General features: G+C 36.1%; 1 long non-coding RNA gene across 1 annotated transcript; it reads left to right on the top strand.

Moving 5' to 3' along the window:
• The first annotated feature begins 23,452 nt into the window (after positions 1-23,452).
• On the top strand, positions 23,453-50,475 carry LOC134761940 (uncharacterized). Its single transcript, XR_010141166.1, has 2 exons — positions 23,453-27,515; positions 29,264-50,475. It is a non-coding gene; the product is annotated as an uncharacterized LOC134761940 (long non-coding RNA).
• Positions 50,476-72,089: the final 21,614 nt, after the last annotated feature.

Genomic DNA, 72,089 nt, shown 5'->3' with positions numbered 1-72,089 from the left:
TTGTCATGGATGCCACAATAGTGGTGAAGAGCTTCATGCATGTGACAGGTATTCACCAAAGGCTTTTTCTGCATTGTGTGTAATCATGATCACAATTTCTCATCCACGTTGTTTCTGGGTTGAATTTTTGTGAAGGTTGAGATTACTTTAGAATCCTTTGTTAGGGTTGTGATTAAAGCAAATCAGAAGCGAGAACCGTGATGATAATTTGTATATGGAGTGAAGGTCATTTCATGTTCCCTGGACTTTAAAGGTTTTTTTAATGTGTTTATTCTATTTTCAATTTTAATTTTAATTTTTTTAAATTTAGTTCTCAGAATTCTTGCTCATTGGCCATGAAGCTATCCAGAGAGTTAACAATACACTATTTAAACTATAAAAACTGCTTTTGTTTTTTATTTTGTTGCTTTTGATGGTTATAAAGCTAGGGGTGAAAATATTTGGAATAGTAGTAAGAGGATTCAATTTCTATTCCTATAAAACAGTAGTTTGCTTTTTAGTAAAATTGAGAAAAATCACCCATACTAATAATATTTTTTGGTGTGTGGTCTGGTTAATCTTTGCTCTAATGGACACTGTAGAAGGAGAAATGTAGGCTTGCATGGAAATAATATAAAAATGGAGAGATCAATTTGGAGATTTCATAAGTTGAGGTAATCCAAGGTCCTATAGCTTTTGTGAAGACTGGTTTTGGATTTTGACTTGTTTCTGAATGAAATTCTTGAAATGTTATCCTCCAGTGGGGATTCCTCCCTCTGAGATATCTATTTACATGATCTCATGGTCACAAGGTCCCAGGTTAGAACAGCTTTTGCACAAGTGCCAAGTATCTCAGAGAAGTTGACCCAAAGATCAAATTTAACAGGTGTATATTCATTTAATAAGTACATAATGAGCACCTACTATTAAATTCTGGGTGTTGAGCAGTGATCAAATGAGACTTGATTTCTGCTGTCATGGAGCTTGTAGAGTAGGGATAGAGATGAGATATAAGCCAATTCAACAAAAAGTACATATGTAATGTCTAATTGTGATAATACCAATAAGTGAAAAAGACAGTATTTTTTGAAGACTAACATAAGAAATCCAAATCAGATGGAGATGAAGTCAGAGATATTGCTTGAGGAAGTGGTATTTAAGCTGAAATCAGAAAGATGAATAGAAGATCATTAAGACAGGAGGTGGTTTAGGGGGTGAGGGTAGAGCCAGAGGATGGATAATGTATTTTACACAAAAGAAACAGCACCTGTAAAAGGCCTTGCAGAAAATGTGTGGAATTTCTGAGGAACTAAGAGAAAGCCAGTGTGACTCAATTGAATGTACAAGGGAGAGGGTAAGTCAAAATGAAGTTGGAGAGAAAAGCAGTGTCAAAATCATCAGGTCTTATGCACCAAGTTATTATGTTGGATTTTAGCCCTAATTGAGTATTCTTAAATAAGGTGGGGGTTAAAGTTGTATCATTTATGTTTAAAAAAAATAACGTGGCTATTATATGAAGAACAGATGGTAGAGTGTTAGCAATAGATATGGCAAGATTGTAAGCAAAGAGAATACTGAGAAATTATTGTACTACCCTATGTGAAAAATAGCTGTCACTTGGATTAGAGTGGTATTAGTGGGGACAAAAATAATTTGCATTTGCCATATTTGTAGAAAAATAATTGAAAGAACTTGATGATTCATTGGTTTGAGAACATAAAGAGCAAAAATTTGCCTGGAATAATTCTGTATTTATGGCTTATGCAAAGAATGGATAGAGCTGCCATTTACTAAGATGAGGATGATCAAGGGTCAACTTGCGGAGGTAGTAAGTTTGAGATGTCCACGACACTTGAGCAGATATCCAAATGGCCATTTGCAACATAGAAAAGAAATCCGTGCTGAAGATAAAAATTTCAGAGGTAGCATACAAATGCTACTTAAAGCCATGGGGAAGATGAGATTACTGACAGAAAAAGCATAATAGATAAGAAAATAAGGTCCAGGACTTGGACAAGGGGCATCCAACATTTGGAGGTTAATGAAAGGAGACACCAGTTCTCTGGGTACTATTGCTGTGTAACAAACTACCCCCAAATTAGTGGCATAAAATAATAACAATCGTTCACTAGTATTATGGCACATTGTTCTGGGAGTTGACTGGACTCGATGGATGTTTGTTGCTCAGGGTCTCTTTTGTGAATGCCATCAGTCACTGATGAGGCTGGAATAATCTCAGAATCTCATTTTTGCAGATGGTGCTCAAATAGCTGGGGGCTTGACTTGGTGAGGCTCCTCTGGCTTGTCTTCACCTCGAGGTGCTTATTCTTGTTCAGCAATTTCAACATAGGCAGACTTGTCACTCGGCAGCTCAGCGCTCCAAAAATATATTTATCTAAAAAAGAGAGAGCCAACTTTTAATGACAGAACTTGGAAGCTATATAGGTGGTTTCACTTATGATCCTATTTGTTAGAAATGAGTTACTAAGGCCAGTCCATATTTAAAGGGTGGGGGTTTAAGTTTCATGTGTCGAAGACAGGACTGTCAAAGAAGTTATAAACAATGTATAAAATCCTACAATAACCTCAAAAGCACAAGCAACCCAAGGAAAAGTGGACAAATGGGACCACATCAAGCTAAAAAGCTTCTGCACAGAAAAGAAAATAATCAACAAGGTGAGGGGACAGCCTATAGAATGGGAGAAAATATTTGCAAATGACCCATCTGACAAGAGATTAGTAACCAGAATATGTAAGGAGCTCAAACAACTTAATAGCGGAAAGCCAAGTAATCTGATTTAAAAATAGTCAAAGGATTTGAATAAACATGTCTTAAAAGAAGTCATACAATGGCCAACAGGTATATGAAAAAATGCTTATATCACTAATCATCGCAGAAATGCAAATCAAAACCACAATGAGATATTATCTCATTCTAGTTAAAATTTCTTTTATCAAAAAGGCAAAAAATAACAAATTCTGGGGAGAATGTGGAAAAAAGAGAACTCTTGTATACTGTTGATGGGAATGTAAGTTAGTACAGCTACTAAGGAAAATAGTATGAAAGTTCCTAAAAATACTAAAAATAGAACTACCATATGATCCAGCAATCCCACTACTGGGTACATATCCAAAAAACTAGGCAATCAGTATATCAAAGAGATATCTGCACTCCCATGTTTATTGTAGAGCTATTCACCGCAGTCAGTAGTCAAGGTATGGAACCAAACTGTGTCCATCAACAGATGAGTAGACAAAGAAAATATGGCACATAGACACAATAAAATATTATTCAGTCATAAGAAATAATAAAATCTTGTCACTTGCAACAACATGGATGAAACTGGAGGAAATTATGATATGTGAAATAAGCTGGACACAGAAAGACAAATATCACTTGTTCTCACTCATATATGGGGGCTAAAAAATTTGATCTCATGGAGATAGAGAGTAGAACCATGGTTACCAGAGGCTTGGAAGGGTACTGGGGAAGGGGAGATAAAAATGGGTTGGTTAATGAGTACAAAAATACAATTAGTAAGATAGGATGTGGCATTTGATAACACAATGGGGTGACTATAGTTAATAATTTATTATATATTTCAAAATAGCTAGAGGAATGAATTTAGAATGTTACCAACATGAAAAAATGATAAATGTTTGAGATGACAATGATAAATGTTTGTAATGATCCTGATTTGATCATTACATATTTTATGCTTGTATCAAAATATCACATGTACCCCGTATATTATGTACAACTATTATGTACACATCAAATTTAAAAATAAAAAAGTTGAAATGAAAATAAACAACCCCTCCACCACAATAACTTAGAAAGAGGAGAGAATATAATTTCCCGGGAGCCAAAGGAATAAGTAGTTTAAGATTTTCTTTACAAAGCTTTTATTTTAGCAATCTACAGTCTTCACCCTCTTCTTTCTGATCTTCCCTTTTGTAGTTTTATACAGAAATTGACCTGTAGCAAACAATCTGTGTTACCTACTTTAATTCATGATTGAGTATGTAAAAAGAAAGAGAATAATATGTGCTTTCAAGAAAAGTCAGTCTAAAGCAGAAGTAATTTAATCTATGAACTTAATATTGTAAACTATTGAGCTAGATCAGGAAGAGATAACTCTGCTTTGAAGATTGTTTGTCCACAACTGAATCAACTTGGTGGTGTCAATCATTTTTTTCAAAATGTTTTGATGAAAAGATAATAGAACCGCAGTAAAACATTTGATTATGTGTCAGTGTGTGAGTGAGTGAGCACCGCAGAGTCAATCTTCAAGAGGTACTTCACGCACTTGCTAAACCGAACAAACCAGAAAGAATGTTAGCTTCCAGTGGTTGAGAGTTGGAGGCAGACAACAAACACTTATGAGGCCCCCCGTGCGCAGTCTTTGGACAAAGGTGATAGGGAAATCATCAACCACTGTCCCAGCTTAATCCCTGACTTGGTCCTTTCTCTAAGTTTTGCTTCGTCTAACACTCTACCATGCCCTCTTCTCTTCACCTTCCCCTCCTCCCACAATCAATTTTTTTATTTTTCTAGTTTAAAAAACATGCTGGAACATTATGTGGAGGCTATTGATATTAAATAATTAGTTGAGAGTCAAGAAAATGTCCATTATTGAGCCTTCTTTCTTCTGTTCGTCCATCAGTTTCACTCTTCACCATTTTCCATCCTGCCCTGTGTCCTGGGAGGCTCACTGACTAGGTTTACGTCAGTGGTGGATTTTGCTTTGCTTTGTCTTCCTCTATGGCCTCAGGAAGAGTGCAGGAGCTCTGAGGTGGGGAGGAGAGTGACTGTGGGGTATTGTTTTCTCCTGCACCCCCACGCTGTGCTGAGGGCTGGCCACCTTCATTGACAAAGAAACACAGATCCTCCCAAGTCTTCACACAGCCTTCCCTGCCTGTCTCAGGGTCCAGCAACCACTCCCTCCTGCTTCCCCTTCAGGCCTAGGATTGGGCTCTGGATTCTCACTGTCATTATTTCAGAAGTACTGCAATATTACTTGGTAGTTTCTTTGAATGCCACCCTCACCTTTGTAAATAGTTCTTTGTTAAATTCTCCGTATATTACATAACCTGAGTATGTCTGAAATGACTTCTGAGTTTATGGCTTAAAAAACTAGAAAGACAAAGATTCCATTTACTATGATGAGGAAGATGAAAGGTTGGCTTTGGAATAGACAATGTTAAGTTTAAGATGTCCATGACACCTGAGTAGATAAGCAACTCCCGGTTTCAACTTCTCTTCCGTTTTCAACTTCTAAATGGGAAGTTGAAACCAGAAGAGAAATCTGTGCTGAAGATAAACATTTCAGAGACATCACACAGATGCACTATGCCAGAACCCTGACTCATACAGGAGGAGGCCAGTGGCTCACCTAGGTGGCAGGCACAGATGGAAGGACAGCTGATGAGGTGCTGAATGTAGTCAAGGCAAACTCTTTGCCAGGCAGCAGAAGGGCCACATTTTTTGTCACTAAACAGAGGAGAGGAGAGATGCCAGCTCCAGTGAAGGCTTGAGTGAGGGGTGGCTGTGAGCTGTGATTCAGCTCTGATGTCTTCTAACATTACTAGGTCCAGTTTCTCGGCTGTGTCTGAGCTTTTCCCCAGTTAGATCTCTGCCCTCCCACCTGCGCCTTGTCTCCCAAACTCCCCTTCCATAAACCAGATCATTCCCTGGTCCATTTTTCTAGATCCCCCCTGAAGTCTCATTATGGTTTATCCCCTTCTACTTTCCTTTGGAATCTTCTTTTTCTCTTGCTATTACTTAATAGACTTTGATGGACCATTAAACTCAAAGCACAAATCATTAGCCACTGAAAACTCACTCTCTTCCCAAAGCCTCCCTGGGGAGAAAATATTTACATTTCATCCTTTTAGTGCAGCAAAGAAAGAGAAAAAAAGGAGAGACCCTACCCCACTAAACACCCTAGAGGAAAATGGAGGATATGATCAGGACCCTTGAGGTTTTACAATCTGATGAAGCTGGAAGAGATTGGTTGGTGATATAAAAATATAAAGCTGCCAATGAAATTGTAGCATGAGTAAGTTCATGTATAAAAATCTACCTGAGAAAGAAAATTATAGATATTGAATCAGTTAAACTAGGAAGTTTTTAAGGAGCAAGAAAATTCGGGATGACAATTGAAGAACAAGAAAAATGTGAATCATAAGAAAAGAGGTTATCCCTGGTAGTGGAGAAAATAAGGGGTGTTTGAATGCACAAATAGAAACAAGAAAGCTGTGTTTTGAATACCCAAGCAGATTTTCTTTGCATAGATGGTGATGAGGAGCAGCAGAACCAAGAAATGAAGAAAATTTAAAGCTAAGGATTTATATCTCAGGCCCAGGATTTCTTGGTAATTATCATCAGTAACTCCTGTAAAAATTTAACAGGGATTTCAACTTTCCCGTCATGACCCGTAGATGTAGATAACTTTGACTCATCTGACTCCTCATCTTGGATCTGCAGGAAATCCTGTGTTGATAAAACAGCAAAGATGAGAAAACATGGCAGCCCCTGGACAAATCTCCTGGCCTAAGACATTCAATCAGCTTCACAGCTAGACCATGAAGAAAGAGTTCATTCTCACCAGAAAAGTACCAAGCCAAGAATAGTTTATGGAGCATTGGAGAATACCTACAGAGGACACACTTATTACAAAAAGATAAAGATTTGGCTTGGTGAGATTTAGTCAATGGTGCTCAGGACAAGAGAGGTACCCCTCTAGATTGGGAGGATTCTTGGATTGGGAACTGAATAAAAAGGATTTTTTTTTTTACATGAAGGCATCAATATCACATCACAATACTTATTATTTTATAAATTATCATAATCAAATTTTAATTTTGGAATTCTGTCATGTCATCATAAAACATAAGTATCTGACAAGTCAACAAGAAATTAAGTAAGAAAGTGCAATTGGACCATCTCTCTGATTGAGTGAATTAATCTATGTGTGGGTGATGTGCATAAAGACTGCAGCCCAAGAGAGGGATGACATGTGGCCTTGTGCTGACCTAGGCTCCTACCATAGCAGGAAAGCACCATCATCATTTTAATCTTGGAACCGTGTTTATTTTTTCCCCTATAAAGCAGGCACTCATTATGTAATAGTATTATGTTTTCTTTTAGCTCAGAAACAAAATGCAGCTTGAAGAAAACATTTTCCGTTGAAAATGTGATACAAGCTAATTTCTGATTTTTCTGACTACTAAATTACAGATATTAGCAATGAAAACACATAAAGGAGAAGTAAGCCCGTCTGTTGGTCAGAGAAGAATGGGAAAATAAGTAGAGAGTTTAATAAAAATATAAAGGGAAAATTATAAATAAATTAAATTTAAACTGCACTGCACTGCAAACACACTGAGCAAAGAGGGTACTGATACGTCACTATCAAATTCAAATGTCTAAGGGCTACATGGACTAGAGTGTCTTCCCAATTGTTCTAGCTATAAATGAAAAACACATTAATAACTACTACACAAAAAAAAATTAGTAATAAAAATTGACTACAACCTCCATAACACCCAAATGAATTGCAATTAATTACTTCATTAAAAAGTAAATAAATAAATAAAAAGCTTGCAGGAAGGTATGCCAAGTCTCAAGAAAATGAGTTGTAATATTCTTGGTTAATTACTGCACTTTCCAGTATCTTTCTAGCATCATATATTTCCTTGGTGCCACTTGTGTAAAAAGTATTCTTTAAGAATTTTGAGGATCAATTAAAATGATGCCCCATGTCATTGGAAGTTAGAGGACAAATTGAGAAAAAAGAACATAAAAAAAAAAACCCTCAACAAAACAAGCACCTATTCATCAGATGATTAGTGCAGATTGTCTTCTATGTAGATTCTGGCAGTTGCCAGCCTGTTTCAGTTGTGGCTTTGGTGAAGAAATGATGTGAACTAAAGACCACAAGCGCCATGAGACCCGGCATCTGAGAATCCATGCTCAAATAATTTAAGTCAAATCTAGATTAAACATGCAATGTCAACAATTTTGCTTGTTTGTTGTACTACAGATCTTCATGGATCTGATCTTCTCCTATGCAACAGTACGTTGTGATGTCTAAGAAGGGACAATGTCATAGAGCATTTTCTGATCATATTTAAAGATAGGACCCTTTTTTAAAAATGAACCTATCACTAGTCTTGTCAGATACTATTTTTGTTTCACAAAATATCTCATAATCTTTCATGGGAAATACTTTAGGAAGTTAATAATGTGAAAACACTATGATCATGAGCAAAAAAAGCATTAAATACATCTTGGACTAACCATGCAGTCCTGGAGTTTACTCTGCTATATGTTAGTCAAGGATCTGGCTCAAATATAAAAAAATGAAGACAAAATTTCTTTCTGCCTGTGTGTGCAGTAACCTTATCACTTTTAGTGAGCAAGTAGAGAAGTAAGGACCCAGAAATGAAGGTGGGGTTAGAGAAACTGTGGTCAGGGGTCATTCTAGCCTCAACTCCTAGCCCAGCAAATAGTATATTTTTTTAAATCACTGATAATGTCCTATGGAAGATGGAATTTCTGCCCCAAGGAGCTAATAATAAACTTGGGAAGACCTATAAGAAATTCAGAAAATACATCCAGTGGGATAATTTGGCTAAACACAAGGTTCTGAGAAAGGGATTGAGAGAAGATACAAACTTGTTTTGGAACAAGTGGGGACTGAAAGTTTGCTCAAGGAAGGTTTCCAAAAAAGTAGTCATACAGAAAGCTGAATCCCGAGGGGTGAGTGTGAAACAACCAAAACCATTTTGGGAGGAAGGATACTTTATACAGAAGGATTTAAATACTCATGAAAGTATGGGCAATTGAAGAAGGGCCCAAACCTATTGAGAATCTGGTACTCAGATAGGTTGAAAATCATTAATTATCAACCAATGCTGAGTAAATGAAAAAGATCTTATCTAAGAATGAGGTGATATTTTTCAGTTCTAATGGACCTGTTGACTGACTGAATCTAAGTTCATGAAAATACTTGAAACTAGTTTCCTTGTCTCTCTACTGATGGTTAATTATAAGACTAGATGACCTTGGTAGCTGACTTCAGCTATAACAATAATATAAAATAAAGCAATATTAGTTTGTGTAACTAATATTGTAAAGTTATTGTAACTAATAACTTTGTTAGTTACACAAACTAACTTTGTTAGATACGTAAACTAACAAAGAGGAAACTGAGACCCACTGAATTTAAATGACTTTCTCAAAGCCTCACAATGATAAAGACAGAAGTGGGACTCAAAAACAGGCAGCCTGGCTTCAGAGTTTGCACTCTTAACCACAGCATAAACTGTCTCCCAATATAGAAAATAAAGATAATAAAAATTATCAGATTTCTATTATTTTCTTTAAACCATAAGAGAGGGAAACAATAACAAGAAAGAGAAACAACATAAGTAAACTCCTTAAAATATAGCATATTTAGTTCAAAACTTTTTTTGATAGTGAAGAATTATGAGGCTACATAGTACTAAATAAATAGGTAAATATATTCTATTTACACTGAAATATATTCTAATCACTTAAGAAAATGATACTGTGTGGTAATCCACGTCTATTATTTCTAGAGATTCAAGCTAACATTCCAGCTAAGTTCCACATAGAAGTTGTAGAATTGGGCCATGCGCAGTGGCTCAAGCCTGTTATCCCAGCACTTTGGGAGGCAAAGGCGGGTGGATCAGCTGAGATCAGGAGTTTGAGACCAGCCTGGCCAACATGGTAAAACCCCGTCTCTACTAATAATACAAAAATTAGCTGGGTGTGGTGGTACATGCCTGTAATCCCAGCTACTCCGGAGGCTGAGGCAGGAGAATCGCTTGAATCCAGGAGGATGAGGTTGCAGTGAGCGGAGATCGCGCCATTGCACTCCAGCCTGGGCGACAAGAGCAAAACGCCGTCTAAAAAAAAAAAATGAGGTTGCAGAATTAGTCACAGTTGATAGAAACAGTGGAACAAAGACAGAAAGAAAGATAAGCTAATTCCAAATTAACTTTGTGATGCAAATGTTAAATTAACCTACCCTGCAGCCTTATTGTTATGCTGTCTTTGAGGTTTGTAACAAAAGATGTCTTTGAGAATCCATTTATCATAGATCTTTTTTGTTCTTTAGTAACCAAGTCTTCATGCCTGAGTTTCAAGAATATGCGTCTGTTTATCAAAAGTGTTATAGTCAAATTTCATTATTCTTAAGCCAATTCTTTCAAATATTCCTTTAAATTAACTTTATTCTTGATATGAGGTGTTTTTATATATTTTAATGGCTAAATATATAATCAAAAGCATCACAAAACAACACAATGAATAATGAGCCTTGGATTACCCAGTCATCTATGAGAAGCATCTATCTGTAAAAAATAGTATTTTAAAATTTTAAAAATAGAAATATTTCTTTCTTTGCAAAGAAAGGGCATTTCTGGGGAGACAATATAGAGTGTAAAAAACCTGGGTCTTAAAGAAACTGCACCTCTCTCACTTGCATAGGACAAATTATTTAGCTCTGCTGTGCCTCCATTTTCTCATCTGTAAAATGGAAACAATAGTACTTACTTTGTGGGTAGGGGTTGGGAGGAAGGAGAGAATCAGAAAGAATAGCTAGTAGATGCTGGGCTTAATACCTGGGTGACGGGATGATCTGTGCGGCAAACCACCATGGCACACATTCACCTATGTAACAAACCTGCACATCCCGCATACGTAGCTCTGAACTTAAAATAAAAGTTGGAAAAATCAAAACAAAACTATGGGGTTGGAAGGAAGGGAACAGAACATAAAACATACATTAAAAGTCTAATAAATATATGTAGCTTTATAAAGGAAGCAAATCCTGACACATGCTACCACATGAATGAACCTTGAGGACACTATGCTAAGTAAAAACCAAAAAAGAAAAAAAAAGTACTAACTTTGTAACATTGAAAGACTAAACGTAAACATTAATGTGGTAAGGACATATAAATCCTATAACATACTTTCTGGCACATAAACATGGTTCAATTAAAGTTATTATATTACCATTGATATTATTTAAAGGATTATTAGAATTTATGACCAAATCTCAATCTCCTATAAAATTTTGACTTTTAGTGATTTATCTCATCATTTGAAAAATATATTTTTTACATGAAAATTAGAGAGATATTTGATGCCAACCCAAGTTATCTAATTCTGTCAGCCATTTGTTTAGAGGGACATACTGATTCAATTCACAAAATTAATGTTGAGTTCCACTGATGGTTAAAAAAAGAGATCTACTTAAAAAACAAAATGAGAAAAAAATGAATAAAGGTGTTGATGAGAACCATTTGAGGATTTTCAGTTCACCATTGACAGTAAATATGCTCTAGCTTCTTTGTTGTAGATGAAATAAAATAGTCCCTATTGAGTAATGGAACTTAGTTTCTGTCTTGAAGGAATAATTACAGAATAATAATGGGATCACTAAGAAATTTATGAGAATAAAATACGTGCCTTTACTGTAATACCAAGATATGATGAAGTAAAGAAAGCCAATGGACCCATCTCAAAGCCACTTGAAAGTGTTAATGTCTCCCAAATGTCAAAACAACACAATTTAGTTAAAAAATAGTCAAATTCCTTGACTGTGTGTTAACAAAACACATAAAATATACGCTTAAAAGACCAAAGTGTTTATTTTTAACCAGTTTCTTTGAAGTCTTACAAAGAATTCCAAGGTATTACCTTATTGTGTCCCTAGTGCCAGGGCCAGCTTTATGTCATGGAAACAGTACAGTCACATAGGGCCTTGTCCTAAGAAGGGTCCCATGGTTGAGGTTTAATGCTTTGTGACTGTCATCTTAAAATTTCTTAACAATTTTATCTTTGAAATCATTTGTGTTTGTAATGAAGTCTTATGGGACAATGGAGCATGTGTCACAGGGTTGGAGCCTAGCTCACACAAAATTTTGCCTCCTTCCTGCCTCCCTGATGTGCATTCTAGACTGCCCACTCCGCCATCCCTGGCACTCTGGGAACTATCTAACCTCCTCCTTGATGCCCCTGCCCATGGTAGGTGCCTGTGTGCAGGAAGAGTTGGAATTAGATGTATGGGCTCCTGTGTCTTAGAGTGAAGCATGGTGGCAGCTATCTCAGTTTAAGGCTGGGAGCACAGCAGTACACTCGCAGATGACTACCAAACTCCTCATCCATACCTGAAGAAGGTACCAAGCATACCCTGAAACAGAAGCTATAATTTATTGGGGTGAATTGTCCACTGTGAGCTGTAGCAGTTGTCCTGTAGGAAGGGGAGATGCTTAAGAAGTGGAGTATCCCATTGCCTGAGGGAGCATGACACTAAATAGCAAATGAAATAAATGAGGACATGCCAAGAGAGTAAAAGAAAAGGATAGTTGTATGTGTCAGTACCTTGAATAACATTTCCCCCTGCTTTTTGAATAAGCAGTTTGACATTTTCATTTTTCACTGTGATTTACACATTGTATAACCAGCCCTTCCTACTGCCCATTATGCCGTGCATGCAGTAGGTACTCAGTACATATTTATTTAAAGGATGAGGAATATACTCTTCACTAAAGAGACTGCCATTGTTAATCTTGACAATTTTCACTTATCAAGTAATAAAAAATTACCTTATATTTCATGATGAAGGAGGATGCATCCTGTTAGTAACAAAGGAGAGGAGAGTGATAGTGGCTACTGTCACATTTTTGGCTCATTAGAGAACCTCAACAGAGTTATTGTTCTTCTCCTTGCATAAGTCATAGAAAAGAAGTCTTCTCCTTGCATAAGTCATAGAAAAGGATTATGTAATGTCCAAATTCAGCACCCTTTACTCTTGCTTCATTGCAAGAGCATTAAGGAGCCCAAGGTATGGAGCTCAAAACATCTTTTTTTTTCAAATAATTTCAGCTTTATCCCCATTTTAAGAATGATTTTTGTATGAGATTTCCTTTGAAAAAAAAGTTTAAAAATTACTACCAGAAGAGGAAGCCTGGAGGCTTCTAATTATGGGAAGATGAAGTGGACATGATTTAATTCATTTCTTCTTAGTAAATCTAAAATCCCTGGACATTATATATATATACACATATATTTAAAAAATAATGAGGACCTTAAAAGATGGAGAAAAGAAGGAACCATCCAGTGACTATGAGACCTAGAAATGACACTACGGCAAGTTCTCTGCATTTTCCTTTTGCCTCATGTTCCAGACTTGATGCTGAAGAAGTTGTCAACTCAGAAATGCTAACCCTTATACACCAAAAATAAAAGAAAACAAAATAAGAAAGCCCCAAGAAAAGCCTATTAAATATAGCCAAAAACCAGGAAAGGGGCAACCTACCAAAACAGTACCCTATTAAACAGTAATCATTCTGCTGTAGCTAAACACAACAGAAAAAAACTGTGGTTCCACCCCCAACTATACCACCTAGGTCTGAGTGGGAAGCCTAAAATTCCACACTCATGAGGCTGTAACAAGGTGCCCCAGTTGCTACCAGGCTGGTATCAGAAAAAGCCAAGTAGATAGCTAGGACTTTCATCCATCTGCTAATAAGCAGTCCCCCCGACCAATCCCTTACCCAATGCCATACAAAACAAAATGGGGATCTTGAACTTCCATCTCCACTCAGAAATAATGAGATACCCATCCTCTTCATTGCTGGGGTGCTGTCAGAAGAAGCTCAGTGAGGGGTCAGGACCTTCAATATCAGCAAGCAGTAATGAGGCTACCCCATTGTGGTGTCTGTGGAAGCCATATGGGGAGCTGGAAATCTCACCCTTGCCCAGCAGCAATAACCCCCCCTATATTTATTGTTTATTTTCTCAAACGTTGTCCAGATTAAGAAATTTGTATCATTCCATCTTCTGTTTCATTGATTTCTTCTTTCTTCTGTTGATTTCATAAGTCAACAGAAGCTGAGTGCCACTAATGAGATAGCCCTTCCCTTCCCCTAACAAAGCAAGATCGTGGAAGACCAGTTAAACAAAGTTTTAAATAGGATCCAAAGTCTCATATAATACAAAAATGTATAATAAAAAATTCAATAGAAAATCACTTCCATACTTAGATATAAGAAGATCTCAAACTGTGTAAAAAATGTCAATCAATAGATGTCAACACTGAGATGGTAGACATTAGAATGATTTGACAAAGACTTTTAAGGCAGCCATGATGCAAATGTTTTAATCAGCAATTACAAACATGCTTCAAACACATGAAAAAAATAAGAAGCCTCAGCAAGGTTATAGAAAGCCTCAGCAAAGACATAGAAAATATAAAGCAGAACCAAATGGAAATTTGAGAACTGAAAAATACAATAACTGGCATAAAATGCTCAATAGATGCACCAATAGCAGAATGTGGGAGACAGAAAAGAATCAATGAAATCAACGAAGCAGAAGATGGAGTAATACAAATTATCTAATCTGGACAATAGTTGAGAAAATAAACAAAAGAATAAATAAACAAATAAACAGAGCCTCAGTAACTTGTGGAGTATAACAAAATATATAACATTCCTATCATCAGAGTCCCGTAAGAAGTGAAGAAGAGTGAGACTGAAAAAGAAATTGAAAGAATAGTGGTTGCAAAGTCCCAAATTTGGCAATAGATATATACCTACAGATTCAAAAAAGCTGAATGAACACTAAATAGGGTAAAACCCTAAATATTTATTCCAAGACACAGAGTATTTACATTTCTGAAAACTAAAAACAAGGAAAATTTTGAAAACAGCTGGAGAAAAAAATACCTTATAAATATAAGTGGAAAACAATTTGAATGACACAGAAGATAACTCATCAGAAAGCATTGAGGCCAGAATAAAATGGTATAATATATTTTAAGTGTTGACAAAGCAGAACTATCAAGCTAGAATTATATACCCAGTAAAAATATCCTTCAGCAATAAATGAAAAATTAACACATTCTTGGATGAAGGAAAACTAAGAGAATCTATTATCTGTAGATCTACCTTAAAAGAATTACTAAAAGAAGTTCTATGAACATAAGGAAAATGATTTTTTAACAAAGTAACCTTAGAATATCTGAGGAAAGAAAGAACATGATAAACAAAAATATAGCTAAACTGAATGGGTTTTCTTCTCTGGAGTTTTCAAAATGATGCTTTAAAGTAGAAGCAAAAATTATAACGTTGTCCACTGTGTTTCTAAGGACACATACAGAAAATATTTAAGACAATAATATTGTATACGGGTCAAGGTAAAGGGATGTAAAGGGAGTTAAGGTTTCTATACTCTATTCAAATCTCTATAATAATAACAATAACCTGTGTATTTAGTGGTTGCTATATAAAAAAGACACTCAAAAACATTATCAGTAAATCAAAATGGAATTTTAATAAATGTACAAGCAACTCACAGGAATGAATAAAAGAAAAATAATAAAATAAATAGAACAAGAAAAGCAAAAGAAAAAGAAAATTGTTGGCTTTAAACCTTAATTATATTAGACGTGAATGACCTAAATAAACCAATTAAAAGACAGAGATTGGAAGAATGGCTAAGAAAACATTACCAAATATATGCTATTGATCATAATCTCACCTCAAATATGATTATATAGGCAGGTCAAACAGCAAAAATATGCAAATATTAATCCAAGAAAAGCAGGGGTGGCTTTATTACTATCAGATGAAGTAGAGTTCAGAAAAAGAAAATTACCAGAGACAGAGAGAGTGATATAGTGATAAAATGGTCAATTTACCAAGATGACATCGCAATTTTAAACATGTATATACCAACAATAGAGTAGCAAAATATGCAAAGCAAAAGTTGATAGAATTGAAAGGGGAATAGACAAATCCACAATTATGTAGAAAGATTTTAACACCTCTCTGTCAACAATTAAGAGAACAGCTAGACAGGAAATCAGCAAGGATATAGAAGAACTCATCAGCACTACCATCCTATAGGATCTATTCAATATTTATAGTACACTCCACCCAACAGGAGCAGAATGCACATTCTTTTCAAGTTTTCTCAGAACTTATATGAAAATAAACCATATCCCGGGCCATCAAGTGAAGCTTTACAAATTTCCAACCCAAGGGCATCAAATTAGAAATCAATAAGAAAAATAAAAGGAAAATATCCAAGCACATGCAAACTAAACTACACATTTTAAATAATGTATTGGTCAAAGAGAAACTCTCAAGGAAAACAAAATACATAGAACTGAATGCAAATAAAAATACAATATATCAAAATTTGTAAAACACAACCAAAAGAGTGCTGACAGAGAAATTTATCACACTTAATGAATACATTGGAAAATACGACAACTCTCAAAGCAATAACCTGAACATTCAGATCAAGAACCTGGGAAATGAAGAGTGAAATAAACCCAAAGCAAGCAGAAGAAATGCAATAATAAATTATAGAAATCAATACAATTTAAAACTGAAAATATAGATTAAATAAATGAAACTGAAATCTAGTTCTTTTAAAAATCAATAAAATGACTCTTGGAAAACCGACAAGGAAAAGAAATAAGACACAAATTACCAATAACATAAATAAAATGGAAGGTATTGCTATAAGCCCTGTAGAGCTTAAAAGAAAAATATGAGATTACAAAGAACGTCTCCACACACACAAATTTAACAACTTAGATGACATAGACCAATTTTACAATAAACACAATCTATCACAACTGACTCCATATGAAATCAATAATTTGAATAGCACTGGAACTTTTTAAAAAAGAAAACTATAGACTAATATAAGTGGAAAAATTCTTAACAAATATTATAAAATAGTATACAGCAATATATTAAGAAATTATACAACATGACTAAGTACAGTTTTTAATTTTTCCTACCCTAGGGGTGTAAAGTTAGTTAGAAGTTCAAAACCCATCAACATAATCCCACCATATCTACAGGCTAAAGTTGAAAAATTAAATGAGCATATTAATTAATGGAGAAAAACATTTGAAAAGCTCAATATTCACTTATGATTAAAGATTCTGAGAAAAATTGGAATAGAAAGGAATTTCCTCAAATTGATAAAGAATATCTACAAACTTACAGATAACTTTACATATAATGGAGAGAAACAATGTTTTCTCAAAAATGGGGGAAAAGCAAGGATATCTGCTCTTATCATTCTTATTCCATAGAGTGTTGGAAATTTTAGCTTGTGCAATAAGGTAAGAAAAGCAGAGAAAATGCATGCAGACAAGAAGGGAAGAAATAAAGCTGTTCTTATTTTTAGATGACATAATTGTCTATATGAAAAATCCTCAGGAATTTCCAAAAAAAATTCCTAGAACTCAGAAGCAAGCTCAGCAAGGTGGCAGGACCCAAGATAAGCAAAAATTAATTTTATTTTTAAATGCTAGCAATAAACACAAATAAAATTTTAAAATATAGTACAAGTTAAAACTGCTCAAAGTAAATGCAATACTTACGTATAAATCTGGCAAAGCTCATATGGGACTTATATCTGGAACACCTGGACAAGGTGATTAAAGAAATCAAAACTTAAATGGAGAGATATACTGTGTTTATGGCTTGGAAGACTTAGCATATAAAGATGTCAATTTGCCCTTAAATTAACACACAGCTTTAACACTAGCATTACCAAAATCCCAGAATGATTTTTTTGTAGATATAGATGGGCAAAGAAACTAAATAGCTAAACAATTTCATGAAGAAGAAGGAGGAGAAGAGAATAAGTCTCTTTGATTTCTTTACAATAATCAAGATTGTGTGGTTTGGTAAAGGGAAAGACACATAGATTAATGAAAAAGAAGAGATAAAGCAAAAATACACCATCCAAATTTGCCCAACTGAGTGTTTTATTTATTTATTTATTTATTTATTTATTTGAGACAGAGTCTTGCTCTGTCACTCAGGCTGGAGTGCAGTGGTGCAATCTCGGTTCACTGCAAGCTCTGCCTCCTGAGTTCATGCCATTCTCCTGCCTCAGCCTCCTGATTAGCCAGGACTATGGGGTCCCACCACCACACCCAGCTAATTTTTTTTTTTTTTTTTTTTTTGTATTTTTAGTAGAGACGGGGTTTCACCGTGTTAGCCAGGATGGTCTCCATCTCCTGACCTCGTGATCCGCCTGCCTCGGCCTCCCAAAGTGCTGGGATTACAGGCATGAGCCACCGCACCAGGCCCCAAATGAGTTTTGACAAAGGAACTAAAAGTTCACCATTTTGACAAGGTGCAAGTTTTGAGTTTGACAAAGGTTCAAAAGCAATTTAATGCAGGATGGATATCCTTTTTAGCAAATGGTGCTAAAGCAATTGCCCATTCATCAAAATAAGACAGAAAAAAAGAAAGAGAAAAACAAAAAGAGAAATTAAAAGAAAAAGAATCTCAACCGAATTCTCTCAGCTTATACGAAAATGTCACTCAAAAATAACTTAATATAAGTGTCCACCAACAGATGAATGGATAAAGAAAAATGTGGTACATATATACAATGGAGTACTATTCAGCCATAAGAAGAATGAGATTCAGGCATTTGCAAAAACATGAATGGAACTGGAGATAATTAAGTTAAGTGAAATAAGCCAGGTGCAGAGAGACAAACATTGTATGTTCTCGCTTATTTGTGGGATCTAAAAATCAAAACAATTAAACTCATGGAAATAGTAGCAGGATGACTACCAGAGGCTGGGAAGTGTTGTCAGAGGTTGCGGGGAGTGGTGAAGGGGATGTGGGGATGGTTAATGGGTACAAAAAAATAGCATGAATGAATAGGGCCTAGTATTTGATAGCACAACAGGGTAACTACAGTCAATGATAATTTATATATTAAAAATAACTAAAAGAATATAACTGTTTGTAATATAAAGCATAAATGCTTCAGGAGAAGGACACCCCATATGCCATTATATGATTATTATGTATTGCATACCGATATCAAAACATCTCATGTACCCCATAAATATATATACCTACTATGTACCCAAAATAACTAAAAATTAAAAATAAAAAACTCAATATGCATCACAAATTTACATGTAAAATATACAACTGTAAAACTTTTAGAAAAAAAAAAAGGAAAAGTGTTGGGATCTAGGCCTAGGCAAAAAATTGTCAGATTTGACCCAAAGGGCACACAATACATAAAAGGAAAAAAATGATAAAGTATACTTAATCAAAATTCAAAACTTTTGCTCTGCAAAATACCCTTTTAAAAGGATGAAGAGATAAGCTACATGATGGGAGAAAAATATCTGTGAACCATATATCTGACAAAGGGTAATATCTAGAATATATAAAGAACTCTCAATTTCTTCAATAAAAAAGCAAACAATCCAATTAAAACATGGACAAAAGATATAAAAAGACATTTCACTGAAGAAAGTATACAGATACAAAATACGTAATTAGTAGATATTAGAAATTATGCAGATGCAAATTAAAACCACAAATAGATACCATTACACTATCAGAATGACTAAAATAAAAAAATAGTCACAGCACCAAATGATGGTCAGGATGCAGAGGAACTGGATTACTCATATTTTATTGGTGGGTACTGGTGGGAATATAAAACAGTAGAGTCACATCGGAAAATAGTTTGGCAGTTTCTTAAAAAAGTAAACATGCACCCAACATATGACCCAACAATTATACTCTTGAACTTTCATACCCAATAAATGAAGACTTGTGTGCACACAAACAGCTGTACACAAATATTTATTTTGTAGAGTTTATTCATAATAACCCTAAACTGGAAACAACCCCGTTGTCCTTCAGTGGGCAAGTAGTAAACAAACTGTGCTACATCTACACCAAGGAATACTATTTAGCTATAAAAAGGACTGAACTATTGAAGTAGGCATCTGCTTAGAAGAATCTTTACAGAGTGTGCTTAATGAAAAAGAAATGCAGTCCCCAGTGGTAAAATAGCCTATGATTTGAGTTATCTAACATTCATGAAAGGCAAAGTGACACAAACGGAGGAGACGTTTCCAGGGGCTAAGGAGGGGTAAGAGGGAAGGGACTGTGGCTGTAAAAGGGCAACAAGACGGATCCCTGTAGTGAGGAAATGTTCTGTATCTGGATTGTGTCAGTGTCAATCTTCTGGGTATACTATGCTATAGTTTTGCAGAATGTAGTCATTGGGGGAAATGGGATAATGCGTATATGGGATGTCTCTATAATTTCTTACAACTGCGTGTGAATCTCCAATTCTATACACAAATTCTTTAATAAAAAAACTTTTTAAAATCATAAATTTATGAACATTTAAGAAGGACTCATAGCAACTGCATAAAATAGATTATGCTTTTTAAATAATTAGGTTCATGAATAGCTCAAGAACTTAGCAAAGGTAAAAGCTTACCACCTATATTTTTTAGAAGTCCTTTCTGTCTTGAATAGCATCCAGCAGACTAAAATGAAAAATGGAGTAACATAATTAAAAAACCTTTAATAGAAAATTGTAAAGGATTTATATTTAGTATTTCCCAACAAAACAATGAAACTGGAAAGCTTTGTTTCAGTTGAAATCATTACAAAATTGCCACAAATAGGCATGTACCAAAAATTGGAGTAATGGAAAACCTGAAGAGGAATTCATTGAGCAATCTGCTATAGTCATGAAAGTGTTAATGCACATTTCTAAAAATCCCAGTCCACATGCTTATGTACTTCCCAGGAACCTTTGCGTTCTAGCTTTTTAATATATGCCTTGGGTGTTTATTAATAGGCACTTTGGAAAATCATTTAGGCCACTGGCTTCCTTCCTCTTAGTGTGGGGAAATAGTAATTTGCTAAATAGCAACTCATTAATGTGAAAGAGTTAATGGAAAGACTATGTTATGCATTTTGATAATCTACTTCAGTAAATATAACTACATAATGATGATTATTTAGAAATATAAGTAGTAAAAGTAAATCTAAATAAAGACATTATTTATAAAGTTAGGGCCAGTCATATTTTCCCCTGTATTGGTAGGATAAAAGTGATTTTTTTTAGTCGTTTTAATTCTAAACTGTTGGTAATTTGGAATGAAGAAGAAAAATAAATCATTTCTGGGGAAGTCCAGAGAAAGAAGCTTGGAATAAGGATGATTATGGCAAGTTCTTTATCCTTGAAATTTTTCCGTGTGTTATCAAGTGATCTACTTTCCCTCTCCTTTTACTTTTTTCACAAGGCAAAGCCTTCCAGCCAGTTCAATGGTGGGAGTCTCCGCCTGCTCTTACTGCACAATCATTTCCCACTGAGGAAGAATGTGAAAATGACGCACAGGTGAGGGAGGCATACTATAAGACCGCTTCTTACCTTTCGTTTCCTGGAGCCAATCTGAATGAAGACCCAGAGAGAGGAGAAGGGAAAGAGAAGCTGCCAAAAACAGACAATGGGAGAAAAGAAGTGATCACCAAGAGCATCCTGGGATGAAAATGAGGAAGGCTGGAGATTTGTCATTGTCAGTGTTGTCATTTTCTGTTGTATTTTAAATCTGAGAGCTTTTATGGTGGGAGTATATGTGCTGTTTTATAATAGCTTAGAGACAATTTTTCATTGGATGTTAGTCCATTTATTCCTTAGCACTTGAAAAAGTCACAGGCAAAAATCAAACATGCAAGCAAATCCCAAACTCTCTATATGTACAATGGTGAATTCTAATTATTTTTCAAATTTGTTCAGTTGTTATAGTTATGCCATTGCTGTGTGTTGGTATTTATCTTTTTTATTAAATACATATTCACTAATCTGTCTGATTTATGATTGTTTTGTTTAGCTTTCTTTACTCCTTGTTTGTATTTGGGCCTGAGGTTTTAGAAGATGATCTGACAAAAGTGTATTTCAATCTGGGAGAAGTGATCATTGCTCAATAGCCATGATTGATCATTGATCATTAACCATGGATTAGCCATGGGATGATTTGTCCTAGAGGATGAGGTTTTAGCCCCTGTCATTGTCACTCTATCTTATGTGGGGCTTAGAATCTCATCAAATTTTTCTTTGATGCTTCTGGGCTATCATTATCCATTTGCTCAGAATGTGTCAGTCCCAGCCCAGTGATGCCTAACCAGGAGCATTATTGGGTCACTGCACACAGTTTTGTGATTAATTCATTTAAAAATAAACTGTCCTTGAATTATGCTGAGTCGCGTCATCCATTTCCTGAAGAAATCCTGATTGATATACCTAGTCAATAATTAGGTGTGAGACCAGCCTCTAAAAAGGCACTCTAGTTGGATACTTTACAGATACTGTATTTCCAGTGCCTGTGCTCCACTGGTCCCTTGGATTAAGGAAAATTGGTAGAGATACTTTTCAAAGTAAACAAAAGGAACATATTTGCTTCCCTGAAGGGTCCTTGGGGAAGGCAGATAGGTCTGGTGGGGATTTGCAACATTCTGCATAATGCTGTCTGCCTCTGTCTCTAAGAGGGCCTAGCACGTAGTCCATGCCAGATGTATTCTATATTCTCCAGATCCATTTTTCTTCCTTTTGCACCTTGCTTTCTGCCTGTGAAGGCTGAATCTCGTGGACTGCATCAACTGGCTCTGCACAGGCTAATAGTTAGGTTCAGCCAATGGGGAGGCTTGGCAAGAGAAAAAGGAAAAACAAATGAGGTCAGGGCAAATATTACCCTGGTTTCCTACATAAGGGGTCATCTCAGGCTGACCGTGTCCCTTCACCGAAAGTCACTTCTCTCCGGATTCCTTTTGTATGTAACTATTCTGTATTTCAGTAATTTCTCCCATCTGTCATCCCTCAAGACTAGGGGCAATAACAGCCCACCTGCTGTTAGCCCTCGGTTCCTCAACCATACCTTGTGAATTCCCTATACCCTGCACACACCTTTGTGATTAATTCAGATGAAAATAAACTCTCCTTGAATTATGCTAATGTGTGAGTGTCATCTGTTTCTTGTTGAAATCCTCGTTGATATAGCTAGTCAATAATTAATAGTTAATAGTTATTGAATGTTTACTATTCTAAAAGATGCATGGGTACAGACACATTAAATCATCTCAATAGGAAATATCAAGAGATACTATTATTATCCCTATTTCACAGCTTAGAAGAGATTAAGCCATATCTCTCGGGTGCACAACAAAAAAGTGGTGGGATGTGATTTGCACCAGAGCATTCTTCTGTCTCCAGAGTCTGGGCTCTGCACAAATGCCCATTCAATGAATGAATGCAGACAGAAATACCTGAGAGTTTCAGTTTTACTGTTCTGTCAAAAGTACTGGGTATGATCATTTATATTTTTAGCTGCTTAAATCTATAAAAGTCACCTCATTTTAATTTGCATTTTGTTCATTAAAGATAAATGTTTATTTCCGTATGTTATCCCTATTTATTTGTCCTCAAAAGGGATTGTGTTTGTGGTATTTGACTGTTTATCTGTTGAGATCTTTGAATGCTTTTTATATTTAATGAGCTCTTTATGTAATAAAACTTTCCTAACTTTATGCATTTTAATTTTTATATTTTTAGAATGACAAAAATTTATATTTTTTATAATTTTATTCATTTAGAGAAACGTTGTTTTAAATATGCAGTCATTGAAGTATGTTTATTAAACACATAGAAAGAAAGAAAAAAATAATAAAATTCCTTTAGAATCATGCCAGTCAGAGATAACTATTGTCCCTAATTTGAGCTACTTTCATATAGGCTTTGCTTGATATCTGTGAATGATGTTTTACAGTATAATCTGTTTTGAAACGTTTGAATTTAAAGTACTGTGAATATCTTTGCATTTCTTTATATTTTTGTGTGTGTTATCCGATTTTATTTTCATTTATAAAATTTGTAATTAAAGTGCATGTTCATTGTAAAATATTCAACTAATAAAGAAATGCCCTGCTGTTGTGACAGCCCACACTATACATGGGAAGATGCTCCTAATGGCTTGTTGTATGGGCACTGGATCTCTTTCTTTGTACGTACAAACATGTTTACATGTATGTATGCTATGGGCATATTATTGGCTTAACCAGCCCTCTATTTTTTATATTTATGCTGTTTCCAGTGTTTCACTATGATATTAAAGCCCAAGGCTCTTGGTAGCTCATACTTAAGGCCGGTGTCTTTGAGAAAAAAAAATTGAACAAAATGCTCAAATTACAACTTTTTGTGGGCTACTAAAGTAAGGATATATTTTCTTCTAGGAGTGCTCAAAGAGAAAATAGTGAAATAATGAGCCACATCTTTCACAACGTGCTAAAAATAAAGTAAGAAAATAAAGTAAACTAATAAGGTAAATAAACTAAGAAAACCAATGAGTAACAAGAGTGAAGTCCTAATAAGAAGTCTCCCATCAAAGAAAGGCTCAGGGCCTGATGGTTTCACTGCTGAATTCTACAAAATATTTTAAGAAGAAGTAACATCAATTCTAATAATAAACTTAGGAATTTGCTTCATAGGAAAATTTTCTTTTATAAGTTATATTTCATTATATAAGTGATGTTTATAATAGAAAGCTTAAACATTAGATATAAGAAATCTAAAGAAAATAAAATTTCTCCATAATTCTTATTACCCAGAGATAGTCACAGGTCTCATTTTAAAGTAAATTCATTTGTAATTTTCTCTCCTTGTGAAAAGATCATGCCTTACTTATTACTATGGAATATTCAAGGTCAGGAATAAATGGTTGAAGTGATTGGGTGTTGTGCTCAGTGAGCTTGTGTTTCTCTGCCTCCTACTGCATGGCAGAGTTTCTCAGAAGGCCCTGACCCCTTCCCATTCACTTATTGCTATCATTGCTTCCTATTGATTATGATCACCAATATCCTTCCATTAAACCACAGAGTGGTTTCCATTACTTGATGCCAAGAATGGCAAATGACCCACTGTGAAGTGTGAGTTTCAATATTGTTTTTCCAAATTACTTTGTAGTTCTCTCAACACCATTTATCGAATAGTCCTTACCTTTGTACTTTCTCACTCCTAGCATTCTGTTAAACAACTGGACTCTTTCTAGACCACATTCTTCCTTAAATCAATCTGAATAATTTTCAATTTTGGCATTTATTTTTTTAGCAGCACCTTCATTTATTCAACAAATATTTATTGGCAGCTACTATGTGTCAGTCATGATAGTGATTAAAACCGATAAGGATATAAAGACAGAGAGTGTGGTGGGATAGGCTATTTTATTTAAAGTGGTCAGAGATTTCTCTGATAAAGTGAGAGTTGAGCCAAAAACTGAATAAAAGGAGGGAAGGAGCTATGTGACTATTTCAGGGAAGATCATTTCAATCGGAAGAAAAGACAAATACAAAAACCATGAGGTTTGAACAGGTCTGGTGCATCTATGAAAGGGTTTTGAGCAAGAGAATGAAAATCACTGACTTTTCTGCTATTATTTTGAAAATAGACTGTGGGGGGCATGGCACAGTGGAAACTGGGATGGTAATTAGGAGGTCTTTGCAATAATCAGGTGAGAGATTTATAATATGTGTCAAACATGGAGGGTACTAACTCTTGGATGGGGATAATGAGGATTAGCTGTGAACCTCTAAAGGACTAGCATCACAGCTTATTAGTCATTATTTTCCTGGAATCCTCAAGTGTGGACTTGGCACTATGTTCAATAAGTGCTCCTTGGATGAAGTCCATTATTGGAATTTGGAGACTAATATGGCCAAGATTCCGTCCTGCCCGACTTTCAGGCCACAGGTCTCAACTCTCTACTAGTATCTCTCTAAATTTGGACCCTTCCCCTGGAAGAAAATGCCCCACAGAGTTGTCTTATTTTCTGTTCTCCTGGGATTTTCTTATACATTTCTTCTGGTATGCCTTTTCTATGGACAACATTCTACCCTTTTAAAACATGGAGAATACAGTTCCGGGTACCACCCACTTGTTATTCAGCAGATATTTACTGAACACTTCATATGTACTGGGCATTCTTTCAGGCTCTTGTAATGTATCAGTAAGTAAAATAGACAAAGATGTCTTCTGTAATAGAGATTACATGCTAGTAGGCGAAAGGAGAAGGTAAACAATAAAACATAAAAAATAAGTAAATAGTATGGTATGCTAGAAGTCAAGAGGGTAAATTTTCACCCCCAATTTTTGTTTAATCCTTATAACCAGTCTTGTGTGTTTCTTCTCACTGTTTCTTTTCAACTTATTTTGCTAAGGTTATGTCTGATACTAGCTTTTTAGCACAATGGGGAATTTTACTAATTTGGAGAATTATAATAGTATTTTTTATAGTATTTCAGATATTTATATAGTATTTTATAGTTTACAAATTGCATTCATTCTTTAAAAAGATACTCATTAGACTTCATATTATTGCTGTGGGTTAGATATAATTTTCCCATTCTAAAAATAGAGATACTGAGAGAAATTTATAAGATTTTATACAGAAATGTAAATGACAGATGCAGAAATATAGTCTGACTTCCTGAGGAAAAAAAATTCTTGAAAATTATATCTTATGGTGATTTTTAATATAATTTTTTTAGCTTTGGGTCATCATCCCACAGATGCAATCAGCATACACATGATGTCAGCAAATTGTGTTGTTAAGTACATATTAACATGAATTAAAATCAAGGAAAGCAATGCTCACAAGGAGTGTACGATTTGTCACCAACTATAAATATAGGATCAGAAATCTCAGAGTTCACAAGGTCCAATTTGTGAACTGAGAATTGCTATTTTTTTGTACATGTGCATATACTTTTTCATAATAAGACTTTCTATTTATTTATTGATTTTATGGGTTCTTTTTTTCAAGACACAGGTCTCAAGATGTTGTTCAGGCTGGCCTCAAACTCCTGGGCTCAAGCCATCCTCCCACTTCAGCCTCCCGAGTAGCTGGGATCACACATGTTTGTGCTACCATACCTGGCTGTGATCATTTTAATCTCATAATAATGAGAAAAAAATGTGAAAAAAAAGAGGCAAGAGGGAGTAATATCGCACAGATGGAGGATGGGAAGAAGATAGACTCCATTTTCATGATTTTTCAAACAATTGCTGGAGTAGATCTTAAGAGTGCCCTCCTTACTGCAGATCACCTGCACAGCTGCAACTTAGACACCCCTAGAAAGTCAGACAGCTTCCTCCTAGGGTAGAAGACATCACTTCAAGCTCTTGAATCAATCACTGTTAGGAAATCCAGTGTTAATCTAAAGCCTACCTTCCCTCTGCAACATTCTTCCTATTTTAAATCTGGTTCTTGGTAAGTCATTTTTGTCTCTAATACAAAACCATGTGTCCTAAGCATGCTCAGTGTGATGGTGTAAGTGGGCTTTTACTTATAAATTAATATGATGGGGGGTGATTTTTCACTGGTTTGAACAGCAAAGACTAAATCCATAACCTCTCACTTCCATTTTTCACAGGAAGATTCTATAATGCTTTTGGGAGAAAATGTTAAATTATCATAGTCTTATCACACAGTGGGTGACACAGGGCCCTTCCAGTAGGGCATCAAGAACTGACAGTCACAGGGAGACCAATCCAAGAGAAAACAAAGACGGGGCTCCTTCTGACACCACTATGGTCTCCTGCACATTCCATGGCAGTTTTAACGCCGGTAACTCTCTTTCTTCACATTGCGATAGTATCCTAATGGGTCATTTATTGGAGTAATTACCCCATCTCCTCCTACTGTGATACTATAGGGAAATACTTAGCTTTCCAACAGTTACATTTTCTATGCCTTATCATATCATAATATAAGTTAATACTCCTTTTGGTTACTGATTTTATTTAAAAAGCAACATTACTACTTTACAAAGCATTATAGAGAATTGTTTTTTAAAAAAATTCTAAACATTCTGTACCAATGCCATTACAAACAGTGTAAAATAGCACAAATTCTCTGATTCATATATAACTGTTAGCTCTGCTGATTATCCACAAAAATGTACATATCTGATGTTTTCTATTGAATTGCGTTGCATGGTTTCACACGACAGCAGAGAGAGACAACTTGGAAATTACAGAAAGTATAAAACTTAAGAACAACAGCTTAAAGTGTTTAATGTACTATAAACAGCTTCTACTGTTTAAATGTCTATGAGCAGTGCAATGACAAAGAACAGCAAGGAATAGAAAACTGTGCAGTTTATAATTAGAGCTATTAGGAGTACTAAAGTGAATATAGAAAGCAGCTACCAAAAGCGAGCTGCTCACCAAACCTTATACAAAGCCTATACTGGAGGATGCGTCTACACTAGCCCTTTCAAAGGAAACACATTAAAGCACATTTATATCTGCTTGGTGTCAGCATGTAGGCAACAAAAATGCATCACACTCAAAGAATGTTTTCTATTATGTGCAATAACATCTGTATTATACGTCACAATGATGGGCATTATTGTGGTGTCACTGCCACAGCTTTCAACATTAGCATGAGGGGGAAAATGGACTCTTTCTGTATACCTTAAGCTAAAAAATGCTCCATGAAAAAATAATGTTCATTGGTGAATTCATGTCACTCTCAAATAAATTTTGTCAATAATACATAAACATGCCTAATGTATGTCAAAGATTTATCCCTTTTACTTTTATATTTAAAAGATGTTGAACAACTTCATTTATTCCAAGTGAGTTTTTTTCATGTTTATAGTGAGTGACTTGATGTTGTTAATTATACTGTGCCTTGGAGTCTAAGGAGATCCATGTGTGAAAAGGGAGAGAGAGGCTTTGCCAGAAACATGTCACACTCTTCATAGTGTCCATAATTCATAGTGTCCATAATCAAGCAAAGCAAAACAAAACAAACAAACAGAAACCACTGCTCTACAAGGATTGGTGCAGTCTTTGTTCATACCACAGTTATCTCAACTGCTTTGAAATTACTTCTTCATTCTATTGTATTATAGCATAGAGTGTCTGCAAATGGCAGTGGCAACATTTATCAATATAGACAAGTTCAAGGGAAATATGGTGGCAATTCATTTTGATATTACAGATCCTTAATGGAATACAGCTGAGTTTCCTAAGTAAGGCCTTTGTATTTGAAAGGGACGGGCTTGAGAGTCTATGAATCTTGGCTCAAATCTTATTCCATTACTAAGAAGCTGGATGTCTTTGTATGTTGACTCAATATCTCTGAATCTTGATTCCTCTTTCGTATCCTACTGCAGATTATGTTACTAAACTCAAGGTTTTTATTATATTAAGTAGTAGAATGTACATACACATATACACACATTAGTGTTTGGGTCAATAGATTATAGTTCATCTCCTCAGCCTTGTGTTCTAAGGGATAATGTTAGTTATTGTCTCGGTACTGACCTAAGTCACAAAATCAGAAATTTTCCTCTCTCTTCTCAGGAAAAGAAATAAAATTCCATTAAGAGAGCTTGAGGAAGTGGACTTAACTAAGCTGGAGTAAGGAGTGCAGAGAGTGAGGAGACAGGATGCAAAACAAGAGTATGTATTTTGTTATTAGGTTTACTTTTCTGCTTTGATTTTTCTTCCACTGGTTGGGTTCTTCCACTGTGTGAAAGAACCTGTAGTCCTGTTATTGTAGCTTATTGTAAAGTTATCCACAGACTCTCTAACTACTCTGGAATTGATGGCTAAGAGCATAACTTGGATCTTATAATCCTGTAGGCTTCAGAAGCAGCTTAATGCCACCTTGACCTTGTCCCCTTCGACTACCAGGCCTTTCTCTTGGTAACACTACTCTCCCCCAGCCTCTACTGTCCTAGCATCTACCTCCTCTCTTGTAGGTAAATTTCCTCAGGTGTTGTAAATAACAAGTTCCCTTGGGTATTTACCTACAAGAGAGGAGGTAGAAGCTAGGACAGTGAAGGCTGGGGAAGATTAATGTTATAAATTCTTATCCAGGCTGGGACACTTTTGAAAGTGAAAAAGTGCTATTAATAATTACATTAATACTAGACACATAAACCAGAACTATCCCTAGCAAACAGACATGTGGACACTCTACATAGGGCCCTGACACATTAACTAAATCATTGCTTCAGCACTATTTGTGAGCTACTAGAGGAATAAAAATGGCTATAAGACAAGATTCTAATCTTTGGAACAAATTAACAAATATGAAAGAAATAAAACTTGTAAAGTGAAATATGATATACAGTCTAATGTGTAGACATGCATAGTTTGGAAGCAGAGAATCTAGTTCTATAAGAGAAGGCAATAAGAGAGAAGCAGTTCTTGAGTCAGATCTTGAATTAAGATGAATTGACAGAGAGATGGTTTATAGATGAGAAAACTTCAACAAAGGCGAAGAGAAATTGACTTAGTCTTTGCTTGGCTTCCTTCGTGACAATTCTAAATCTTTATCCCTTTTCTCAAGGGTATTGTTACTGCTCCCAATCACTGCTCCCATTCCAACATAAGCATTTGTTCATACTTTAGAAAGAGAAAAGTGGGCTCTAAGGGGAGAAGTGCCTTTCTTTTCCTCTCCTTACCGACATAGATATAATCTGTACCCAGTCTTATTTCTTCTTCATTTCCATAGAAAACTGTGTCCCTCTAGTTGATAACTCCTCTCTGGGCTTTTAAATCCGTTTTCTTCTCATATCTCTCCAGATCTATCATATGATTTATTTCACTTCTCCCCTCTATATTTATCTTCTCTCTTTACTGGATCCTCCTGGGTCCTTCTCTGCTGTCTACAAACATTCTCAAATATCTCCCCTTCTACATTCATATATATATATAGCATCCCTCCACTGCCATGCATTTTGTCTAATTAATGTCCTATTTATCTTCATGGTTATGCTCCTTAAAGAATATTCTGTAGATCTTCATATTTCCTTCCACAAATTACCTCCATGCAACCTGGCCCCATTGCCTACCACACCATAAAAACTGCTCTAGAAAATACCTCCAGTATCACTCTAATGTACACCTAATGGCTAAATCCAAGCAACTCTTCATATGTTCTTAATTTCTGTGCAGTACTCAACACCACCAACCAACCCCTCTTCTCTTGACATCCATCTCAATTATTTCTCCATGACTCTCAGTCTCCCTTGCTTACTTCTTTTCCATCTTCATTAGACAGTCCTATGTCTGCTCAAGTCTTAATGCTCTCTAGAGTTTTGTCTTTACTCTCTATCTTGTATTATACATTTTCTCAGAACAATTGTATTTTATCCCTAAGCTTCAGCTACCACCTATACTCTGGTAAGTCAAAGACAAGCATCGCCATCTGGTAAGTCCCAAACAACACCAACAACATCTACAAAACATGCTAGATCTTTACTGAGTGTAAAACCTTTATCTCCAATTGTCTTTCACTATCTCCACCTGGATGTCCAGGGGCAATTCAGGGGCAGAATGCTGATTCCTCCTGAGCCCCTCTCCCAGTGAATGGCATAAACTTCCAGTGAGGCAGGTTAGCTAGATGTAGGTAATCATTTTTTAACATTTTTTTCTTTATTTTCCTAAGTGATTTAATACATCCAATAGCTTCTATACCTCAGGCATCTCAAGTGTCTGCCAACCCCTACCCCTGCCACCCTCAGGTCCTTAGCAAATGTTACTTTGTTTAATATCCCATAATTTATAGTCTGGAGTCATTAAATAAATGCTCTTCCAGACCTGTTACTCTTGGATCCATTTCTCATATATCTTCAGAGATCTCCTTAGAATTTCCCTGCTTCCAGATCCAGTTGACATAAAAGAGTCTGCGATTTCTGCTGTATGTGTTTCCTGAGACAGTGCGACAAATTACCACAAACTTGGTGGCTTAAAATAACAGAAATGTATTCCCTCAGTATTCTGGAGGTCAGCAGGCTAAAGCCAAGGTGACATCAGGACAAAGGTCCCTGCAGTCTTTAGAGGAAGACCTGTTGGCCTCCTCCAGTGGTTGGTGGCTGCAGATGTTCGTTGCGTCACTCCAGTCTCTGTTTCCGTGCCCACATAGCCTTCTCCTCTTCTGCCTGTCAAATCTCTTATGTCTGTCTTTTATAAGGACCCTTGTCATTGGATTTAGGGCCCACCTGGATAATCCAGAATGATCTCTTCATATAAATATCCTTGATTTAATTACATCTGCAATGATCCTTTTTTCAAATAATCACATGTCCTTGGAGTTAGGACATGGACAAACCACTTTGGGGGCTGCGATTTGCCCTCTATACCTGCTTAAGAGAAGAAATTTCAAACTACTTTATATAGCATTGAAAGCCCTTCATCTAAATCTGGACTTTACTGTCCCACAAAATCCCTTGGATATTATGCTCAGCCATGCCAAACTGCTTGTCGTTTCCTAGATGTCACTTCCTATTTACTCCTAGGGGACTTTGCTTACTGATTTATCTGCCCCGCACTCTCTTCACTATTTTCTGCCTGCTAAATGCAATGCATCCTTTAGGGTTCATTCAAGGATTATTCCCTTAATGAAATGTGTGTTGAGCCCACCGTAACCCCCATTATCACTGGACTCTCCCTGCATTGTGACATTATTGTATTATGAGGACAATATGTCCTCATAGTACATTAACATTTTGAGCTCATATGTAATTATGTCAGCACCCTCTCACTTCTATCTCCTCCCCTTACTAACCTACCTTTTTTTCTTTTTTAATTTTACATCTCATGGAGTGTGTATCTCCAGAGTCTAGTATGACACTTGTCATAAAGTGGCTTTTAATAAAAGATTGATGAATAACATTGGCGACCAAGTACCTAATATGTGGTAGTCATCATGCAGGGAATTTATATATGAGATATTTGTTGATATCCTCAAAATAAGACTGAAAGACAAGTATTCCCGGCCCTACTTTAAAAAGGAAAAACTAAGATTTCGAGGAGTAAATAGCTTGTCCAAGGCCACAGAGAAAATAATTGCCAAACTTATTCTTTCAGCTGAGATCTATCCAACTTTAACTGATGCTATTTTCAGTTGAAAATATTGATTACCTAAAAATTACTATGAGAAATGTGTGTGAGTTATTGAAGTTGGTCAGCTTTTGATACGTAGAAACCTGAATTGCAGACAGAATTAGTTTTTATTCAAAAATATTTTGTGGGTTACTTGCAATGTGCTAGGTATTATTCTAACACCAGGGATATAGCTGTGAACAAATAAGTCTGAGTCCCTGATCTTGAAGAGTTTACATTTTAGTGGGGAGATGAGAGAAAATATACAAATCTCAGGTAGTGATAAGTACTGAAGAGAAGAAAATGAACCAAATTAAGGAAACATAAAGTGATGCAGTGGTCCTTTGTTAGAGATCATCAGCAAAAGCCTCTCTGATCAGTTGCCATTTGAGCCAAGATCTGAATAAAATAGTGGAAAAGAACAGCCATGGGGCAAGCTGAGGAAAGACTATTCTGGGCCAGGAACAGCATGTGCAAAGGTCCTGCATTGGGGGGGTTCTGGACGAATTCAAGGAAAGCAATGAAGCTAGAGTGAATATAGTGGAATGGTCAGTGCAAAGGGTGGATGGAGATCCATCCAAAAGGGAGTGAGTGAGTCTTGTCAGCTACAGTAAAAACAGTGGCTTTTACTCTAAGGGAGATAGGAAGCTGATGAAGATTTATTATTATTGTTTAAATTTATAAACAACAGAAATTTATTTCTCATAGTTCTGGAGGCTGGGAAATCCAAGATCATGTCATTGGCACATTTGGTGTCTGGTAAGGGCCTGCTTCCTGGTTCATAGATGGTGCCTTCTAGTGCAGCCTCACATGGTGGAAGAAGCTAGATAGCTCTCTATGATCTCTTTATTAGGACACTAATTCTATGCATGAGGGCAGAGGCCTCATGACCTAATCACCTCCTGTATAGGCAGGGTTCTCCAGAGAGACAGAACCAATAGAATCGAGATTTTTGAGCAGAGGTGTGATTATGATCTGACTTAAATTTTAAAAGATCATTTAGACTGCTGTGTTTTGGGGTGTGAGAGGATGTAGGAGGCATTCAGATAGTTGGGACCAATGGTGATGGCGGCTTACAGCAGTGGGAGGTAGAGGAAGTGGGAGTAGTTAATGACATTCTGGATATACACCAAAGCTAGAGCCAAGAGAATATCCTGTGGACTTGGGATATTGAAGAATCACCCTAAAGTTTGGGAGTGTTTAATCTATACATGTTATCTAAAGCCATGAGAATGAGCCAGGCTGTCTGTTGTCAACACCCAGTCCTGTAAAACTTCTTGATGTCTTACAGCACTATCCAACAGAAATACAATAAGAGCCAATGTGAACCACAAATATATTCATGAATTTTCCAGTGGCTACATTAAATAAAGTCAACAGAAAAAGAAGAAATTTATTTTGAAATGTATTTTGCTTATCCTAGCACACCCAAAATACTATCATTTTCATTTGCAATCAATATACAACTTTGTAATGAGATATTTAACTCTATATCTCCAATATATTATCATTTCAACATGTAATCAAAGTAAATTACAGCCAATCTTTCTTGCTTATAGATTCCATATTTGTGAATTCACCTACTAGCTAACATGTGTTTGTAACCCCCAAATCAATGCTTATAGTGTTTTGTGGTCATTCTCAGACATGCACAGAACAGCAAAAATTGAAGCCACTTGATATGTGTATTCCCAGCTGACATCAAACAAAAAGGTGTTCTGCCTTCCTGTTTCAGTTCCCCTATGGTAAACAAATATCCTTTTTATGGTCTGTTCAGTGTCATATTTTTTGCATTTTTGTGCTTTTTCTTGATAATTTTATGGTTTTAAATGTCCCCCAAGCGTAGTACTTGAAGTTCTGACTATGGTTCCTAAAAGTCAGACGCTATGATGTATCTTCCAAAGAAAATGTGTGTAAGATAAGCTTCATTTAAGCATGAGTTACAGTACAGTGGGCTGTGAGTTCAATATTAAGGAATCAATAATTTGCATTTAAACAGAAACCCACATGACACAAAGTTATTTATTGATCCATTGATGACCAGAGGCTTGCAGGAATATAGCCCTCTATTTCCCTTGAGAACAATAGTTCAGTACTTGCTAATTCAGTGTTTCCAATACTTTATAGAACTTTTATACTCTGAGTAATGAGAATCAACTGCATATTATTAAGATAGCTTACATTATTTTTCATACTAAGTGTTAAAAATCTGGTGTATAGTTTACACTTACAACACATATTAATTCAAACTAGCCATGTTTCAAGTGCTCAATTGTCACAAGACTAGTGAGTTTCAGAACTCAGGTAGAGGAGAAAAAAAAATGGCAAAGAAGAATCAAATGGAATGGCCAGAGAGTAAGAAAAATAAAGCCAAAAAAGTCTGATGGTATAGAAGAAGGCATGAAATGAGAAGGTGCACAAAGAGAAAATTTCATTCATGTGAAAAGGTACAAAGACATCAAGTAAGGTGTGTGCTTTATTACTGGATGCATGGACTTCATTGTTTATCTTAGCAAATGATGTGTGGTTCAAAACTGGTGCCTGGGACCATGTGGAGTCATGATTGGGAGTGAGATGGGGAGAAAGTGAGTAGAAAACCTTTTTGAGAAGCTTGGCTATTAAAAACATGTTTAGGTGCTGGTTGTATACTTGAAAGGATAATGCCTACACCTCAAAGTGTAGTCAGTTGCTGTTGTATTTGAGAAACCAACTAAGGTGAACTCGCTAGAGCTTTTTTTTTTTTCTTACAACAAAAAAGTACCAAATGCCCATTTTCTTCCCCTGGGGATGAATGCAGTCATAATGCAAAGCAACCCAAACTTGATAGTTGTGCAACTTGCAACATGGAAAATGAAATTCAAATAAAGTCAGCTGTGCTGTGGCAGGGCTTCATTGGTAAGAAAAGAACTCTCTTTTCTCCTCACTGGGATTACAAAGTAACTCCTCCATGTAATAGAACTGAACTGATTCTCAACTTGCCAACTTAGAATTCTGTGCAGAGTGATGGGGAGCAAGCAGTTTCTTGAAAATGCTGCCTTTAGGTATTGCTGATTTTTCAGTTTGTGTCACGTTTCATGTTGATGCTTATTATGCTCACATTATGGCATTGTGGACCCAAACAGGAAAAATATAAGAGTGCACATGGAACATATGGAACATCTTATAAACTCCGTGTTGGTCAATGTTGGTGTCTCTTGGTGACTGATGCTTAGCTTTGATAGCATGAGGCCTGCCAAAGCTACTGGCTGCTGAAGGATCCCTGGAGCCTAGGAGGGCCCAGGTACACAATTTCTTTACCTTATAAACTACTCTGTAAAGTTCTTTCCCAATTTGTTTCCAAATGGGAAAACAAAGAGTTGCAGTTATCATGCGATCAACTCAAATAGCTACTTTCTCCATTTTTAGTGTGGCTAGAAAGGCATTCCAGGAAAGGACCTACTTTCTGCTTGGTAAATAAGAATGCTACACATTCATTATTTGAAGAAAGAATATAAACAAAAGTTTTCATTATGTCTCAGAAGTGGTCACTGCAAAATAAGCCATGAGAAATAGTATCATTTCCTTAATAGATAATAGTCCCCCAAGAGTTCTCCTAAAATATCTACGTTGGTGTGTTTATTTGTTTAGCAATAACAATGCTCTTCTTTTATAGTGGTTAGGGGAATCCTTCTGTGAGAGGTCTCACCCCTATCCCCAGTCTTTTTTGGGAGAAGTTTTAAGAAATCTACTCTGAGGCAGAAGACAAGGCTCCTGTGCCTGTGTGAACAGGTGTTTGTCTCCTAACAAAATGGAAATGATTTTGAACCTGTGAGAAGGAGGAAAGGGGGAGAGAGAATGACTTTTCTGGGTACAATGTAATACCCTCCTGGAGGAACCCCAAATCACTAGTGAAAAATATGAAACTGTTAATTGTTATTAAATGCTACGTATGAACTTGAAAAGGACCTACCTAGTTTGGAATACCGGTTCACAGGGGGCCTACGTGGAGTCAACCTACAGTGGACAGGGTAACAATTGACACCAGGTTCACCCAAATACATTCATTCACTTATACTGCACACCTCTTTTTATGAAAAAATTGGAGATACCTTATATTAAGGTCACAAGTAAAATAAAATGTAAAATAAACAAGGAAGTTCAGCTATAAAAGGAGAAAATTCAGTGATTTTATTATGCTCACAATGAGAAGTTTTTAAAATTTCATTCGTGCTTCAAGAAAGACAAATGTATTCCTAGTTCCAAGAACAGTACTAGATGAAGCATACCTTTGTCTCTTACCTACTTCCAGGTCTTCTCAATGTTTTGGTCTGGTTTTTCCTTATTTTATTGCATTTAATATACTCAGTAATTGTCTTGGAGTCTTCTATTCCAAAGAAAACACAATGAGAAGATTGCACAATACAGTAGAAAGAACCAGATTCTAGGTGTCATTTTAGGTCCAAATTTAGCACTTAATGAATGCATGGTCTTGCCAGAGCATTTAGCCCCTCCAAGCTTAAGTTATACTGATTTTCAGTTAGGAACAATACAAATGCCTGGTTTACTTCCTTATTCCATAAATGTTCAATATGTAAGTGTTAAGAAATAAACATGAGTTAAAAGGTTCCCCTTTCTATCGACTTCCCTTTGTATGGTTAAAGACACTATCAGGATGAGTTTGAGTACATAAGGGGCTAAAGTGAGATTCATAAATATCGTAAAGAAAAACCGAAATTGATGAATATCCTGGAAATTCCATTGTGGAATTAAGAATCCCATAGACTCTACATTAAACCAGTCTGAGAAGAAGAAGGAGATAAAGAGAAAGAGAATAAACTTTAGACATTAATACTTTAGGAGAAAAAAGTGGGAGAGATGAAGAGAAGTTAAATGGTAGTTGTGGTGGGAAGCTAAGAATTCCTGTACATAGAGGAATATTTGAGTTTGCTGCCCATTTGTTCATTCTTTCAAACAACACATATTCATTGGGCTTCTATGTTACAGATTAGTCTTGGATGTGTTATATCCATACAAGTAATGACTGAGGTCAGAAAATGTTGTTATGGCAATTCATATACATCACTCAGATGTTTCTAAATGTACACACAGCGTATAGCATGTTGTCGTATTCGAATAAACATAAAGGGATCAGTTCATTCCCCTTGGAGAATCACTGACACAAGTATTGACCTCTCCTCACCCCAAATTCTTCTGTGATTATTTCCTTTTGTCATATTCGTGACATTGAAATTAGACCAGAACAAGAATTTTTAGCCTTATATAAACTAGTGCATTACCTTAATCTTTTTTTATGCCTGAGTTCTCTCTTTATTCTGAGTTTATCCAAAATGGTAGTTTATAGTGCCAGCATTAGTTTTTCAGCAAACTTACTTTTTCAACTATAGAAAAACTATCTGTGACTTCTGATGGACACGATTCCCTAAGCTTGAAATATTTGCCAATGACACCTTTCTGCATATGCAGTGTGCCTACACAAAGCAGATGGAATCAAATGCAATTCCGCTTTACTTCTTTTGTGACAGACAAAAAAGTAGGATAGGACACCAAGAAGTTCCACAAAACTGGCTATATCATTTTAGAATAAAAATCTGGAGCAATTATTGAAGCATTCAGTAGAGCAAGCCCATTTTAGTGCACGCCAGAGCAAAGCCTACCAGTATTTTGAGGCTGAAAGAAAATAAATAAATTGAAAATCCATAATGGGTTATTCATAGCAGATGGGATGAGGAAGTCAAAGCATGAGAGCATTAGCAACATTTGAAGGCTAACTCGACATAGCTGGAAGTTGATTGTATCATACCATATACCTACTGAAATATATGTAGTCTATACAAGTTCATCCAGATTCTTAGTATATATTTGAATTTGTGACAGTGTATTTTCTCTTTTCATAAGTTCTTAAACTCCTTCAGATCACTGAAGTATAATTTTGTGCACTGAAGACAAATTTATTAAACTGCTAAATGTTTTCAACATCACCTGCATACTTAAAAACAGTTTACATTCTTTCTTAGTGTTTAATGGATCTAAAATAGCATTATACGAAATGCCATATATGTTTATTTTATTTGGTTGCATTAATTTTTGATAAAAACTAGACTTTCAATTTCAGGTGCAGCCATACGTAAATTAAATGAGTATTATGTATGTCACACCACTTTGAAATTTAATGTTCATGCTTTAGTCACAAGTTTACCATCTCCCTTTGACTCAGAATCAGGTCTTTGTGTGTTCCACGTGAGCAGCTAACAGTGCATTGATGCATTTCAGCAGCAACAAGAAAAACAACAGAATCAAGAAAGAAAAAAACACACCAGTTGATTTTCACCCACAGTAGTTATAAGATCTTTCTTACTTTGTGCAATTTCTGTGCAAAGTTTATCATCTTTCAACAATAGCTAAAATATTAATCTTAACACATTAATGATGTTTGGGCCATATTTTAAGAAAGTTAATAAAGTGTTATGAAACTGGTTCAGCATTTCTTTAGAAGCCTACAGTTTCCTCTTTAATGCTGCTTCATTTTGGAGTGGCTTCCTGTCTCACCATTGAATTTCCACCTTTTTTGCCTTTGCTGGAATTAGTACCAGTCAGACCTCTAATGATATTTTAATGTTGGGGGGAGTGTTGGCTTAATTCAAATATATTTTCATTTTAAAGTTATAATGACTAAGTACACCTGCTCACTTAAAAATTAGCACCTAGTTAGGCAGTTTTCAATAGCCTAATCATCTTTTGATTGTCTCTACTTGTATCATAGGCAGTTCACCTGCTCTTCATCTAAACTTAAATGTTTCCTGTTTACACATCTGAAAACACTGAAAGATGATAATATTTAGAAAACAAAGAAAACTGAAACCTACATTTAAATACATTATTTATATAATTATCCTGTAATTAAAGTAATTATAGTTTGTAAAAAACTCGTTTCTTTAAAATTTTCATTTAGAGATTTCTCATGGGATAATCTGTGAACATGTAGAAAGCACACACACACACACACACACGCACACACAAGTTATCAATGTTATCTGCACAACAAACAAATGTCACCTCCAGATTTAGGAATTTGAAATCTGTTTTATCTTTTCTGAAACAAATATACCCCGAAAGCCATACAGTGAGATAATCCTATAGAAGGGATTACCTAGATTGACTTTGGGAAATCTTTAATCCTCTATAGTTTCAACAGCAACAATAAGAAAAAGTCACAGTTATACCTTGCTGAGCTATACGCTGGTGCTACGGATAGGTGGTCATGTCATATAAATAGTGAGTCTCCAGCATTTCCTAAAAGACTAAGACAGTGTCAGATAAGGCCATGAGACATGAGTGTGCTTGAGTGTGTGCAGAGGCAATGCAGAATTTTCAAAGAGGTCCTGACAAGCCCTCACAGTTGGATTTTCATTATCTTCAATGAGAAGGCATATCAGTCAGCTTTTTGCTATACAGTGCTATCCACATTACTGCTTTTTATATGATTTCAAAGTGGACAGCACAGTTTGTGTCCAGTTTTTCATTCTAAATATCCTATTCAATAGTTATTCTTCTTTTCTATACCTTTAAACAGATTTTTTTTTTTAACCACAGTGAGATCACATCACACTTTGGGAGCATTAGCTTGAAAGTGAGTTAATAGATCTGGCTTGTAGACCATCTTCAGAGGCTCTTTTAAAGAAATACTTGGAATTGAACCACAAAAGTTTTATTTTCTCCATGTTTTTGATCAAGTTTTATGGGAAGAAGTGAAAAGTACTCAGAATATCTTCATGCAGTTTTCAGAGAGATTCTATATTCTTGTCTGCACCTCCATAACCCTCTGTAAATACCTGACTTCAGCTCTGCATGTAAGGACTCAGGTTGTCACATTTGTTGGTTTTAAAACTAGGCCATCATCATAGAAATTAAAAGAAACATAGATGATGAAGGAAGCGCTACATAAATAATGATGAAGAAGGCTCTTTGAATCTTTCACTTTCAGGAAGCACTAGTGAAAGATCCCAGTGACCCCCAACTCCTAGAAAAGAATGTCCATGGGCCGTCCAGCACCTGAAGCCACACCTGCTGCTGTCATCTGTTCTTTGATGTATCAACTTCAACAGCTTAGAAATACCAAGAACAGGAGAAAAGGAGAGGGAATGTAATTAGCAATGCTGTATCCCCAAACTTCAGCATTATCTCAGGTCATGACCCTAAGACCTGAAATCTCTCCCCAGGGATGAACATTCTTTGGCAGAGTGTCAAACAAGTGATTAATAAAAAAGCTGGAGCTTGAAGCATCATGGTCTTTCCCGCTCATAGTAGTCTCTGTCTTGGACCTCTGGAATCCTGCAGCCTGGAAGTTATCCCCTACATAGACCCTTCAAACCACTCAGACTTCTTTGACTTCTTTTCAGGTTAAAGTGCTGAAGTCACATTATCTGAAAGTGGCCTTCAATCAAGTTAGAAATACAAAGAGTTCTGCTGACTGGATGGTGTTCATGACAATAATGTCTTAGAACTAATAAATGTAGAGTTATATTTAGTCAATCCGGTGCTGACCCAAGACTAATACTGAAAGGAGAAAAGGCCATAAATTTGGGCAAATATGTGGCAGCTTCTGTAACTTTGTAGAGGGGAAGACATGTACTTCATCTTAGAGTAGCAATGGTTCCATTTTGGTGAGCGTTGTAAGACTAGAGAGATCCTAGGAGGAATAAGTTCAGGGATAAGGCTGAATTAAAAAGAAAGGCAACACTGCTTGTCAAATTGAATGTGTGAATCAGTTCCAGATCTTGTGGATACGCTCTGCAGTGGACAAAAAGGGAAGAGTAAATATTGGGTATTCATCTGGGCTTAGTTTCCTCTTGATACTTCTCTCACCCAAGAGTATTCTTTTCACTTAACCTTCCTTAAGGTCTTCTTTGCATGAAATGTGTTTATCTCAGTCTCTGATAGTTGTGGCCTGTTGGTTTCTCTGAAGATTTGGAACAAGCAACCATCAAAAAGGCTTTTTTTTTATTTTAAAATTGCTGTTTTTTGGGTACTTAATATATATCACACACTATGTTGAGTGCTTTTTTAAACTTTACCTCCCTTATTCATTACAATGAGATTATCATCTGATAGTTGTGGGCTGTTGGGTTCTCTGAAGATTGGGAACAAGCAACCATCAAAAAGGCTTTTTTTTATTTTCAAATTGCCATTTTTGGGGCACTTAATATATATCACACACTATGTTGAGTGCTTTTTTAAACTTTATGTCCCTTATTCATTAAAATGAGATTATCGTTAGAGATTATTCCCATTTAACAGATGAAAAAACTGAGTCTCAGCGAAGTTACGTAAATTGCTGAAAGTCACACAACTAGAAAATACAAAAAAACAAGGTTCAACCCCAAGTCCATCTAACTCTATAGCCTAGTAAGGCTATAGTTCATCCACATGTCTCATCTCCTGTCTTCTATGGTAAACTCAGTTCTGCCTTCTAGTTGTTCCAGCAGGGCACACAGATACCCATTGATTCTACTGTAAAGAGTTTTCTCCAAATGTATGATGGGATCAATGTTCAGCAAGAAGCAAAAATAAAATACTAGCAAATGACAGAGCAATTTATTCCCTTAAAAATTTCAGATTTAGCTTTTAACAAGGGCCAGAGGAGAAAAGGGAAATTTTTTTTTTCTTCCCTAGGCTATCAGAAACTCCATCTTCCCTGGCCACAATGAGTCTGGAACACTCTCTCTTTCCATGCTTTATTCAATTGAAAAGACTCGATTTTATATTAGACTGAGCCTGGCAGCCCCACTTGACAAAAAGAAAAAAAAAAAAGAACACCTAAATAAATGTCTAAATTTAAAAGGCTACTTATTCATCCCTGATTGCTCCTGCCTAACAGAAGACACTGCTGGTAAATTCTTCCTGCTACCTGAAAGTGATATCTTCATCTCAAGTCACACATATGTGTGCATATTAATTTACCCATTTTTACCATTTTGGGATTGCATCTAGCGTGTAGAGTCTTGAATCTTTCCTCCTTGGGGGTTTGGATGTGATGACAATCCTAGGTGTGAGCCCATTCATCACAGAGCACACAGCAGTATCATTTCCATGCAGTGTGTAGGTATTTTTTAATTAGCTTTTCTAGCTCAGAAAGAACTAATTAGAGGTGTGCACTAGAACAATGTTGATCTTGAAGACAATAAATATTTCACCATTTTCTTGCAGGGCATCTTTGGGTAGAAAATTTGCACTTGGTTTTCTTTCTTGATTTTAGACAGCCCAGAATCCCAATTCTACTTCTCCATTCACATGTCCACCAAATGCATATATATACCCAGGCTCTTCTTTGTCTATTTGTTCTTTGTCTATGACAGCTAAATGCTTCTTATTTCTCCATATTTGGCTGAGCCACTTAAAAGTCTGTCCCACAGTCTATTTAATCAATCTGACAACAATTCGTCACCAAGTATTCATCAAACACATACTAAACTGTCAATAGCACTAGGCTCAGCTGTGGGGAAAATAAATAGAACCAAAATAAAAGTAAAATACAAAGCTTCTGTCCAAGTTATTGTCAGTAATTTGTGTGCTTGTGTGTTCCAATTACAAAAAATTATGTATGTAATTGGCAATATTTCTCTGCTTTTTATCTAACAAATGGCAATTTTACGTGGTTCAAATTAATGTGTTCACGTATATAATAATTGTAAGTTTTTTTCAATTTACATAATTTAGGCTACAATAGAATGAAGCATTAATTTTAGGTACAAAAAATAAGTTTAAAATAGGAACTAAAGATTACTTTTGAAATTAGAAATCATACATTTTAAATAAGTCAACTTCTATGGTGGGCAAACATTTTAAGTGTCAAGTTTTCAGCTGTTACACTATTTTATTCCATGCCATCAAATGACTCAAACAGAAAAAAGCAATGAGCTACAAGTCCTGTGCTTCAGAAATGGAACAATAGGGACCAACTGATGAGTCCCTATATCACCACACATCCATGAATATTAAAAGACAGTTTTCTTCATCTAAGTTCATGTTAAGCTCAGTAAATGGAAATTTTAATTTGACTGAATTCCACCAAACATTTATCTAAATGTCCAAATGGTTGATTTTTACTATAAATTAGGTAATACTAAATATTTGAGGATGATGAAGAGGCCCAGAATATGCTATTGCGGCATAAAAAATATTTTTTAATAGAAGACATTTGAGTTCCTGAAATCTCTTTTCTGCTTATAAGCAGTGTCCCAAAAGAACTCAATCATCCTAAGCGCTCTCCCTGAGAGCGATTCAACTATCTTCACCAAAGAGGAGAGGTTTCCACACCACATCTAAACAGACATTGTCAAGAAACGATCATATCTCCCATCTACTCCCCTAAGGGCTCATTCATATTTTCTAAAAGTCATTTGTTTTTGATAAATGTCCTTCACTCCCAATCCTTTCCCTATTAAAATGGTATATAAACCCCAATTTCTAATCACCTCTTTGAGCCACATTTTTTTTTCTGTGAACTCTTGTATGCCCCTGTGTGAATAAAAATCCATCTCTTCTCTTGCCAGTCTGCCTTTAGTCAGTTTAATTTACAGGCCTCCAAGTATTGAACATAAGAGGGTACAATAAGTAACAGTAACATCTATTTCAGTTTATGGAAAACCTTCATGACATTATCCTAATAAACAACTTCCTAAATATTTCTCCCTGTTATTTTCTGTTGCCGTTGGGTCACAGTTGCCTGGCCTAAGGCTAACAGATGATTCTACTGGGCTTCCACATTTAAAAGTTGATGGCCCATCTGTTTTCCTGTCCTCTGGAACTATTTGTCTGATTAAACTCATTGTTAAACAGAACAACTCAGTATGGCACCTCAGAATGGCAGTTGTGTCAGATTGCAATTTACACCTTTAGAAAAGGGTTTAGGAGAACAATATTGTTTTGACACATTCCTTTCACTTTTGAGCCTTCATTCTGATTTATGACTCTGCTCCTTTGTTTTAATCTTGACAATCTGGAGGAGTTTTAAACTGAAAATAAATTTACTGTTCATTTTGTTGTTACAAAACATATAATTTCAAGAGTTGGAGAGGCCTTGAGACACTGCCATTTTATAGTAACTGAGGGACAGAGTTGTCAGGGCCTTGTCCAAAAGTACATAGCCAGAGGGTGGCAAAGCCAAGCCTAGAACTAAGATCCCCAATCCTTTGGCCTAAAATCTTCCTATCCATGACTCCATACTGAAGACCTTATCCTAGTATGAGCTAACATTTTAAGAAACAAATTACAAGGCTCACAGAATCTGCTACTTTACGTTTATAAATTCTTATTTGATCAAAGCATTTTAGTATTGGCATGTAGATGTCCCACGAAAGAATACAACACTTTATGGTTTTCTCAGCAAACGCTAGTAAAATATTTAAAATTATGACAAAATTAATTCTATAGATTGTGTCTTTAATTGTTCCATGCTGAATTACAAGAATATTTGAATGGCATATGTGGAAAGACTTTCCACCACTTTTGTTCCAGCAAAATATGTTAATGTTTTTCTCCACAAGAAAGTCGTGGAAAGCTCTTCCTCCATATGTCATTTAAACAGAGCGAACCTTAGGTACTTTCTGGCCCACGGGCAGGAAGCTGGAATGGTTGATTTCTGGAAGAGCTAAACACCTTTTATTTATACAACTGTGCTTGTCTCAGTATAAATCTTATATTGATAACTATTTCTTGGCTCATGGATGATGAATTTCAACTCACTTCGATTTAGTCTGATAAGCATCTACTCTAAGAACAGAGCAGTGTTCAGTGCCAAAGAAACAGGCTCTTCATTAACTTCAATTGTCTGCAGTTCTTTAATGTGCCTATGCTTTTTCAGTTCTGCACCATTGCTCCCTAAACTCATTCTACCAGGGAGCCTTCCTCCAGGCAGCTGTATGACTACATTGTACCCAGTTTTCAAGGTAGATCTTGGAGGTAACTATTTTCATTGTTTAGCCTAATCTTGTCTCTTCCTGAAGTAAACTCATCTTTGTCTAAATGCACATTTTTATTGTGCTTTCATTACAACATATTACATATTCTTCCATACTAAAACTATTTGTGTACATAAATCTCCACAACTAGATTTGAAGGCCCTTGAGGACAAAATATATATATATATATATCTTTTGGTTTTGGTTTCCTACAATACCTAATACAGTACATGCTGGTTACATAAAAAAATGTTTACAATTACTCAGTTGAATGGCTGAGCTCAGAAAATTCTAATGTTTTCCACTGAAAATATCCCCCCAGATATTATTTGTTCTCTGTGTAGATATTGACACGAGATTTTCTTCTTGGTCACTTTGCAAACCGGGGACCCCCAGCCAGTGACGCCCCACCTGGCCCTCCCTTGGCAATGCTGCCTGCTGCAGGAAATGTCCCACCTACTCGTCCTATCAGGGCCAAGTCTGGCTTGCACACCGATTCCTGAGTTCTTGTCCCACACCCAAGAAGAATGAGGACGTGCTGACAATTGAAGAATGAATAAGGCAGGGAGTTTTATTGAGTGATAAAATAGCTTTCAGCAGAGCAGGGACATGGGGGTGGTCCCCCTACCCAAAGGCAGAAAAGTCCCTCTAATATGGTTGAGTCTGGGGCTTTTATGGGCTCAGAATCAGGGAGGGGCAGGCCATAGGCAGTATTGGAAAAGGCAACAATTGATTGGTTAAAAGGTGTTATTCAGAAAGAATCAGTCAGGAAAAGGAGGGGAAACAGGAACAGAAGTTCTTACTCTGGGTCACAGGTTTCACTGGGAACAGCAGTCCAGTCTTTCAGCCTTCAGGCTGTTTTTGGCTTGAAGGTGGGGTTTCACAGGTACCTGTCCCTATCTGCCTAGGTGTTTGGCTGCCTCCTATCACTGTCAATATCTGTAGAGATAGATAAAAATCCTTGCCATTTTAATATTTATTTATGCCACAATATCTTCATTAAAATCAGTACATATTACACTACTAAAGTACAAAAATAATCAAACATCAGAAGAAAACAATTTATTCAGGAATAAATCCATTGATCCTCTGTAAGAAAGAAATAAATATATATTTTTGAACACTCCAGAAAAAATGAAGTCCCTAGTTAAAAGATATTATTCTGTGAGTGCCTTCAGCTTCAGCAGATGCCATGTCTTAAAAGTGGAAATATTTGATTCACCAATACTCACTGAATTGATCGCAGTTGTCAAGTATCATCTTTATACAGCAGGTTTACAGCCATTGTAAAATGATCCAGGGAGTAAATTGAAACTCAGAAATTACTTTCCAGAAAAAGTCACAAAATTCTTTTGCAGCATTACAACATCTTTTTTTCTTCCTATATTTAGCCTTTAATGTTAAATCTCACCTTAATAGTTCAAAGCTATCTTCCATAAATTCACACGTATCTGCCAACTGTATGTATTTATAAACACTTTAACTTTGTGATGAACACTGAAAAAAATTCTTTTATTTTCTCATTTAAAAAAGAACAGTGGGAAATGCAGTTTCAATTCTCAAATTTAGACATATTCATAAAACAAAATACTCTATAATTTTAGTTGGCTTTGGAATTTGCAATGTATTTAACCTGCCACCTTTATGAGCTCTGGTGATGTTCCCAATCTATTAAGTGCTTATTTTGAATCAGGCTACTCATTTCATAAATATTACTCATGAACCAAAATAATACTGATTCTTTTACCTTGAAAATGCTTACCTTTTGCAAGTTGTGCTGAGAACTGCATGCTTTCTGTTTTGAGATTATCAAAGCTTTTAAAATCTTTACTACCTTGGTATTACTAGCAGATAGGGTATGTTGGTTTCTCAGATATATTTAGATGTCCTGCAGTAGCTTGAGTCCTGTTCGACTTTCTGGCTTAACTTAAATCAAAGTTACATTGAAGTCTTTCCTTCTTCTCAAAGGAAAGTCTCTTCATCTGTCTTATTCTCGATGTGTTTGCTGGGCCTGGCAGGAATCAAAATATATTTGAGAGAGGAATGATGGAACGCCTTCTAGAGGCATGTATTCAGCAGGATGCCACCAGACTGTGATGACATTTTTTTAAAAAGTTATAAAGGAGCACATGATTTACCTTCTCACTGAATAGCTTTCATCCTCTGTGAATGTTTTTTTGGTATCCCTTGAAGGTTACTAAAACCTGAATAGTATATATTTGCCCCTAGAATTGAACAAATGAAGAGACATCCCGTGGATAACACTCCTATGGGGTAGCACAGAGAAAACTTTACAACCTATTGAATCTAAAATTACTTTTTGCACAGCCTGATATAAAGAGATATTTTAGTCTCTATCATTACTGCTTGGGACAGGCACATTACATGGAAATTAAATAATAATAATAACACATTTGTTGAATTCCTCTTATATGTTCCATTCACTGTTAATAAATGAAGTATTCTGCACAATAATTCTATAAGTTAGATACTATTGTTAGCCACATTTAACAGATGAGGAAACTGTAACATAAGTTAAATTGTAGAGAAAAACATTTTAAAAATCAAATATATACATATACACACACATATATATACACGGAAACTATATAAATGTATACACAGAAATAATATACATTTATATTAAAATTGTGATAAGTACTATCAAGGACAGTATAGAATATAGTGAAAAGGTATAGCAGGGATCTGAAGATTAAAAAAATTCTTCAAGGAATGCCAATTAAGAGTTAATTAGGAAAACAATGGGTATGAAAAGGCAAAGGCAAATATGATACTGTCTTTGTATTCAAGGATCATACAGGTTAGTCAGGGAGATTAAAAGATACATAATTAATGTATATGACTTAAGTATTCTGTTAGAGTACGCAGACAGCCAGACATGAGCAGGAGAGGCGAGCCCCTGAGAAAAGGGAGGTCTGGAAAATATCATACCCCAGGGACCACCCAAAACATGCATGCTGGCTATGAGCAGAGAGGAGGGAAAATACCTATGCCGGAAGGAATTCCCACTAGGATGCCCAGTAATCATTCACTTTGCAGTTAACCTGTCAGAATGTAGCTAGATGCATGCTGGTAAGGAGAAGAGGAGACTTAAGGCAGAATTGGGAAAACTAGACAAAGAAAAAAGGCAGAGGCTTGAGACAGAGGCATGAACTTCAAGAAAGTCCAACACCATAAAAACCCAACGCAGAATTCTCACGGTACAGCTGGCTCACTCCCTTCAGCAGTCTGCCAGGCTTTATCTTTTCAGAGTGTACTGCCTCTCTACATAAACCCTATGCTCTATTTTCTTTCCACAAATTCTCTTTTTTGCCTAAATCAGTTACTTGTCAGAATTCTTACTCCAAGTAAGACTAAGAACCGAGGATTCCCACACTTCTCGGTGACAATTGTAGGAGAAACATTAAGAGCAAGCTGTATATATGGAGAGAAAAGGAAACAGTTATTTACTTAATGCCTCTTGGCTTCAGTTATCTTACTGGCAAAATAAATGATCTTAGGATGATCATTAAGATTCCTTCCATTCGTAACATTTTTTTCTATTCTCTCTTGTGATTATTCCAACCCTCCTACAAAGTAGATAGCATATGAAAATTCCTATTTTTCGTAGGAATGCAGAGGTATAATGAACACCAATGACTTGCCGCAGACACACAGCAAAGTTCATGGTGGAATTATGTCAAAAACTGAACCTGTATGCCTTCTCATTCTTTTCTCTTTCTAAATATTAAAAAATTGCCTATTTTAATCAACAATTGATTATTTAAAAATTAGATGAGTCAATGTTGGCTTACACACATTACTAACATTCTTACAATAAAAGTCAGATTGTTAAAATAATCTAATAAAACAAGATTTATTTTATTCAGATACCTCAAAATATTTACCAGTAATAGGAATTTGGCACATTTTCAGTTTTAGATACATTTATTTTCCCAGGATCAGAAATTTGCAAAAAGCATACTTGCAAGAGGGGAATAAAGTAATCCTCTTAAAATAGTGACAAAACCCATAGGTTGGTAGATTGTGCCCCCTTCGTGGCAAACCCAAATGTTTTCTATTCTGCTGGAGATCTAGCGAGTACATGAACTATAGTTACTACCCACGTGCAGCTCTTGCTCCAAGCAGGGGTGTCCAGGGAAGAGAATACAGTCATGGGTTCTTAGTTTCTGTTTCTGGTTGGGCCAGTTAAGCACCTTCTTCATCTCTCTTTTCTCCTTATCACTAGAGACGGAAACTAAAAACCATGGCATCAGGCTGCTTTTAAAAGCCTAAAACAAAATAGAACAACAACAACAAAATAAGGCAGATTGGACAAGCTTGAATGGCATCCCCTCTCCTTCATTGTATGTTTGATGACGTTTCCCACAGCAACCCAAAACATCTGTGGGCTACCTGAAAAAGAAAACTTAATTCTACTCCTCTCAAAAACAAACAAAGCAAGGAAAGATGATGTCACCAACTAGAATAAAACAGAAGACCAACTATCTGATAACAAGTATTCAGAAGTATTCACAAAGCCAAGTTGAATTTACATACGATCCATTTAATAGAGCTCCTCAAACAAAAATGAATCCATTTTTAAAATTACTGTATAATATATCATTCTTCAACAATGCTTCCTAGTGTAATCGTTGGTAAAATACTGGAATAGCCTATTTAAAAAAAAAAAACTTTAGAAGTTAACAGGTTTGTATACACTACGTACCACGGTAATATGTACCATTGAATTAGTTAAGCACAAGACTACATGAGACTTGCAGGAATAAAACTTCAAACACTAGCAAATAGCTGAAAATATGTTAACAAAAGAAAGATATTATAAGCAGGAAATATGGACAATAATAAAAAAGCTAAAGCCTGCAAATACCATAAAATATTTCCCGTTGAAGATTGTATCTTTTTAAACAGAAAACATAATCGTTGCTACTACATAATGTTTTATTTGATAAAATGGGTTTGCTAAAAAATTATGTTGCTTCTTTATATCTGCAATGGCTTGTTTGGAAGGTCTTTTAAAAATTTTCTCAGCAATTTTATTTTTAAAACATGTGAAGTTTATTTTTATGTTATTCTTTGCCAAACATACACTTTTAGCTATTACTTTATTTTCTTCATTTCCATAAAAATTACAAGTTTTAATTCAGAGAGAATAATAATCTAAATATTAAAAATTTAGGATTACAAAAAGCTTTAACAGTCACATAGAACCTTCATCATCTAAGTTGCGCACATGTACCATAGAGTCTAAAGTATAATAATAATAATAGTAATAATAATAAAAAATAAAAAATAAAATAAAATAAAAAAAATAAAATAAAAATAAAAAAAATAAAAATAAAAAAAATACATCATAAGCATTTTCACCTTGAGAGTCATTTTTTTCTACTTTACATAAATAGTATGGTGGAAAACATATGATTATAATTTATTCTAGTCAAAGAGAAACAGACCAATTTCAAATTAGTTCCAGGAAATGGTGACAATATATGTTTGTGTGCATGGGTGTTGGAGTGACAGGGGTGAGAGATGGGAAGAGGCTATCAAAGACTCAGAGTTTGCACAGTCACCACGAATGGTAAATGCAGCACAAGTAAATGCACATGGGAAAGGTGTCAGAAACCCAGGCCATACTCTCTTTTACTTAATGGCTATGTGGTCCCTTGGTTTTGCTTCTATGCTATGTTATTCATGATTTTTCTCTGTATTTCTCTATTCTCCAATCCTGCCACCAAACACCTTCCTCTACTTCTTCATTAGTTTACACATGGTCCCAAATCATCCACTCCATTTTTCAAGACCAGCTGGCCTTCTGTTTCTAGAATACACCACCAACTGACTTGAAGTAAAATTTTGTTTCAATTTCAAAATCCCAAGGAAGGCATTCAAGTGCCTTTATTTCTTTGTTTAAGCTAAGTCTTAGATTTGAATGACATGTCTACCTCTGGTCCAATTAGACATGCAAAAGAAATCATTTCACAGGGCTCTGGCGGGAATGGCTATGACTGTACTGTTCGACCCAACTCCTATAAATAAAGCCATTAAAAATGAAACATGGGACCCATATATGGGCTTCAGGAAAACACAGTGTTTATTTAACAAGTTGTAAGAAATCTTGTGAACCCTCTTAGAGAAAGCTCACAGCACTCATCAGATTCTCTAAGTGTCCTATTTCTCTGCCTCCCCGCCCCCTCCACTGACAAATTAAGATTCATTTCTTCAAAGAAATCTTCAGGTTTTTCTCCACAGCCTTTCCCCCCAGTTGCACCTTAAGTTACTGGTATCAATTATCAAGGGTCATGGAGCAAATTACCAAAATAGATAATTATCAAGGAACACACAGAAATTGTAGAGTTATTTTTGTTGTTTTGTTTCTATTTTCTTTTTATCTATTAATTTTCTGAATAACTGCTTGATGTATCCACTTCTACACTAACAATATTATTGGTAGTAATGATATGAAATGAAAATCCGCCCAAAAGGACTTCAGTAAACCAATCAATGAACATTTATTGAATATCTATAATATACTTAGAACTGTGCTAGGAGCTATAGGGTACAACAGAAAAAAAAGTCCCAGTGAATGCTCCTGGAAATCTTATCATCTAATTAGAGAGACAGAGCATCCATACGTGAAATTGCTGCTGAGCCAGACAACATTATGAAAATGTTAAGCTATTTGTACAGAAGGGATTGTACAAGGTTCAGAGCTTGAAGTTCCCCTCAAGTTCCTCCTCATTTTACATATCAGGGTCCTGAGGCCCAGAGATATTAAGAGGTTTATGTTAGTAACTGACAAATACGAAAGTCTAAGCAAGGGCTCTTTCTACTATACCAAGATAGGTATTAATCATTACACAAGGAGTTAAAGAATCAAGGTATTAATATGGGCAGAAAATGAAGAAATAAAGGAAATAGACCTTTAGAAATAGACACCCCATACAGATGAGCAAAGAGGTGGGAAAAGGAAGCCCAAGGGCAATCATTTTTAGCAATGGCTGGAAATAAGAGTGAGGATGGGATGCAATGACAAGATACGCTGCAGAAGAAAGAAGAGAGGGAAGACTCAGCAACTCAGCACAGAAGCCTGCTCAAATGGACATGAGATTCATGTTGGGGAAGAGGCAGGGTATAAAATAATTTATGAATCAAATATCTGCTTGGAGATTTATGGCCAAAGGCTGTCCACTATCATCATGCATGTTTTTTGTTTGGCTCTTGTTTTAGTCTGCTTGTCTGTGCTCACACATGTGTACATGCACTGACATGGATGTAGTGATATTGTTCAATGTTGTGAAGGGAAAGAAGTGTAACTTTCCCCTATTTCAACATGTCCGTGTGTGAATTTTGTACAACTAATTCAAATGATGCCACCTCATATTAAATTACTAAGTCCCCTTATTCCATTCAGTTGTATTGTTTTCCAATTTTATTTCATGCTAACACTGAAATTTTCTATCACACATTTGGATTTAATTCACTTCTTTGTTTTTAAGCACTAAATTAATATTTCATAAAAGAATAGTTAATTCAAAATCATTGAAGTTTTTTTAAAATGTCCTTCTCTTGGAACCGAAGCTATACATAAAATGTTTCAACAAAGATTGTGGCAGTCCCCTTGCCTAGGGGTAAATATTACAATAAAATGAACCAAAAATATTGTAGTTATAAAATCTCCATTAAAAATACCTATTTCAAATGTCATAGAAAAAATAAAATACATTTTAAATCTTTTTTAAAATAGAAATTTTGAATTATGTTTATATTCTTGTATAGATACTGCTCTTTTTTTTTCTTTCTCAAAAACTATTGGCCCACAGACAATAAACACGATGAGGAATATATTGGGTGTTTAAAATAAGACCACTCTCCTATTCCACTGAAATTAGAGGCTGTGAATAACAAACTTACCTTCTATGTTTTACTGACTACTTTGTGGAAAAGGAAGAAAGTTACAATATCTAAAATCTTTGATTATCCCTTCACATGTACGCTTTCTACTATCTCAGAGGTAATTGGCTGAAATATAATTATTATTCATCATCTATGCTGAAAAATTTAAACAAAAGGGGCAAGAGGGTTTGCCCCCATTACCACCCGAAACCCTCCCAGCACAAATTACTGCCTGATTCTAATTACAGTTTTAACCACTGGCTGCTGATTCTTTCATGGGTGGTGAGGTAATCCAATCAGGTGGATGGGAGCTCACGTTAAACACACCACACACAGAAATTAAAGTATGACTGATGGGTTTAAAAGCTGTTAATCAATATGTAGGGAGAGCTAATTCAATTCTCTTATGTTCCCACCCTTCTAAATCACTGCCCAAAGCTTATTGGAAGTTCTCACTCTTGATTAGAAGGAAATATAGGTGTCAGACTCACTTTTACCTCTTTTCTAACTTTTCAGACTGCTAGTCAGCTGAATTAGGTCTACCTAACTTTTTTTTTAATCAGAGGCTTTGAGGTAATAGTATATTCACTAGGCATATTCACAGGTCAAGGCATTCCAGGTTTCATTAATGTGCAGGTCTACATGACAGTTAATCTGCATCCATAATATATTCACTGGAAGATACAGTGGGTTTATTTCTTCAAGCACCTTTTTAACTGATACATTTAGAAACATGCAAATAGCCAATTATCTTTACCTGAAGACCATTAAAAGTCTACCTGCATCAGGGACAGGCAGCAGTGGCTAAACCACAAGTATAAACTGGCAGCTTACCCAGAGTATAAGTGTGAAGGCTGGGATGAGGCACATGGTAATTAAAAACATTCTCAAAGTCTCCCTTTGAGTAATGTTCTTGGTTTTGGATGGTGCTGTATATGGGCTTTCAGCCACACATTCTCTTGTGGTGTGTGTGAGCAAGCCATAATTTGGAGACATCTTAAAAGAATTCCAGCAGAAACAAATGTGCTTTTAGTTTTTGATCAGCATACTCTCATTTTTCTTAGAACCCAAAATTAATGAGGGTTGGGGGAGTGCCACTGGCTTTGTGATATATACTATGTAAGAATATTTCTGGTTTAGAAAGTTATTTACTTTGCAATGGATTGCTGATGTTTTTAGAGATTTGGAGTGAGAAGGAAAGCCTGGAATGAATGAAAAATTAGCCATTTTGAGCAATGTTTTTTCCTTTTAAGATAGGTTTAGAAACAACAGTTTCAACCAAATAGGTTTTGGTTTTAGTAAAGAATCTGTTATATTACAACATTGTCTGATTTAAGAGAACTCCTGAGATTCCTTATTATCGCTTCCAAAAAATGAACATTTTTACAGATTGACTTATACAGAGAAAATACAAGTTTGCTCTAATTAGTGATTAGTAATTTGCAATCAAAATATATGGTGTCATAGGGTGTTTTTTATGTAATCATTAGCTTACACTGATAAGCCAAAATTTCAGTCTCCTGGTTTAGTCTCTATCTCTTAATTATTTCCAAATTCTTGGACTGAAGCGTAAACTTTTATCATTGCCTGGATGCTTAGACTCCTCCTTGTTCCACTTTCCTGCCCTGCATGGACCTCCAGGCCCTATTCCTAATCTCATACTTGTCCTTGAATATTTCATGTGTTGATCTGTTTGGCCCTAACCTTCAGTTGTGACCTCGACTCCTCCATTGAATGTTATAAAAATCACATAACTTTGCGTTTGTGATTGAGTGCTATACCCACATTCTACCATAGACCAAGCTAGTCTGTGGTTCTCACAACCTGACATGGGCAAACTTGAAGAATTATTTTACTCCTTTCAAAACAATCAGAGAGGTTATGGTTGCTGTATCTATGTTCTTACGAGATATTAAGAAATTATTGCTCATAGCTGTGATATAAGAGAAGATACATGGCAGAAGATTTTAAAATGGATAGCCAATGATGACAGTAAAAGAAGCACCGGTCTAAGACCTAGGTTTGACATTGACTGCTACCAAGGGCCTCAAATTCTTTCTTATAAAATGAGGGTTTTCCAAGCTTATAATGGCTACTATTGTTCAATGCTTACTGTTAGCCATGTTTTTCTCATTTTTTATTCAAGACAATTCTGCAAGGTATATGTCATTTTATAGATAAGGAAACTGGAGCTTAGCAAGTAACAGAGCCTAGATCCAAACCTAGGCATCACCTGCATTCTTAGACAATATACTAGACTCCCTCTTAATTACTTTCTATCAGAAGGGATTCTATGATAATCTACCTTCCAGTATATATTCTAGCAGAAAAAAAGAAAGCATTTAAGAAAAAGGAAGAAAAGAAGGCAAGAACAATCTGTATATGTTTTTCCTGTCCTCTTATTCTAGAGCAGGTGATTTTAGAAAGCAAGAACCACATTATATGTATAATTCTAATTTCTCCGAGGTGTCTAAGGATCAGGCCTTGCACATTGTTGACACTATGATAGATCATTGTTGGCTGAGTGAGCATTAGGTTGAACAAATAATATCTAAGTTTAATTGAGGATGGGAGAATATTGTAGACACACACTAAACTATTAAATAGGCCTTTGATTACTTATAGAATAAAACCCTGGGAGGAAAAAAAGACTTTATATAAATACATAAATGTAGGAATATTTAAGAATAGCCATCAGTTAGGATGTTCTGATGGTAAATAAGAGGAATTCTGACTCAAACTGAAGAAAACAATGTAGAAATTTGTTTTTATTTTGTTTTGTTTTTTGGCTCATGTACACAAAATCCAGAAATCAGGCTGACTTCAAGAATGGATTAATCAAAAAACTTTTCAAGGTCTAAGTTTCTTCCCATCTCTCCATTGTGTTTATTGTATGGGCTTCTTTCTATCTGGTTCTCTTCATCTCATTAGGATATGTGCCTCTTTATTCATTTTCAGCAAGGACATGACTTTGTTTTAAGACACCCAACAAAGTACTGAGGTTCTCTCAAATGCATGTGCCTGAAACCTCATGCCCACCACTAAAGCAATCACTTCCTCCAGAATATTCCATTTGGTTTAGCATAGATCACATGCTCCACCTAAAGCAGGAATAGAGACAACTTTTCTAGAACCACATTGATTACCAAAAAATAAAAAAATAAAAAAGAGAAGGGGTGGTTGTTGGGATTGGTAAATGGGGATGCAAACTGGTACTGAGAATGCAGCCAGACAATGTCAATTAAAGAATCTTCCTGACCAGTTGAAGGTCAAGTGTCATGTTCAGGAATTCGGGTGGTCTTTATTAACCAAATTCCCTAGGGGTGACATTTCACCTCGTCTGATTTGCTTCAAAGATGAGTCTTGGGATCCATCTGATGCTCAAGCAGTGTTCTAGTAGTGCTCTTACAAGATGGTAGTGGAGCAGGCCAGTGCCATGGACCAGACACAGTTGGGGAGACAGATAACCAGCCGATTAGGGGCTCTCCATCCAGAGATCGTTTTCAGAATTTGAGGGATCCTTCCCCCTTTCTTACAACTGTATTCAGTCTGAGTCAGTTACAAGGTGTTTCTTTTGTAAAGGGAGTTAAATGCTTTTGTAAAGGTATGCTTTGTTTAAGGTTTATGAAAGTTGTTGAAACTGTGCTGAGGTGGCTTTATCTCCTGGAACTCCCTGGACCAGAGTTGGAAATCCCCAGGCCAGGTTGCATCATGTAGCTAAGTGACACAGTGTCACCTGGGTGAGACGGAAGTAGGCCTAATGGCTATCATTAATCTTATAACCGCAATATGTCTCTTAAAGCAGACTATACTGAAGGGTTCTTTGTGGTGACTGTTCAGGACACCAAAGGACCTTGCACAGGTGTCATTGTTGCTATCATGGTAAGTTGATACTTGGCTTATATGAAAATGTGCTGGTTGGTTGCAGTCTTTCTCACATACCTGGAACCACTTCATTTACTAACCCCACATTTTTCTGTATGAAATACTCCAGGATTTGTAATTCCTCCAAAACACAAAATGTAACCATTGTGATTTAATTATTCCCAAGCATTAACTTTATTGTTTAAACACCTTTTCATAGCATACACAATTTCAAATTTAAATAACCTAAAGAGGAAGAAAATTTCTAATTTATTCTGAGAAAGATATTTTCCATAGGTCTTCATGTTTATATGTATATTTCATATACATGTTTCTTATATATAGGTTTCATATATATGTTTCTCATATATAGGTTTCATATATATGTTTCACATATATAGCTTTCATATATATGTTTCTCATACATAGGTTTCATATATATGTTTCTCATACATAGGTTTCATATATATGTTTCTCATACATAGGTTTCATATATATGTTTCTCATATATAGGTTTCATATATATGTTTCTCATCTATAGGTTTCATATATATTTCTATATATCACATATATATTTCATATATATGTTTCATATATATATGTAAAGAGACAAAACTAGCTTAAATGTCTCTAGACACATTTCTAAACAATGTTTTGTATATTTCTTGTGTACTCAACTTTTGATGGTCCATTTTCTTTTGAGCCTTCTTGCTTAAAACAAATACACCTTTTTAATGATCTTAACCAACTCACTATATTTTCAAAGAACATATGTGAAATAAGAAGTCAAATATTTCCAGCTACTATTCATATAGTCAGTACTTTTTAGAAAAAAAAAGTATCATTTTCTTAGAAGATGTATAATCTTGAAGGTCCTGACCTCTAAGGATGGATTTCATGAAGTCCATGAGCAACCAAAAATTGCTTGCAAATATTTTTTTCTATGTGTTTTGTATTACTCAGCTAGAGCTTCCATAACAAAATTCCATATACTGGGGGACGTAAACAACAGAAATTTATCTTCTCACAGTTCTGGAGGCTGGAAGTCTAAGATCAAATTCCTGTAGGGTTGGTGTCTTCTGTGGCTACTCATCTTGGCTTGCAGATGGCCACCTTCTCACTGTGTTCACACATGGACTTTCCTCTGTGTACACCCCTAGTGTCTCTTCTTCTTCTTCTAAGGACCCCTGCCCTATTGGATTGGGAACCCACCTTTAGGACCCCATTCATCCTTAATTACCTCTTTAAAAGACCTATTTCCAAATACAGTAACATTGGGCTGAGGGCTTCAACATATACATTTTTGGTGAAACACTGTTTAGTCCATGATATGATTTGGCTTTGTGTCCCCACCCAAATCTCATCCTGAGTTATAATCCCCATGTGTCAAGGGAGAGACCAGGTGGACATAAATGACTCATGAGGGTGGTTTCCCCCATGAGGTTCTCATGATAGTGGATGAGTTCTCACAAGATCTGATGGTTTTATAAGGGGCTCTGAAACTGGCTTTGCAAAATTATAGCTGAGGAAATTATGACAGTGAATGTAATCAAACCTAATTGACTCCATCTTGCTTCTAACTTTTAAGCTGTCCTTACTCATTCCTGGGCATAGGCCAAACTAACTTTAGGAAAGAATCCGGTTTATGGTTTGACTCTGAAACAAAATTGATAACAGCTCTTTCCCAAAAAGATGCCCTTCTTGCCTGGGGACCAGTCTGCCTTTGAAGGACTAACAAACTAGCTATAAGATTAGAAATTACAGTGTAGGTGTCATGCAGCCTCTGGCTCCAAGAGTCTGAACCTTCCCAAATTGCTCCTGGGGATAACATCACTACTGTAAAACTGAAGATCAGTGCTTGAGATATTTTGCAGACCTTGCACTTGATGGATCAGCTGACACCACCCAGACTGGTAATCTGGCTCAACCAGTTTTGCCATCCCACCCAGAAACAGAAGACAGCAAGAAAAATTCACTTTGACCCTGTATGATTCCATCTCCAACCTGAACGATTAGCACTCCACACCTTCCAAGCCCCCACCCTACAAACTAGCTTTAAAAACTCTGATCCCCAAATGCTCAGTGAGACTGACTTTAGTAATAATAAAACTTTGGTCTCCTGCACAGGTGGATCTGCGTGAATTACTCTTTCCCCACCGCAATTCCTTTGGAGGGCAAGGCATACCCATTGGGAGGTTACAGCTCTTCTCTCTTCACTCAGCACTTCTTCCTGACAGCCTGTGAAGAAGGTGTCTTGCTTCACCTTTGCTTTCCTCTATGATTGTAAGTTTTCTGAGACCTCCCCAGCCATGCTGAACTATCAGTCAATTAAACTTTCTTCCTTTTTAAATTACCCAGTCTCAGGCAGTTCTCTATAGCAGTGTGAAAACAGAGTAATACAGTAAATTGGCAGCACAGATAGTGGGGTGCTGCTGTAAAGATACCCAAAAATGTGGAAGTGACTTTGGAATGGGGTAACAGGCAGAGGTTTGGAGGGCTCAGATGAAGATAGAAAGATGTGGGAAAGTTTGGAACTTCCTAGAGATTTGTTGAATGGCTTAGACCAAAATGCTAATAGTGATATGGTCAATAAAGTCTAGACTGAAGTGGTCTCGGATGGAGATGAGGAACTTGTTGGGAACTGGAATAAAGATTACTCTTGCTATACTTTAGCAAAGAGACTTGTGGCATTTTGTCCCTGCCCTAGAGGTCTGTGGAATTTGAACTTGAGAGAGATGATTTAGAGTATCTGGTGGAAGAAATTTCTAAGCAACAAAACATTCAAAACATGACTTGGGTGCTCTTAAAAACTTTCAGCTTTATGCATTCACAAAGAGGTGGTTTGGAATTGGAACTTATGTTTAAAAGGGAAGCAGAGCATTAAAGTTTGGGAAATTCACAGTATGATGATGTGATAGAAAAGAAAAACCCATTTTCTGAGAAGAAATTCAAGCCTGCTGCAGAAATTTACATAAGTAACGAGAAGCCAAATGTTCATCTCCAAGACAATGAAGAAAATGTCTCCAGGGTATGTCAGAGGTTTTCACAGCAGCCTCTCCTATCACAGGCCCAGAGGCCTAGGAAGAAAAAATGGTTTCCTGGGCCAGGCCTAGGGCCTTGCTGCTTTGTCCAGCCTTGGGACTTGATATCCTGCATCCCAGCTGTGGCTAAAGGGGCCAACATAAAGCTCAGGCCATTGCTTCAGAGGGTGCAAGACCCAAGCCTTAGTGGCTTACATGTAGTGTTGGGCCTGTGGGTGCACAGAAGTCAATTGAGATTTGGGAACCTCCACTTAAATCTCAGTGGATGTACAGAAATGACTGAATGTCCAGGCAGAAGTTTGCTGCAGGGGTGGAGCCCTCACGGAGAACCTCTGCTGGGGCAGTGCAGAAGGGGAAATATGGGGTTAGATCCCCCATACAGAGTCCACACTGGGTCACAGCCTACTGGAGCTGTGAGAAGAGAACCACCATCCTCCAGACACCATAATGGTAGATCCACCAACAGCTTGCACCATGTGCCTGAAAAAGGCACAGACACTCAATGCCAGCCCATGAAAGCAGTCAGGAGGGGGGACTTTTCCCTACAAAACCACAGGGGTGGAGCTGCTCAAGACCATGGGAACCCACCTCTTGCATCAGTATGACCTGAATATGAGACATGAAGTCAAAGAAGATAATTTCAGAGCTTTAAGATTTGATTTCCCCACTGGATTTCAGACTTGCATGGGGCCTGTAGCCCCTTTGTTTTGGACAATTTCTCCCATTTGAATGGGTGTATTTATGCAATGCCTATATCCCCATTTTATCTAGGAAGTAATTAATTTGCTTTTGATTTTACTGGCTTATAGGCAGAAGAAACTTGCCTTGTCTCAGATAAGACATTGGACTTGGACTTTTGGGTTAATGCTGGAATGAATTAAGACTTTGGAAGACTGTTGGGAAGGCATGATTGGTTTTGAAATGTGAAAGGGACATGAGATTTGGGAGGGGCTGGGGTAGAATGATGCAGTTAGACTTTGTGTTCCCACCCAAATCTCATCTTGAATTAAACCATAATTTGCGTAATACCCATGTGTCAAGGAAAGGATCAGGTGGAGATAATTGGCTCATAAAGGAGGTTTCCCCAGTATTGTTCTCAAGATAGTGAATTAGTTCTTACAAGATCTGATGGTTTTATGAGGGGCTCTTTCCCTTCAGTTGGCCCTTCTCCTTCCTGCCACCCTCTGAAGAATGTGCCTTGATTCCGCTTCACTTTCTGCCATGATTGTAAGTTTCTTGAGGCCTCCTCAAACATCCTGAACTGTAAGTCAGTTAAAACCCTTTCCTTTATGAATTACTCAGTCTCAGACAGTTCCTCATAGAAGCATGAAAATGGACTAATACAGTTCATAGCATATATATTTGGATTTTTCAGAATGAGATTCAGTATTGTCATTAGATTCTGAAAATGATCTCTGATCACCAAATAGTTTAAAAACCATAGATTGAGACCAAATCTTTCATTTTATACATAAGAAAACTGAAGCCCTGAGAGATAAAATAGTCTTTGATCATACAGCAACTTTCTAATTAGGTGAAGTGAAAACCTGTATTTACCTGATAACTTGTTCAGTGAATTCTCTGTGGGACTCTGCAGTTAGTATTCACAACACCTGAAAGCTAATTTAATATGAATTCTCAAGGAATGGGTGTGAATGTAGTGAGGTAGCTAAGCTGAGCCTAAGACAAGATTGCCTGAGTTATAATAGGTGAGGGATAATCCAAAAGGAAACTGTTAGTACCTAACATCTGGGGCAGACTTAGGAAGATTTGAAAAAGTAGACACACTTTTATTTGAGAAAATGGTTTCCATCCAGCCAGTAAAATTATTTCTAAGTCCCTATATAAAGCAAAAAGTGTTATCTGAAAACAGATGATAAAAGCGCTGTTTGAATAAGGAATCATGTGAGATTTAGAACACAAGTAAAGCAGTTTTAGAGCCCCAGGGATTAGTGAAGTCCTAGAAGTGGGAATGAGGATTCTCTCCATTTCTCCCTAGAATTCAATAGCATCATGTGGAGAATCTGCAAGGAGCCCTCCCAGGACAGCAGCAGGCTGGGGAGACCAGGGACCACAGAGCCAGCATGGTTGTACTTCCAAATGACTTCCAGTCAGTGGACTTCACTAAGAACATCAAAATGAAAGGAGGCAATTCATGTAACGTATCCTGGCTACTCCCAGAAATAACTAGTGTGAATTTAATAGGAGTGTTGATGTTCTGTAGTCACATAGACATGGGCCACAAGCAAGCCAGATTTGGTAATTAGGTTAATATGCACTTGCTGATACTCAAACTGGGAATGGGAAGTCCAGGGATATTCTCTCTCTCTCTCTCACTATAGATAGATAGATAGATAGATAGATAGATAGATAATAGATAGATAGATAGATAGATAGATAGATAGATATACACACATATACACACACACTTTTCTACTGATGATACTTTTCAGATATGGATGAAAATTCTAATGCAATGCAAATTCCAATGAAAATGAATCCCACTTCCATTTGCATATACTGAGAGAAATGTTGTAAACACCAACACTTTATTAATTTCTGTTGAATGGTGATAATATATGCCTGTTAAGTGGCTTTTTTTAGGATTAAATCATTTCCTTCAGGTGACCTGATTTTCTTCTCGTATCACAAATGAAGAATTCACAAGAAAATTAAAGATGCTAAATAAGTTTTCTTATTTTGTCTAGTTCCCATGATAACATGAGCTGCTGTAATGATGTTAACATAACATGTGAAGGATTCAATCCTCCGGGGGCCTTGAGTAACCACTTCTTGAATTATTAAGTGGTGAGAAATACAGTTCAATTTCCCAAATAATCTGCTATGCTTGAGAAGTGGTGAATGCTAACATATCTGTATCAATGCAAGGGCCTCCTCATAATTCTATTCCCTCTATTTCTGCTCTTCCAAAATCAGAGTGGCCCTCTGGCCACCCTCTCTTCAAACTCCACCACTGACCTGTGGGAAGATCAGGTATGCAAAAGAGATGATCAAATCTGGCAAGAGATAAACAACCCCTGTCATAAGATCAGAGATCCCTTCCATATTACCTTTTGGTTTTCCTGAAGCCTCAAACCCCATAGTCCCCTGTACTTGAGTCTTCTTCACCTCTGAGCTCAGCATGGGACTCAAGGCTTGTTTGACTCTTAAGGGTGGAATAACTATCAAATCGTCATTGTCTGATATTTCCCTGTTGATGAAAGCAAAAGGGTTTTCCTTTGCCTGTTTTGTCTATGAAGATTCACCTGATTTCTCAACCCTAGGATCCCATCTCATCCTTGTTGAATGCCCTCTTTTTATTTCTTCCCAAACAAGTCACCCAGGAAGAAGCTGTCTATAAATAAATAGCTATTCATAATTTTACTATAAATTTAAAACTTAAAAATATCTGAACACTAAATAACAACCCTAAGGAAGAGTCAACTACACCTCCTGGTTCTAGCTCTCTTTTACTAACTAATAAGCGTTCCTCAAAACAGCTATTACATTTTGAGTATATACAATGTACAGCAGGGTCTGAAATTTTCCATACATAATCTCATGTAATCCTGTCTTTCATCACGCTAGGTAGGTATATGTAATCTTATTTTATAGTTGGCAAAAGTTCTTCATATTTCTTTCCTCCTACAAATAATAAAGAAATCAATGTGATTCAATGAATTCACATAAAAGGTATGTCTTTTTAATTATTGTTATAATTTCTGTTTGTTAATTCAAATAAATCCTCAATACAGGAATTTCAGGTTTGGGGGAGAAAATGGGAGACGCAAGAACTTTCTCCTTAAGCTGCAACAGGTATTGCTGGTATGGTCAATTGCTAAGGTCAGCCAAAATACATAGAAAGAAACAAAGACATGCGTATGGGCCTTGTTCTTTATATCTTGTCATAGTTAGAGGGAAGATGAAACTCGGAAAGATAACTGGATTGTTGTGACTATCCTAGACTAACACAAGCTCTGGCCTGTTTTGGGATATGTGTTTGAAAGAGGTGGCAAAAGGAGAGTAGATGTTGTTCAACCTCCTCCATTGCCTCAGAAAGTTTGGGTTCCTCTTTTTCTTGAACCTTATCACTGAGGGCTTAGCAGATCCTCTTTGAGTTTCTTTTTGTCCTGCCTTATGGCCAAAGAGTCTTTCAAAGCATAGGAAAGGGATTACATTTTACCTTAAGCCCAGCCAGTCATGCGCTTGAGGTTGAATCACTTACAACATGCAACATGCTCAGGTGGCTACTGTCAGTCTCAGCAGTTGGGTTCTGCCAAGGACAGTGTGTCTGGGAATTCAGAGAACTCCATATGGAATTCAGAAGACTCAGTACAGGCAGGCTTCTGCAAAACAAAACATCTTTCCAGCATTCCCTTCTCCTCCTAGAAAACTAAAATAAATGGTTTAACTTGTTGGAATTACAGCAACTCATGTGATTTATACAAATCTTACATACCTTCAGTATAATAACTAACAAGTTTAAGAGCAAGCATTTGTCAGACTTTACTGCAAATGTATTAAATTACATCCTTTCAGGATATTTTGGCTTCAGCGCTTGTTGTTTACCTGGCATAGTCACCTTCTGAAAGGCTTTATTATTTATTTTAATGGAAAGAAATGATGGTGATAATGCCATGCTTAGAAATCAAGGGAAGGAAATTAGGCCAACATTCTGAGATTATTGCAGATGGAAAATGATTTAAACTGCTAGCTCCAAAAAGAAAGCTCACAGCATTAGTTTACTCCAGAAATGACTATTAAATTTTTCCCTTCGTAGAAAGCCCTAGAGGGCAAAACTTATCTAGACTTTCTTATTATTATCTTCCAGGTCTCTTTAGGCAACACAGTTTCCAATCAATGAGTCCTGAGACCTAAATCCCCATAGACAGATTTGGTAGAATGAGGGAGGAGGGTTGGTGCTCAATGCCTCCACTGTGAATCTACTGTCTACCCAGAATATGGCTTCCACCTACAGACATTGTGGACCCACAATCAGTGTTATCTCTGACTTCTCTAACCAGTGATGAAAAACCGTATCAAATCATGATTACAAAGCAAAACTAGTCTTTAAGATTTTGGTTTATGGATGTCTTAATATGAATTCCCCTTGAAATGACCATTGTTTCCCATTTGAGTTGAAATGATTTCCAACCAACCTAAAAACCTACAACATAAAACACCCTCATTGCATATTTCCTTTCTGGAGTTTAGTTTTCTGATTTTGAGAAAGGTTTGAGAGGCTAAGAAGAATGAGGTCAGATTGGTTGAAACAGTCATGGATAACACTGTCAACTTTTTTGAAAATCAAGAAACATAACTGGCTCATGACTTTTAACTTGTGTAAGAAAACCATTCTATCACATAAGACTGAATCCTTGGAGATGGGCTGTGCCATGTTATAAAATGGTAACAATTATGGGAGATGCACACGTCCTGATGACTAGCAATGACAATGATGAATTTGTAATTGGGCAGAAAAACAGCCACTGAATGGCTTTAAGCCAAATGTAATAAATGTCATCACAGGTATGCCAATGCTACACACAGAAAGAAAAGTTATGGCTACAACCTCTAAGATTTGCTACTGTGAAACTTTGCCCTCATTACAATAAACTTTAGAGAATGATAGCTGCTAATCCAGTAACCAAAGTTTCAAAGATATAATGCTTAAAACTATTCTGGTAGTGACTTTTTTTTGGTATATGTACAGTCTTTGCCGCAGAGGTACTCAATATTTTTTGAATGAATAAATAAATATCTCCTTTATTTTCCTTTAATAAGTTGGGAAATGTAATGCTTCAAAAGGTTGCTTAGAAAAGTTTCCTGAAATAGCCTTCACTCTCTATGAAATTTAAATGAAGAAAAGCAAAATGTAATGAATTTTTGAAAGTTATCTGTAGTAGAAAACTTCCAACATGGGCTAAAATCCTTTCAGGCCAGTGTAGAGGCCTTGTGACAAGATTATCCAGCATCCCAAGACCTTATGACTCTGGTAGATCTATGAACATTTTTCAAAGTCAAATAAATATGGATGGTGTTCAAGGGAGGCATTTAATAATTCTAAATACTTCATAAAATATTTGGCTTCTTTTTTATTTTACTCTCATTCTGATAACTTTTAATATACAGTCTGATCTCATTTTTGCTTTCTGACAAGTTAGTTCTTTTAAAAAATTGAAATCGTAGATATTTTCTTCCTTTACACTTAAAGACTACTGGAATAATTTATAAATAATTTAAAATTTGAAAGGAGGGTGTTTATGTTTCTGAAGAGCCATATTCTTATCTATATACACAGTTATATAATTTGAACTCTCATAAAATATGTGACATCCATAAGATTTACAAAGTTTACTGATTATCTGAACTGGAACATCAACTTCAAGATTTCAGTGGACAGCTGTGTATACATTCTGGTTAAGTCTCAAAGAATAGAATACTGATGCTCAAGCAGCCTAGTATGATGGTTAATTGTAGGTGTCAACGTGGCTGGGTTAACAAACACCGAGATAGCTGATAAAACATTTTTTCTGAATGTGCCTATAAAGGTGTTTTCAGAAGAGATTAGCATTTGAATCGCTGGACTGAGTAAGGAAGATTTAACCTCACCATTGTGGGCAGGCATCATCTAATCCATTGACAGCTAGAATAGAACAAAAAAGCAGAGGAAGGGTGAAATCACTCTGTCTCCATCGTTTTTGGCACTGGGACATTCATCTCCTTCTGTCTTCAGGTGTCAGAACTCTAGGTTCTCCAGCCTTTGAACTGTAGCACTCATACCAACAGCTCACAGTTCCTCAGGCCGTTAGCTTCAGACTGAAAATTACACTATCAACTCCACTGCTTCTCAGGCCTTTAGACTCAGACTGAAATATACCACCAGCTTCCCTGTTCTTCACCTTGTTGACAGCATGTTGTATATTGTAGAACTTCTCTGCCTTCATAATTGCATGAGCCAATTCCCACTATAAATCCCCTCTTGTATATCTATATCTAATATGGTTAGGCTTTGTGTCCCCACCCAAATCTCATCTTGAATTGTAATCACCATAATCCCCATAATCCTCATGTGTCAGGGGAGAGAACAGGTGGAGATAATTGAATCATGGGTGCAGTTTCCCCCATGCTGTTCTCATGATAGTAAATGAGTTCTCATGAGAGCTGATGGCTTTAAAAGGGCCCTTTGCCCCTCACATGATGCTTCTTTTTCTTGCTGCCTTGTGAAGAAGGTGCCTTGCTTCCCATTCACCTTCTGCCTTAGTTGTAAGTTTCTTGAGGCCTCCCCAGCCATGCTGAACTGTAAGCCAATTAAACCTCTTTCCTTTATAAATTACAGAGTCTTAGGCAATTCTTTATAGTAGTATGAAAATGGACTAATATAATATCTATATCTATATCTCTCCAATATGTTGATTTTGTTTTTCTGGAGAGCCCTGACAAATATAGCCAATTTGTGGGTTGGAAGGGATGGCATTTCAGAAAAATCTTTTGTCTCTCTGTCAGTTTTTCAAATAATAAATTTTGAAAATACTTCAAGAACATAGAAGAAAACTAAGATTACCCATAATTTTGCTAGCAAGACACAAGTATTAATATTAAAGATTACTTGTCTTGGATGTCTTTCATTCTGTGTATAGGATTACTTGTCTTCCTGTAATGTTGCCAGCACCAGGTTTTATAATTTTTAAAGCTTCATTTATCTGCTAAAGGACAAATGTCATCTAATTTTAATGTATATTTATTGGAGTACCAGTGAGGAAGAACACTTTCCATGTCCACTATTTGTAAGTTTTTTTCCTTCCCTTGTATAACAGCCTGAATAACGGCTCCATAAATATGTTCATGACCTAATCTCTGGAACTTGCAAGTGTTACTTACAGCAAAAGGGATTCTATGGATGTGACCAAATTAAAGGGTCTGAGATCTTGTTGGGACTAACATAATCACAATGGTCTGAAAAGAGGGGCATGGAAGGTATGAGAGTTAGAGGAAGAGGTGATGTGACGATGGAAGCTGAGAGGAGAGGGATGTACTTTGAAAATGGAGAAGGGAGGTACAAACCAAGGAGACAGGTGGCCACAAGAAGCTGAAAAAGATAAGAAATCCCCTCAGAGCCTCAGAAAGAAACCAGCCCTGTCAGCACTTCTACTTTAGCTCACTGAGACTGATTTTGGCCTTTGACCTCCATTACGGTGAGAAATACATGTGCATTGTTTTAAGCCACTATGCTTGTGTTAATCTGCAACAATCCTGTGAAATCTTTTGTTATTGAGATATTTTTCTTATTGACTTGCAAAATATCGGGGTATATGAGGACAATAACTTTTTTTGTAAACAACTTTAGTAAGGTATTATTGACATACCATAAATAGCACATACTTAAAGTGTACCATGTGACAAGTTTTGACATACGTATATATCCACAAAATCATCACTATAATCAAGACAGTGAAACTAACCATCACACCCAAAATGTCTGAGTACCACTTTGTATTTCATCCCTACCCCACTTACCTGCCCACCCTCTTCAGGTAACCACTGTCTTCCTGTAACTACAGATTAGTTTGCATGTTGAAGAGTTGTATGTAGGGAACCATACACAACATAATTTATTTTTCACATTTCCAGTGACTCCAAATAGTTGTTTTTGAAATATTTTGTCTAGAGTTTAATAATTGTTATCTCCTGGCAAATAGTTGATAATTTGTTATTATTGAAAGCTGAACTTTAGCAGAATTATTACAATAACAAATCCCTGCAGGGTAGGTTCTTCAGAGTGACAGTGTGTGATTTCATCCTGAAAACTATGCATAGAAATTGACAAATTTTAGATGTTATTTAAATTTGTGTTTTAGAACTGTATCATGTTAGTAGCATTATGAATAGGCAGATTTGAAGGCCTATTATCAGTGCAGTCCTCAGGATAGATTTTCTTCTTAGCTGCACCTCTGTATATCTAAGAACTTACTGAACAACTCCTATGAGTATCCCAACAGCACTTTGAACTTAATCATGTCCAAATTTGACTCATTAGCTTTTCCTCCAAATATTCTCTATCTCAGTTGGTTTCCATGACCATTTATTCAGTCACCCATGCTACAAACTAAGAGGTCATTCTTGCCTCAATCTCCTTCTTTATTACCATATCAAATGCAGTTAGGGACGGGAGCAGCCTTATAATTGCAAGGAAAGACTCTGAATGTGTTATAGGGCTCAGAAGGGGTTATGGAAATGAATGCTTTGTGGCTGGCTTCATACTCAGCCAAGGGAAGGAGCCAAGGAAGAAGACTGGATTTATCATATGGAATGAATTGTGTGATGCAAGTTTTAGAGAAGAAAAAAAAAAGCCTGAATTCCCAGGACGAGGAACGATTGCAAGTAAAAATAGAGCATTTGGGAACATATCAGCACTGTAGTATGGCCATGGGCCTGAACAAGGGAAGTTCCCCAGGTGGGGAGGATATGACAGTTAGACAAATGAGTATATATAGAACATCAAGATGAAAATGTATAAGGCTAGGAGCATGGGAGAAATGTGACAAAAAAAAAAAAGGAAAGAAAAACAGTGTTGCTATATTGGAAGGAATTCAATACATTGTATGATAAGGCAACAAGTTACCAACAGAGATTTAAATAAAGATATTAACTGGACCACATTTGCTGTTGTTTGATTTTTTTGTTTTATTAATGAAAATTATCATATCCTGTTGGCAGTTTGTAGGATTGGATGTGGTGGGTGGAGAAATTAAAGTGTTAAAAATACTGTCAGAGGACTCTTGTAATAGTCTATGAGAGAGGATGTTGCTGTCTAAATAGACTCAGTGGTTATGAAGTAGAATGAAGAAACCAAGCAAATTTTAGACATCGTTCTAAAGTAAAATTAAAAGGGGGATAAACTTAGGTATTGGTGAAGAGAGAAAGAGGAGGATAAAAATGACTTCAAGTTTTCTAGTTTACATAGTTATTTGATTTAGAGCACAGGGTTAAAGATTGCTTTAAACATATTGTAAAGCCTGGTGATCATTTTCAATTAGTAGCTGAATCTGAAGCCAAGATGAAAACAGACTTTTATGTCCTCAATAGCTATCATCAATAAGAAACTAAATGCTCATCTTGTGTATTAATTCAAGCAAATTGGTAGTGCCTACCTGAAAGCTGTGCTGGGTTTGAATTTACTTCCAGGTTCAGTGAAAAACAATACATGTTCAGCAACTTCCATAATGGGTAGAAAGTGGGTGGTAGCAGCATGTATCTCAATTCTAATCATTGTTACAGCATTAAGAGTACAAGAAGAAAAGGACTTCTAGGACAGAATTGCTTTAATTAAATTTTTATTGACAAATTGTACATATTTATGGGGTACAAAGTGATGTTATTATGTATAGAGATACATGTATAGTGTGCAATGATTGAATCAAGTACCATATCCAGCACCTTAAATACTTATTTATTCCATATGTCTAACTGCAACTTTGTAATTTTTAGCTATCATTTCCTCATTTTCCCTCCTCCCAGCCTCTGCTAACCATGATTCTACTCTGCTTCTGTGAGTTTGCTTTTTAAAAATTTTATATATATAAGTGAGATCATACAGTATTTGTCTTTCTGTGACTGGTTTGTTTCACTTAGTGTAATTTCCTCCAGGCTTATCCATGTTGACCCAAATGACAGAATTCCCTTCATTTTGAAGGCTGAATACTATTGCATTGTGTAGACATACCACATTTTCTTTATCCATTCACCCATTAGTTGACACTTAAGTTGATTATATAACTTGGTTATTGTAAATAATTCTGCAGTAAATATGGAAGCAGAGATATGTCTTCAACTTAGTGATTTCATGTCCTTTGAATATATACCCAGAAGTGAGATTGCTAGATCCTGGGGCAGAATTTTTGGTACAGCAATATTTAAAGTGATTGACAGAGAAGAAATGCAAAAGAAAAGGGCAGTAGGAATTAATGTAAAGAGAATAAGAGCAAAGTCAAGGGAAAAAATTTCTTTTCTAGAAAAGGGAATAGTAAAAATCTCAACAATGAGTAGGATAAACCCTTCACTGGATCTTATAGAGACCATAGGCCCTAATACTTGTTTCAGTTCCAACTCTAAAATCTATAACTCTTCCAATCTTTCAAAGCTTAAGGAAATTTTTTCCTGTAGGGTTTTCTATACAACCTGTCACTGGATCTCTCCAAGACTTCTAAAATCAGCACAGGAAGCTGTAGGAAAATAAATTCTAAGTGCTAAGTAACTGTATTTCAGTTAAACTTTGGGGAAAAAATCTATTTCTCAGTTGATCTTATCAATTGAGAGCAGCCTGATATTATTAATATTGTATCTTCATATTTGGGAATAACTTTAATGATGCAAATATGGTGGGTGATATTTATAAATAACAGTAATCAATAGCTATTGTGCAATAAATATTGTGCTACAGTAATATGACACTAGAAGACATCATAAAACAGTCAGATGCCTGTAGCTAGAGGTAGAATCACCTTGTAAAGACTGATACGG

Source organism: Pongo abelii, chromosome 7 (genome assembly GCF_028885655.2).
Source record: "Pongo abelii isolate AG06213 chromosome 7, NHGRI_mPonAbe1-v2.0_pri, whole genome shotgun sequence".
Taxonomy (NCBI): domain Eukaryota; kingdom Metazoa; phylum Chordata; class Mammalia; order Primates; family Hominidae; genus Pongo; species Pongo abelii.
The sequence above is the reverse complement of the archived record's forward strand: the minus strand, read 5'-3'. Positions and strand labels throughout refer to the sequence as shown.